Source organism: Phoca vitulina, unplaced genomic scaffold, assembly GCF_004348235.1.
Source record: "Phoca vitulina isolate PV1807 unplaced genomic scaffold, GSC_HSeal_1.0 scaffold40, whole genome shotgun sequence".
Lineage (NCBI taxonomy): Eukaryota > Metazoa > Chordata > Mammalia > Carnivora > Phocidae > Phoca > Phoca vitulina.
The window spans coordinates 878,499-944,978 of NW_022589743.1; the positions used below are offsets into that span (position 1 = coordinate 878,499).

The window sequence follows — 66,480 nt, forward strand, 5'->3', positions numbered from 1 at the left end:
TGGCTCTTTGTAGGACTTTACCGAGGACGTCAGCTGTGCTTTTGAGTTCCTGCTGAAGCTCACACCCTTGCTGGACAAAGCTGACCAGCGCTGCAAGTACGAACTCCCCTGCTCACCCCTGCTCTGCTGGAAGGTGTTATGGGCTCTTCCCCTGCTCCTCTGTGCCAGACAGACCTCAGGGGGCTGTCACCTGGTTCGTGCCCCTTGGCAGGGGCAGGAGACAGCAGCCTGAGCCCCTTCAGGCCCTTGAGTGCCTGAGCCCGTCTCCCATCCCTCAGGCACTCAAAACAGTCTTCGTCCTGAAGGAGGGAGGAGACCAGGCAGGTGCCTATTGTTCCCTCCCCTCAGTAATCCCTGCCGTGTGCCCCGGCCCCTCATGATCTTTTTCCCTCACAGCTGTGACTGTACAAAATTCCTACTCCAAGAATGTAGCAAGCAGGGGCTTCTGTCTGAAGCCAGTGTGACCAACCTCATGGCCAAGCGGTAAGCGTGAGCTCCCTTGGGCTGGCCGCGGGGCTGCTTGCTCTCCTTCCCTCGTGTCCACCCTGGAGCACTGGGTGCCCCCCCCACCCCGTCCAGGTGCCTGGGGCCATGCCTGGGGTTACCAGGAGCAGCAGACACGCTTCTGCACTCTTACGGGCTGCACTTGAATTCCCACCCTCCTCTGTGAGCAAAGTAAAAATCCTAAATCTTCCTTTAATCTGAAGTGAACTTTCAAAATTGAGGTAATTACCTAGTGACAGACAAGCAATTGCAACAGTGGATATGCTTTCATAAACATCACCATGTCCCCAGAGCTTCTCCTGTGCTCCCCACCTTCCCTGAGCCTCTGCTTCTGGGGCCGGACTAGGGAGCACGTCAGGAACCAGTCTCCATTTCTTTTCCCTTCTCTTGGCCAACGGCTTCTGGCCACAGCGCGGCAGACCGGGAGCATGCACCCCAGCTGAAATCAGGAGAAAATGCCAACATCCAGCCCAATCCTGGGCTGATCCTCCGGGCGGAGCCCACTGTCACGAATATCCTTAAGGTGAGTGTGCCCTTCTCTTGCCTCCAGGGTCATCTCTTCCTTTTTTCCACTTTTGCCTCTGCTTCCAGATAGATAAACTGAGGCCGTAGACCTCCCTATCTTTTGGCTAGAGAAACAGGCAAGGCAGGGAAGCTGCCATTGAAAACTCACATTTGTTGAGCATTACTTGGAAGGCAGGCCCTGTGGTAGGGGGGCTTCCACCTGCTCCCTCGGAAGCAGTGGAGAATCTTCCCTCCCCACCCCCACTGCCACAATCGCAGTTTAGTTGGGAGGGATGGATCAGAGAGCAAGGATAGATTTGGGAAATGGTTTTCCAGATTGGAGTCAGAAGGATGTAGATTGAATTGCAGATGGAGGTTGCGGTATGCCATTTAATGGAGACGTGCAGGGAGGGAAGCTGTGGTTGGGCTCTATCTTGGGGGCTTTGCAGTTGTTCTTCAGGACTTGATTTCCTGTCCTGTCCCCAGACGATGGATGCAGACCACTCCAAGTCCCCAGAGGGCCTGCTAGGAGTCCTGGGCCACATGCTGTCCGGGAAGAGTCTGGATCTGCTGCTGGCTGCCGCTGCTGCCACGGGGAAGCTTAAATCCTTCGCCCGGAAATTCATCAAGTAAGGAAGGCTGGGCCCCTGTCCAGGGTCAGGGAGGCAGGTCTGAAGGAGGGAGTGTCGCAGAATAGGGGCAAGGCACTGGGGTCTGGGTCTCCCTGGAGATGCCTAGGGCAAGCCAGAGCATCCCAGTGGGAGACTCTGGGGGAAGGGCCAGGTCTTTGGGTGTCAAGTGTTCTTTTCTTTGCAGCTGAGCACGAGGTGGAGGTGTTTGATGAGATGAGAGGCATTGAATGGTGGACGTGGAGGGATTCGGGTGCGCCCAGTTGTTAATAAGGGGCTCTCAAACACTGTTGACTTTTTTGGTTGACCTGGAATTTGATATACAGAACTTTGTTCCATCCAGTGAGCCATTCTCTGGGCCTTGGAAATCTTTTTTTTTTTTTTTTTTTCTTTTAAGATTTTTAACTAATCTCTACACCCATTGTGAGGCTCAGACTCACAGCCCTGAGATCAAGAGTCATATGCTCTACTGACCGAGCCAGCCAGGCGCCCTGCCTTGGAAATCTTTTAAAAACAGAAAGCATTTTTTTTCTGTGTAACGGTGGTGTTCATTTGAAGTTTAACCCCTAATTCAGACTCTAGTGATGCTTTCTGGACAGGTATAGCCCCCTGACCCCTGCCCTGCTTGCTGTGACCTGTCTCCATTCCTCCCCCAGTTTGAATGAATTTACCACACACGGCAATGAAGAACTCGGTAAGTCAGCTCTTTGCACCCCCAGACCCGGCACTGTGGGAGGAGTGGTGGAGGGAGAGAACAGGGGAGGGCAGAGGGCCCATTGCTTCTCCTGGGGAGGCTGTTTTCTCCTCTGAGCAATGACTGACTGAAGCTTTTGTGGAGCCTTGACGGGGGAATGCTGGGAAAAGAATTCTTCCAAAACCACCTCTGTCTCTTGCCCTCCCCCTTTATGATTTGGCTGGGTACTGGGAAGAAGAAGGAGGGTATCAGGAGTCTTTGATTCCAAGGAAGGGATGATGTTCTAATTGAGACTCAAGAAAAGGATTCTGAGCCTCAGAGCTTTGAAGGAGCCACTTGGTCACTGACCTTCCTTGAGGCAAATCCTGATCCCCTCCCGATTCAGATGAGGGCTCTGGGCCCTCTTCGGGGCTGTGGGGTCAGCCGTCTTGTTCTCTGTAGCCAAAGCAGCCTCCGTTCGCGCCTTGCTCTTCGACATCTCCTTCCTCATGTTGTGCCACGTGGCCCAGACCTATGGTTCAGAGGTGAGTGAGAGGAGAACAGTCAGGATTAGGGACACCAGGGTTAGGGGCGGGGAGAAGGGGAAGGAAGTGACCAGTAACTTGGCCTTCCCGGTCTCCCAAGCCAGTTCGTTCTGCTGCCTGCAGAATGCAGGTGCCCCCACCCTTGGCGGGTCCATGGATGCCCCCTGGGTCACATCCTGAATCCTTCAGTGTCACATCCACACCCACCACTAGGTGGCAGCACAGCCCCCGTCTTTCTCCCTTCAACCAACTCCTTCGTCTTCAGTTCTTCAGGCTGGAAAGTAGAAGCAGTGGGGCAGGAAACTGAGGCACAGGGCACTGGCTGCTGATGCCCCCTTCCTTTCCAGGTGATTCTGTCCGAGTCGAGCACAGGAGCACAGGTGCCCTTTTTTGAAACGTGGATGCAGACTTGCATGCCCGAGGAGGGCAAAATCCTGAACCCTGACCACCCCTGCTTCTGGCCTGACTCCACCAAAGTGGAGTCCTTGGTGGCCTTGCTCAACAACTCCTCGGAGATGAAGCTGGTGTCAGTGGCCGGGTGCCCGCTCCAAGGGTGGCGGTGGGGGCAGGCCACGACCCTGTCCCTCAGTCCATCCCACACTCCCCCGTGGTGATTTTTCTCCCACCCCACCCCCTCATAGGCAGATGAAGTGGCACGAAGCCTGTCTCAGCATTTCAGCGGCCATCTTGGAGATCCTCAATGCCTGGGAGAATGGGGTACTGGCCTTCGAGTCCATCCAGGTAGCCCCACCTTTCCAGCAGCCTTCTCTCTTCCCTGAGACACAGAGCCAGTGTTTGATAGCTTGTTACACTTTATAAGAACAATAAGACCCTTAAATCCAGGAGCTCATGCTTGGATGTTGATCTTCCTTGTAATCATAGGCTTAGCCACTCCCTCCCACCCAGGTAACTTCGGGAAAAGCATATTTGTGGGGAAAAGAGGTGTGGGATGCGGTCCAGGACTCCACCTGCTAAACTCAGCTGCCCACAGAGGCCGGGGAAAGTGATGGTCAGGGAGGGGGAGAGCGTGGCCTCAGTCACCCTTTCCCCTCCCCCCAGAAAATCACAGATAACATCAAGGGGAAGGTATGCAGTCTGGCAGTGTGTGCTGTGGCTTGGCTCGTGGCCCACGTGCGGATGCTGGGGCTGGACGAGCGTGAGAAGTCGCTGCAGATGATCCGCCAGCTGGCGGGGCCCCTGTACAGTGAGAACACTCTGCAGTTCTACAACGAGAGGTCAGTAACCGTCCCCTCCCTCCGGGAGCGCCGAGGGCCTGCCGTGGGCCGGTGCACCTCCAGTAACCAGTAGCCCCCTCTCCTCTTAACGTTCCTAGACAGGCTGCTCGCTCACTCCCATTCTTATTTACGTGTTCACGCACTGACTCGGCGACACTGAGTGCGTGTCTCTGTGCCGGGAGTGTTTACGACCCAGCACCTGCCGTGTCCCAGAAACACAGCCCCCGAATTGCTATGATTCCTGTCTTCAGAGAGCTCAAGTTGTGGAGAACTAGCTTACCGGAAGAACAGAGTGGTTGTCTTAGCTGCGGCCCAGTGTAGGCCCCAGGGGCCCATCCGTAGATCTGTGAGCCTTGGGCCCACCCACCCTCGTCATCCTCCCCACTGCCCCTCTCTTGTGACGTTTTGCTGCCTTGGCTTTTCAGAGGCTTGGAGGACCTCCCTGGTGACTTCATCCATGTGGAGTTCAGTGGTGTTGGTTGATTCCCCCATCCAATAACTTTTTTTTTTAAATTGTGGTAAAAAAAATACCTAACATAGCGTTTACTATCTTAGTCCAGTATATAGTTCAGCAGTGTGAGGTATTCACATTGTTGTGAAACAGATCTCTAGAACCTTTTCATCTTGTAAATCTGAGACTTTATACCCATTAAGTAACAGTTCACCCCTTTTACCTCCCTTAGCTTCTGGTAACCACCATTCTACTTTCTGTTTCTCTGAATTTGACTACTTTAGGTACCCCACTAAGTGGAATCCTGCAGTGCTTGTCTCTCTGTGCCTGGCGTGTTCCACTTAGCATAATGTTCCCAGGGTTCATCCATGTCGTAGCCTGTGTCAGAATTCCCTTCAGAATAATATTCCATTGTATGTATGCGCCACGTTTTGTTTATCCATGCATCGGTGGATGGACACTTGGGTAGTTTCCACCTCTTGGCTGTTGGGAATAGTGCTGCGAGGCGGTGAGCATGCACGACCAGTAAGCTAGGAGAGAGGACTCCCCAGGTAGCCACCCAGGTGCCTTAGAGGGGAGAAGTGGGAACATCGTGCCAAGATGTGGTGGGAGAGGGTCTGTGAGGTTGTGACCTTTTTCCTCCCTCCTTCTCTCTTCTTCCCTCACATCCTTCCTCCCACGAGTAATGGAGGGTTTGCTCTGACAGAATCCGTGCTAAGCACCCTGACCCTGACCCTGGTTGAGGAACAGTGGGACACCCGTGGGTGCATCATGCAGGTGGGAAAGCGGCGCTGAAAGTCGCAGCAGCTCTTAGACCCACCCAGGGTTCCAGGAGCGGTGAGCACTCACCCCAGTGTGAGCGCTAACTCAGTCAAAGACTGCTCGTGAGAACATTCCTGGATATACGCTTCTATTTGCCCAGCTACCAAAGGCCGGGAAGAGTCGAGTGGGGCAGCCCTTGGGCCCCTGTCCTGGAAGTAACAGTTTATTTTGGGAGGAGGCCAGGGCTGGGTGGGGACTCCCCCCAGCACTCAGCACAGAGGGAAGTGATTATATTTATTTATGTCCAGGGATTGGCAGGGCTCAGGTCTGGGGGAAGGGGGCAGTTGGAGACAGTGAGAGAGGAAATATGAATATATCGCTGGAATAACCTGGGGGAGGAGAGCAAACTGCTCCCCCGCCCCCACCCCCCAGGCTTTGTGCCCAGCAGGTGAGTGGCCTGCCAGAAGCCGGACCGGTAGGGTCAGGTCTGCTAGGGGGTTGTGACTTCCTCTTGTCTCCTCCGGTGGCGAAGAATGGGGTTAATTCCCCAGGAATATTTCTGTAACTCAAGTCCTGCGAAAAGTCTGGCCTGGATGTTGCTCTGTTCTTGAACCTGGTGTTGCCTGAACCTGCACGTCAGGCCGTCCCCCCGTCCGCAGGGTGGTGATCATGAGCTCGATCCTGGAGCACATGTGCGCTGACGTGCTGCAGCAGACGGCCGCCCAGATCAAGTTCCCGTCCACGGGCGTGGACACGATGCCCTACTGGAACCTGCTGCCCCCCAAGCGGCCCATCAAGGAGGTGCTGACGGACATATTCGCCAAGGTGCTGGAGAAGGGCTGGGTGGACAGCCGCTCCATCCACATCTTTGACACCCTGCTGCACATGGGAGGTGTCTACTGGTTCTGCAACAACCTGATTAAGGTACCTGGGAGACCTAGGCTGGGGGAGCAGGTCTCCTCGGACTCAGGGAGACAGCTGAGAGAATACCGGGCAGAACCAGCATCCTACACCCAGCCTGGTCCGCAGGGCTTGGTCTCGGGGCTCCTGGGCTCTGAGGGGGGCCACCTCCTCAGGGAGCGGTGGCCAGAGGCTGATGCGGAGTAAGGGATGGAGCTGCACCTGGGGCCGCTCCTGTGTCCCCTCTCAGAGAACCCCGTGTTGGGGTCCTCAGCTCCTAATCTCCCTGCCCTGCGCGTCCAGGAGCTGTTGAAGGAGACGCGGAAGGAGCACACGCTGCGGGCGGTGGAGCTGCTCTACTCCATCTTCTGTCTGGACATGCAGCAGGTGACCCTGGTCCTGCTGGGCCACATCCTGCCGGGGCTGCTCACCGATTCCTCCAAGTGGCACAGCCTCATGGACCCCCCCGGCACCGCTCTTGCCAAGTAGGATTCTCTCGGAGCCGCAGGTCCCCACGGCGCAGTGCCTCACCTTGGGCCGCCCCGGGAGGCTGGGCTGTGGGGGAGCCCTGGCAGCCCTGGCACAGAGGGCCTCTCTGGGGCCCCCTGACTTTACCCTCTTTTCCTGGAACCCTTTGCCAGGCTAGCCGTCTGGTGTGCCCTGAGTTCCTATTCCTCCCATAAGGGACAGGCGTCCTCCCGCCAAAAGAAGAGACACCGTGAAGACATTGAGGTAGGGGACCCCTCCGTTCACTTGTTCATGTGCTCAGCAGACATGTGCTGAGCCTTTTGCGGGTAAGAGGCACCTTCCCAGGCCCAGGCCCTGCCCCTGGGCGGCTGCGTCACGGCTCAGCTGGTTGAGCGTCTCCAGGGGTGACGGTGTGAGGAGGGGGTGTCTCACTAGGGCTGTGGGAGGGTGACGGAAGCTGGCCCTACTGGAGATGCCAGCCAAGGCCTGTGGGGACTGGACTCTTCCTCCCGTATGAGCTCTAGCTCTCTTCTCTGGTATCGGGAAATTTGGGGCCTAGTGGGTAATAGTGACTCTCTCGCCCTCCAGGATTATATCAGCCTCTTCCCCTTGGATGACATGCAGCCCTCAAAGCTGATGCGACTGCTGAGCTCCAATGAGGAAGACGCCAACATCCTTTCGAGTCCCAGTGAGCATGCAGACTGGGCTGGGTGGGCTCCTTTTCTGGGAACTCACTCCTGCCTGGAAAAGCTGCTTGGCGTAGAACCGGCCGCTGGCATCTTTGCCGGTCAGAGTGTGGTGGGAGTTTGTCCCGTTCTGCCCCCCACTGCTGCTCTGTTTTCTACCTGCGGAGAGACCAGTGAGGTTGCCGGGCACCTCGTCCAAAAGACTGAAGCTCTTCTGTCCAGACCCCCCCCAGCCCTGGACACCCCGCTGTCCCTTCCCTACCCTTTACTCACCACAAGTGAGTTCACTGCCTTGGGCAGTCTGTGCCTTTGACTCACCAGCTATGTCCTTCCTTCCCCTGCAACAGGCCCTGCGGCCTGGCCTGGGGCCGCTCCCCACTTTTCCTGCCTAAAGAGCACCCCTCCCCCTCAGGCTCCCCTTGATGTTATTACCTCTCCCTGCCAAGGGCTTCTTCTATGGCATTTAATTTTTCCTGTTTCCAGAAATTTCTCTTGAGTCTAGAAGTTTCTCTAAGGCCTTCTGGGCATTAGGGCGCCAACTGTGCAGTTGAGTAGAGGAGAGATGCTACGTCTGCCACCCACAAACCTTATGACCTTTGGCTGGTTACTCAGCAAATCTGAGTCTTGGTTTCTTTGTCCGTGAAGTGGGGGTGTGAGGATTATGCGGCCCGATCTGTGTGTAGCCCGCAGACTGGCGCCTGGCAGTGCTCACCAAATATACTCTCTCATCTCCCTCTGAGATACCTGTATTCAGGGCCCCTCTGTGACTCTGGATCCTGGACCCCCCCTGGGGCGGGGGGCTCCACACCTGACAGATGAGGGTGTCCCCTGGGCAGAGGGGTTTTGAAGCTGGGGGACCTTTCCCTCAGTCACCCTCCACTTGGCCCCACAGCCGACCGCTCCATGAGCAGCTCCCTGTCAGCCTCCCAGCTGCACACGGTTAACATGAGAGACCCGCTGAACCGAGTCCTGGGTGAGTCCTCCCACCGCCCTCCGGCCCGAGGGGCTGAGGCTTTGCCAGCTAGAGGGGGGGCCTCTTGATGCCCCTTCACCCTTGTTAGTGTCCCCACCTCGTTCCTCCATCTCCCCAGGCTCTGGCTCTCCTGTCACCCCCAGGCCCCCATTCAGTCCCTCTCCCCACCCTCCGACCCCCGGCTCGCTTTCCTTTCACATTTCCTCTTTTTGACACCCCCCCCCCCATAGGGGGGCACTCTGAGCACTTCTTTCTTTTTGCTTTTTGGTGCCACCACCTCCCAGCCTCATGTCTTCTCAGACCCTGCTCACGGAGTGCTCCCTCTCCCCCCATTCCACACAGCCAACCTGTTCCTGCTCATCTCCTCCATCCTGGGGTCGCGGACCGCCGGCCCGCACACTCAGTTTGTGCAGTGGTTCATGGAGGAGTGTGTGGACTGCCTGGAGCAAGGCAGCCGGGGCAGCATCCTGCAGTTCATGCCCTTTACCACCGTGAGTGCTTCACCCCCAACTGTGGGCGGGGCCCCCCCGCAGCTCAGATGGGGGCAGCAGAGCCTGGGGTTCGGGGGCAGCCCTCGGAGTAGGAGCCCTTCCTCCCCGGACCTGGCAGCCACCACCAGGCAGCCCCAGCGAGCAGCCATTTGTCTGTCTGTGGCAGGTATCAGAACTGGTGAAGGTGTCAGCCATGTCCAGCCCCAAGGTGGTTCTGGCCATCACGGACCTCAGCCTGTCCCTGGGCCGCCAGGTGGCTGCCAAGGCCATTGCTGCGCTCTGACGGGCTTGGGGGGGCCGCAGGGGCCGTCTGGGGGACCACAGCCCCAGGTGCCTCAGAAGGGAACAGTGAGGAAAGATGAGACATCATTGCTCATATCCACATGATGTAAGAGCCCTATGTCATTTCCAGATCATTCCCCTATCCTGACATCTGACCTCTAAGACGTCTCCCAGTTTCTTTCATAATTTCCTCTGCCCACAGCCAGCACCTAAAGAGTGTGCGCAGCCTGCTCTTAGCCCAGGGCCCTCAGCACCCCATACCCCTGCCTTGCCCGCCTCCCCCTTCCAACAGTAGATGTAGCTCTGGGAACTTTGCAGGTGCAGAGTAGGTATATTTATATTTTTGTAACACATGAGGGAAGTTCCCCTCAGCTCATTTGTAAATAAAGATCTTCGTGGGTCCCTGTGTGAGAGTCCCAAGTGGTGTCAGTGTCCACGTCCCACGGAGGCAGGAGACATCATCTCCTTGGAATCCCATGTGCTGTGGCCTAGGAAGAGGCTCAGTCCTGTGGCTGAGGGGGGCGGGAGGGGTGCACGGAGGAGGGCTGGGCTCAGGTTCCTGTGTCTGTCCACTCCGCAGGGGCAGGGCTTCCCTTCCTCAGACCCGCGCTGGGCGACAAGGAGTCAACACGCACGCGTGCCGCCTACCCCACACCCCAAAGTCGGATTTAACTCTGAGAAGGGAGAGGTTTTGGCGAAAGGCCCCACTGCTGCTGGGGTAGGGTGTCCTGTCCTTCTGACCCTCTCCCACTAGACCCAATCCCACCCAGAGTCTGACTGGCCCCGAGTTTGATCTCTCTCCAGAAGAGGACTGGGCGATGAGGGGCAGGATCTGTTTAACCCTTGCTTGTCTTCTCCACACATCTCCAAGCCCCGGTTTCTTCAGGACCAAGCAGAGGGAGGGCTCTGAGCCACGCAGCTGGGGGTTCTGGCCCTGCTCAGCCAGACCTTCCTTTCTAAGGAGCCAGATGGAGAGGGGAAGTGGGAGGCTGCTGAGGAGCCCAGGGGAAGCCCTGAGGTGGGGGACCGGTTGGCCATCTGGACTTTCCGGGTCTTGTGGAGGCGCCCTGGGACCACAGGTGTGTCTGGGCTGAGGACACAGGGAGGAGTGCTTCCGGCCTGTGATGTGAAGCAGCCCCTCCGCTCTCTGCTTCTCTCTCACACACGCACCTGCCCTCCCGCCCCATGAGGCTGAGACCAGCGGGAAAGTGACGGGTGGCATGAGGTTGCTCCTGGCCCGATCAGAGGCAGAGCTTGAGGGAGAGAAGTGCAGGGCTGGGAATTTGCGTTCTGACCCAAGTTGTCACCTTGAACTCAGAGCCTGATCTGTAAAGGGCACTTCTCATTCTATCTCTGTGGGCAACGGTGAGCGCGGGTGGGCTGGAGTTTATGGAAGATGGCAAGTATTAAATCCTCCCTTGCTTCGGTGTCTGTCTGCGCCTGGACTATTAAGACTCCCCCCTGCCCCCAACCCCACGTTCTCCTCTCCCAGTATGGTGGCCCGTCTGCCTTCTGTCTTCCCACTAGGCTGGGTCTCCGTGAGGGCAGGGACCTTGCCTGCCTTGTCCACTGCCGTGTCCCTAACACTTAGCCTGGTGCTTGCACAGAGTAGGTACAAGAGAAATCCGTGCCAAAGGCATCAATGTTGAGGAGCTAGAGGACTGCCCCCTTCCTCCCTGCACCTCCTCTTTCCCTCCCTTTGGCCTCATTCACCATTCAACTCCCCGCCCCCCCCACCCCTGGCTGGGCACCAGCTGGACTCAAGAAGGAGGAAAAGACACTTAGCGGAGACAAACAAAATATTTTATTATCACAAAGTTTGGCTACAGAGAGAAAGTGGGGGCAGAGGTGGAGGGTGAAGAGCTGAGCATTCCTCTCATATACCTCGTCATATAACCCCCCCACATCTCCCCCTCCCACCCTCCCAGTCCCACCCCCCCACCCCCCCAGCAAGGCCGATACATGAGCCTCTGCCCAGCCCTTGAAGAGTCAGAATCCTGACCCTAATGAGGCTGGGGCAGGCGTCAGGAGCCTGTCATTGTCACTCTAGGGCATCCAGAAAGATGAGAAATGTCAACGATGCCCAGGCTCTCCACCTCCCGTGGGGCCTAATGCTGGTGGCGAAGGGGACGTGAGGAGAAGCAAGACCTGGCGCACCGGGCATGCGCAAGCCAAGCTGGTGAGGCCAGAGCGAGGGGGACCCAGGAGGGGAACACTGCTGTTTAAATATTAAACAGGGTTGTCTTGTCTCCCACATGGGAGACTTCCTGATGCTTCCAGGGGCCTCAAGGTGGGTACCGCTGGGGTAAGGAGTTCACTGGGGTTCTTCCCAGTGCCCACTGTGGAGCCAGGCCAGGGAGCAGTCACAGGACTCAATACGCGGTATTTACCTATAGCTACCTCCCAGTCCAGGGGACAGGAAGACGGGGGCTTTTCTCCCTGCCACAAGCAGGAGAATGGAACTTGGAGACGGCAGGAAGGACCCGAGAGTCCGGGGCTCCATCCCGCTCTTCCTTGTCTTTAAATATTAGATTTAAATAAGCATAAATATTAAATAAAGATAAATACACTGGTTGGGGAGGGTTTTGCTCAGGGTTTGGCAAAGCAGCGCAGAGCGCGGTAGGCCAGCTCCAGGAAGCTCTGCAGGTTGGAGACCACCAGGACCCCTCCGGCCCGGCGCTGGAAGGCCGAGGTGAAGGTTGGCATGGTGCCCTGGCTGGGCGGCACTGCCTGGGCCAGCCCCAGCTCTTCCATCTGTGGGGGCAAAGAGATCAGCACTCAGGCCCTGCTGAGTGGGCGTGATTAAGGAAATGCGAAGGGCTGCCTTCACGCCACACAGTTAATGGTGGCCTTGAACCCAGGTCTGCATCAGGGCCCATGACCCGGCTCCCGTCCTCCACTAGGGAGGGTGGGGAAGGGCTGGCAGCAAGAGGGTCCTGAGAAGGCTCCCACCCTGGCCCTAAAGAACTGGGACCCCCAGGCTTGCAGCCTGGTCTTTGGGGACCAGCCCAGTCCAGGCCCCTAACACTTGCCGCTCCCAGTGGGGCTTACCTGCTGCCAGATATTGAGAGCAAAGTCGCCGATGTCCAGCTGCAGCGTGTCCAAGGTGGGGGCTAACTCGGGGGTTATCCCCGCCAGAGCCTGCAGGAGGCCCTGGTAGAGGACGAGGCCGCTGTGGAGTTGATGCAAGCAGCCCGTCTGGGGGACGGAGTAGGGGAGTTAGGGGGTGCTGCCCGGGGCGCTCCTTTCAAGCCCTGGAGGTCCAGAGAGATTTCCAGACCATTCTTCCCTCCCCTCCGCCCCCTCCTCCCCTCTGGAAACTCACCAGCTGCAGGGCCTGGCTGGAGCAGCTGCTCAGGGGAGGCTGGGGGATGCCCAGGGCGTGTCCGAGCAGCACCAGCTCCTCGGGGTGGCACAGCTTGTGGGTGGCGCACTGGGGACAGGAAGGATGCTGAGTGAGGGGGACCTGATGGGGCCCGGCTGCTCCTGTTTCCCAAGTCCTCCCCAGTTCTCCGAGGTCTTCCCCTCCCTCCCAGTCCTGCTGGGCTGCTCAGCCCCATTCTGCCCTCCGCTGCGATCCTGGCCATTCCGGGCACCGTCCCCGAGACACCCTCTTCCCCCAGTTCCTAGCCAGCCTTCCCCGGCTCCACCTCTCCCGATGTTCTTCCCTTTCCCCCTGGGTCTCTCCTCTCCCACGCGCCTCCCTGATGATGTCTTCTCGCCATTCCCTTCCCCTCCCTCAGCCCTCACCCCTTCCTCCCTCCCTGCAGCTCAGGCCTCTGGGGTTTCTTCCCTCCTCCACCCCTGTCCAGCACCCGCGTCCCCTCCGCGCCTCTCACTCACCAGCCTCTCCTGCAGCACCGTGCCATCAGCCTGCACCTTCCGCATTTGCTCCAGGCACTTGAGCAGGAAGCTCTGGGGCAGCGAGCTGGTCGGGTGCAGGGGGGCGGCTGCTTGCACCAGCCAGAGTGCGCTCTGCCACAGCAGCAGCTGAAGGGCTGACAGCAGACGGGGGGCTCAGGAGACAGGCCGACTGCTCCCACCTGGGGCCCCCGCAGCCCCTCGGCCACTCCAGCCTCCCTCCCCCGGGGCCAGGACACTCACCCGTCAGCTTCATGGGGCTCTGGGCAGCAGGCTTAGCCGAAGGTCTGCGTGGGTCGGCAGGCTCTGGGCTCTGGCAGGGACCGGCTCCAGAGGACCTTTATATGGAAGCCCATGGAGGCCTGGGAGGAAATTACCTGGTGCCACAATGGAGGCTTAGTAATGACTTCCCAGGATTTATGCAAATTTGGTGTCCAGGACAATGCAGGGGGGCTGGGACAAGAAGCTGTTTGCGAAAGTTTTGTGAAATTGTGGAATCCCTGATCCTTCTTTGACGTCTGGTCCCCCTCAAACTCTCTTCCTCCCCTCAGCCCCACCCAGGCCCGAAATTGCCCCAGGGTGTTTGATCAAAACGGCTGAATGAAGGCTGAGCCACTGATAATAGCCCTGGAGGCTGGAGGCTGGTCACACTGACCCGGGAGGGGTGTGTGGGGGGAGAGGCAGGCCTCCAGGCGGCCCCTCCCCACTCCCTCCCCTGGCGGGTCAGCTGGAGCAGCCCACTTGCACTCTCCCTTGGGATTCCCAAGCTACCTGCTCCCGAGACCCCAAATTCTGAGAGGGAAGAACCTAGCTGCCCCCATTTCTACCCCCCAAACTCCCAGGAGGCTGCCTTCCTGAGTCCCTTCCTGAGGGGTCAGGGGCCTGAGGCAGGGACATTGGGGTCTTGCCTCCTGTCTCCACCCCACACTTTGATGGGCATCATCCCAGGTTCCTGTCCTGAACTGGTTAGCTGGGAACTCCCCAATCCCCCCCGTGACTCATTCCCTTAAGCCCCCAGAATCCTGGCAGAAACCAGAGGAAACCGGATGTCTGTCCCAAATGAAGCAAGACCCTTGAGGCTCTGGGTCTCTTGGTTCACCTGACCTTGCCCTTCCTCCTCCTCACCCGGGGTTCCCCTCCCTCCAATGGTGTCCCAGCGCCTTGGAGCTGGGGGATGGTCTGTGGCCCGTGGCTTCCCTAGCCAGATTCCCTGCCTGCCCGAGTGTGTGCTGCCCTGAGGTGGAGAAGGGCTGGGGGTGAGAAAGAAGAAACTGCCCCAGCCTCGAATCCTAGAACCGTGCCAGTCTTGGGGTCTGTTCTACACCCTGTGAACTGGGCCAGAGAGGGAAGTGCCTTGCCCAGGGTCACGGCTAGCAGACTCAGAGTTACCGCCTGGGCCTTCGCCTCAGGCTTGAGGGTTCCCTACAGGCCATGGGCCTGCCTAGCGGGCTGGCTGACCACACCCAAGGCTGTCACTTTCTGTCCCAATTTACCTCAGCGCGAGCCAAGGAACAGACGCCTTCTGATGAGTCGGTGTGTCCGCCTGGGTGAGGCCATCTCTGGGGCGGGGTTGCCCCCTGGTGGCCACAGCTGGCAGGGACTTCACCTGCTGATCTGTCCACCTCCCACCTCTGGTCCCAAGTCCACTGGGAGGCTGGGGCCCCTCACTCCACCCCACGCAGGTTGCCACCATGCACGGACTGAGGCCAGCTCTGTGCGTGGCTCCGCAAGAGCAGAGGGGTGGGTTTAGAGCTGTGGAGGGCAAGAGATTCACTTTCGCAGCCATGTCCCTTCACCCTCCCTCAAAGAACCTCCAGGGACTCAGCTGGTCCCAGACGCTGTGCTGAGCACTCTCCATTCATTATCGGGTGTAGGCCTTTCCATAAGTCTATGAGGAACGTACTAGAACCATTTCCCCTTTTACAGAAGATGAATCTGACCTCAAAGAGGTTGAGTAACTTGCCCAAGTAGCAGAACCAAGGTCTGCCCTGTGCCGTAGTCTTAAACTCTTTTTTTTAAAAAATTTATTTTTTGGGGGGGAGGGGCAGAGGGAGAGGGAGAGAGAGTCCCAAGCAGGCTCCCCGGGAGCATGGAGCTGATGTCGGGCCTGATTCCACCACCCTGAGAGCAGGGCTGGAGCCAAAATCAAGAGTTGGACGCTCAACCGAGTTATCCACCCAGGTGCCCCTTAACCATCGAATCTCTTAACCAATGTTTGGCCTTCCTCACCCACGGCCAGAGTGGGTGACCCAGACTCTTATCTTTACCTACAGTTCAAGTGTGTAGGATGTTTGTTAATTCTAACGACGGTGGCCAGAATGGCGAGAGGACTCAGGATCACAACTTGAAGAAAACGGGCTGTCTTGACTGGGGAAGCGAGGGAGCGGGTTGTTGCCTGCTCTCAGGGGCTGGAAGTGGGACAGGGAGTGCAAGACACAGCCAGCGAGTTTTCAGCTCAACGGAAGGAACGAGCTTTTCCAGCGGTCAGAAGTGTTAGAAGATGGAGCAGGCTGCTCCTGTCCCGGGAAGTGTCCTGGCCTCCACTCCGTGGGGGAGAGAATCCAAATGTTGGCTAGCAGTTATCGGACACCTCTCGTATGTCAGGCATCTTCCATCACACTTTTCGTCACGTCATCCTACAAACCGAGTGGAGGGATGCGGATTACTCCCGTTAGAGACAGCGAAGGGTCTTGCCCCAGATCACAGAAGGCATCGGTGGCCCAGCCAGGCGGGATGTGCAGTCAGGCTTCCCCAACCTGCGCCGTCCCCATTACACTACCTTCCTGTTCAGGTAGCTGTTCTTCTTGGAGGCTGATGGCTCGATCCAGACGTCAGCCCTACCCATGGGACGATAAAGAGAGGCAGGGCTTGTTACTGGCCCTGTCGCACAGGCTGAGCTAGACCAGAACGATCTTCTGGCAAAGGGCCTGGCTCCGGAGACCTCTGGCTGTCATTCTGCCTTCCAGCTTGCTGAAGGCTTTCCCAGGTGTTTCTCAATGGCTAGAACTGGTCAGCGACTTCCCCTCACGCTTCCTGTTTTCAGCTGGTACTGGACTTGGAGCATCTTTCAAAGGGCTCCGGGGTGACTCATTTGTTGCAGACTCAGCCTGTGAGCCAAGATATGGACACCTCGAGTCAAGAATGGGTTTTACATTTTTAAGTGGTTGGGGGGAAAAAATCAAAAGGGTATTTCCTAACTTGTAATCATCATATGAAATTCAAACCCCAGTGTTCTTAATTTGTTTACATATTGTTTATAGCCGCTTTCAAGAAGGGCAGAACTGAAATGAATAGTTGTGACAGACCACATGGCTCACGAGCCTAAAAAATGTGCAATCTGGCCCTTTGAGAAAAGTTTGCACACCACATACAGTCCCTGCATACGAGGGGACACACACAGCTGTCCTCCGGGGCACTGACCGTCAGAGCAAATCGACGCGCACCAGTCAGGAAAGGGCTAAATAAATCGTGGTCCATTCATACCGCATACGCCTCCCCCACCCCCGCCCCAAGCCCTCAAGGAATAAAAAACCGTGAGGAAAGGAATTTGCTTTATTTATGCTGTTTCGAAGCGCCTAAGACAGTGCTGGGCATGGCATCAACACGACTAGATCTCAAAACCAAGACTGAGTGAACAGAGCAAGTTACGTTCATGTGATACATCATTTAAAAGATTTAAAAACGCAAAACACTACTATATTTTGCATAACATAAGGTATAAAAACATAAACTAGAAGGCTACCCCCTGAACTCATTGGAGTGCCTGCCTCTAGGGAAGGTTGGGAAGGGCCTGGGAAAGGAACAAGATGGGCTTCCAACTGATCTGTGATGGTTTTCCTCGGTTGAGAAAACTTGATAACCAAATGTCACCATTTATTAAACTTGCGTGGAAATACATGGGTATTTGTTACGATATTCTTCATGCTTCTCTGTAGTTCTCTAATTAAAAAATAAAACAAAACAAAACAAACAAAAAAACCTAGAAAGTGAACACAGTGAACTCCCTAAGCATAAAAAGGACACTAAGCTTCTCCAGGAAGAGAAAACCAAGCCAATGGGTATGAATTACAAGAAACTTCCAGACGGCGAGCAGACAGAAAAACAGTCCATAGACTCAAGGTGGGTGAGAACCAGGAAATCATGGCAAATGACCCCGGCTCTCTGGACCAGGGTGACACACTCTCCAATCTGTTACCAACCAGGAGAGGGTCTGAGGCACTTTGGGCCAGGTGCTAACTTTAAGATTTATAACCTGGGGCATCTGGGTGGCTTAGTCAGTAGAGCGTATGACACTTGATCTTGGGGTTGTAGGTTCATGCCCTACGTTGGGTGCAGGGATTACTTAAAAATGAAGTATTATTTTTTTTTTTAGAGAGAGACCGTGTGCACTCAAGCGATCACATGGCGGGGGGCAGAGAGAGAATCTTCAGCGGGCTCCACGACCAGTGCAGAGCCCCACACAGGGCTCGATCTCACAACCCTGAGATCATGACCCCAGCCGAAATCAAGACTCAGATGCTTAACCAACTGAGCCACCCAGGTGCCCCCAAAATAGTCTTTTTTTTTTTTTTTTTAAGAGTTTCATTACACTGGGTGCCTGGGTGGCTCAGTTGGTTAAGCGACTGCCTTGACCTCAGGTCATGATCCCGGAGTCCCAGGATCGAGTCCCACATCAGGCTCCTGGCTCAGCGGGGAGTCTGCTTCTCCTTCTGACCCTCTCCCCTCTCATGCTTTCTCTCTCTCAAATAAATAAAATCTTAAAAAAAAAAAAAAAAAAAAAGAGTTTCATTACCCTGAGAGGTGGCAGTAGCTTTTTAAATGAAGTGGGTGATGCCAGGTCACTGTGACCAAGGCTGGCATGCGATCAGGAACCAAAGCAAGGCCTGTCTAAAACACGCCTTTAGTGGAAATTAGGGATACTGGGGGATGAAAAGCTTCAGCTGGTGATGAACGGAGCGTACCTTTCCTACCAAACAAGACTTCATCGGACCCAGTGTGCCAGGCACTGGGCAAAGCCCCGGGAGGACACAAATGCCTCATGCTAAGAACCTACGAGTCAGGAAGATAAGACTTTCACACGACTTCCTAAGAGTATCTGATCTCAAGTGAGTGTTCCAGAAGCCAGGGGGATCCATCACACTGCGAGGCAGGAAGCCTGGAGTAGAAATCCATGGGGTGGAGAGCCAGAGCACGGCTGGAGAGGGAACAGTTAAGCAGAGGCGGAAACCCACAAGGCCGTGTTCAGGTAACAGCACTTGGACGGAGCGGAGAACATGTATGGCAGCGTCCCAGGGGCTGCCGGGGGACACAGCAATAATTCAGTGACCCGCGATGGGGAGCAGTGCTGTCAGGAGCCGGGAGACTTCAAGACCTAAGCAGACACCCCCCCGCCCCCACAGCTGGAGTAAGTGGGCGGGGCCCCAGGGAGCCCCCTGCTGCCTGACCCAGGTCTGCTCTCCCTGGGGAGCTTGTCTCCCATTCGGTGAGGGCCAACTGGGCAAAGCCAGGCTCTCCCCCTCCGGCTGCAGACCCGTCAGAGCCCCTTCTCTCCTCCGCAGACCTCACCCGAGGGCCAGACCCTGGCCTTTCCTTTGACCCTCCAGAGCTCTAGATTTCTAACTTTAGAGCCAGGGCACGGAGTCTAACCCTTTATTGGACAGGTGTGGGGAAGGAGCCTGAGAGGTTTAGCGACTTGCCCAACACTGGCCAGCCAGTTAGAGAGGAGACAGGCCCTTCTGGTGCCAGATCAGCATCCCTTCACCCTGCCCTTGGCTTCATCCTCATCCACTGTCGCCCTGGGTGATCACACTGGGGTGGTCCTCCCAAGACCAGGAAAGAAAAATCTGGCTCTGTCAGTACTGCAGGTGCGAGAGCGAAGTACAGTCATTAAACGATGCACAAAGAACTTTGGAGAACTTTTTATTGTTTAAAAATCATAATTGAAGCTTCAAAAAACATACAACCCAACACGTGTCCCAATTCCAGTCCCCGACTCCCTGGAGAGCACGGGGCTATTCCCTCCCATCCTGCTGCCCACACCACTAGCCAGGACCCTGCCCTGGGGAGGCCGCCTGCCCACCCTCCTGCCCACCGTGCGCTATGTCACTGGCTGGGGAGGGGTCCTGGGGTGGGGGGGGTGGCTGGCTCCCTGCACCCCTCACCCCCTGCACATACGCAGTCTGTGAGGCATGTAGGGGAAAGGGGCCAGTTCCCTGGGCAGGGGACCCCAAGGGGGAAAGATAATGAGCCAGTCCCCACTCACCCCACTCCTCCCCAGCCCCCCAGCTCAAGGAAAGCTGTCGTCATCATCTTCTGCCATCTCCTTGGCAAACTCCAAGTCTTGCTGTTCTCGCTCACGCCGTTCCTGGGGCAAGAGGTGGGGTGAGGGCTGGGCTGCTGGGGACCAGTGGGGCTCTCTCACACAGTGCTTCACCCAGCCCAGCCCACCCCAAGGTCAGGGACTGCCAAAGCTTCAGAGCTGCTCCGAGCCCTTCCAGAAACCGCCTCCCTCTTCCCTCTCTGTAGGGAAGTCTGACCTTTCAGTCTTCTCTAAAGTAGAAGGCACCTTACCTCTGCAGACTCCAAGTCCTTGTTGTACGATTTGGGAGGAAACCTCATGGCCTAAAGCACAGCAGAGAGAGGAACAAGATGAAGAGAAGGCACGCACTTAACTTACGTTTATCGTGCTCCTTCTGTGTACTGGGCACCACGACATGAATAAGGTTATTCGCTCTCCAGTGGAGTCTAGTGGGGAGCTAGGCATGCAAGCGAATTACTACTACACCACGTGCTAACTGCTAAAGGAGAGAATCAGGAGACCCCGGAGGTGTAAGTGACTAATGCTCCTGAATGGGCAGGGAGGGGGATTGGCAGTGAGGAGGGAAAGGAGGAAAGGAACAGACTGGTGTGCGAATGGAGGAAAGGCAGTCCAGGCAGAGGTTTCAATGTGTGAAAAGGCCTGGCCTTCCCTGCTTCCCTGAGCACAGCATTTACCTGATTTTAAGCAAGGCAACAACATCCCTAGTTTCTCGGGGCAAGAAGAGACCAGGAAAAAATCTGACACACGGTACCAGCCCCCAAGTCAGTGCCTGCCACAGGATAAGGGCTTAACAGCCTCTGTGGAACTAGACACCCACCCTGCCTTCCCACAGTTCAGACTTCACTAAGTGCCTTGAGACACTGATTGCATTTAATGTCATCAAGCCTGAAGCACGCAGGGCAGGTCCTCTCACTCTCACCATCAGCTTCACAGATGGAGAAACAGTCTCAGAGAAGGCGAATGACTCAAATTTGGAAGCAAATCTGGAGCCCTGCACTCTGAATCCGTCTGGTCCCCTGGAAACCAGGCCCTTAGAAGCAGTCGAAGGTCTTCCAGGCCCACATGCCGAGTCCTTTGTTCCCTCTGGGCCCCCTGCCCTGCCATTCAGCGACTTTACAGAGAAGGGCCGGGAACTAGGCTAATCTCTGAGGAATCCTTGGGTGCTGCCAAACCCCGCTCTGCAGCCCCAGCTTCTCACCTTGACAGACATGTTGTGGATATCGAGGCAGAAGGAGATCCGCTGGTGGAAGGCCAGCTGGGGCTCACGGGTAGAATAGATATCAATCATCTCCTTGGACTGGACGTAGCCCTTCTCGTGGTTGATGCTGGCCTCAATGACGCCATCCCGGATGGCCTGCAGGTCCCCAGGGGGACGCAAAGTCACCAGAGAGCCCTTCTTCTAAATCTGAGAACATTCTGTTCCTTTCCTCCTTACACTCTCACACGCTCACTTGAGTACACATTCTCTCTGGAAACTTCCTGGCTTCACTCTAAGACTGGCACTCCCTGAAAAGACCATGCCACCCCCTCCTTGACCAATCTCCTCTCATTCCCGCCCCCTGAAATGCGGCAGGAGCGCGGTAAGTGTAGTCCCCGAGCCAGCCCCACCTTGGCAACAATGAACTCCGCGTCCTCTGGGCTATCCAGCTGCAGCTTCTGCGCAATGTCAGCCAGGGAGATTCGGGAATACGAGAGGCTGATCATGCGCACACCTGGGAGAGGAAGGAGCAGTGGGGTGGGCATGGTGGGCACAGCCCCTTCACCCACCCACGGACACCCCTAGGGCTGTCCCCATCCCTTGCAGAAGTCTCTTCTGGGTCCTGCTCTTCCAGCGGCCCCTCAGACTCCCACCCGCACCTGTCTTAATGACGTTGTGCCGCAGTCGGATGATTAGGGTATAGGTCCCATCTGCTTGAAACTTCTCCCCAAACTGGTCCAGGACCTGGTTGAACTTGGCTAGGTTTCCGGTCCTGACAGCTGGAGGGGGAGAGGAGTGGGTCGGATGACGCCAACGGGCAAACCCACCGAGGAGGCCACGGCGCCCGGGGTCCGGCCAGCTCTGGGAGCGGGGCCGGCCTTACCTTGAGTCAGGAGGAAGTAGGGCATGAGCGAGCGCTTGAGGGACGGCTGACGGAACTGTAGCCGGTCCGGGATCTCCCCGAGCAGCAGCTCCACCACAATCAGAAGCTTGTGCACCTGGAGGTGTGTGACACGGGAGCACAGGGGGCAAGAAGCCCCAGGGGGGGGGGGGGGGGGGGGGGAGAGAAACGGGGCTTCAGTGCAGCCACACTGCGAAACAGGGAAAATGGCCCTGCTAAGATTAGGCCCATGCAGAGCTGGGCCTGTGCCCAGAGCCAGGTCCTGGAAGAGCTGCCCCTTTGACCACACTGAGCCCTAAGGTCCACGGCACACCACGCTGCAACGGCAACGCTCTGGAAGTTCAGGCCAAACGGGCAGGTCCTGTGGCTCAGAAACGGTGAGGGGACAGGGCCCAGAGATCTAGGGAATGGAACAGGATCAGCCAAAGATGCTGCTTAGGGAGGTGGATCGATACTGGAGAAGAGGAGGTGAGTGTGGAGAACTCGGCACCTGGCCAGAGGCAGAAGCGTGGGAAGGGGACGGGCAGAACCTCAGCGAATGGGCCGTGTGCGGACGCAGGAGGCTGCCTGGGAAATCCAGCCCTTCCTTCTCCATAAAACTCAGGGATTTCTGAATAGTGCCTACCATGGACTTGGCACCAAGTGAGGAAAATTACAACGGAGGGGATGATGCCAGCGATGAAGGAGCCGCCCACCAAGTAGGATGGACAGGGCCACATCACGTGACAGCAAGAGTCGTGAGGGAAGTAAGGGGTTAAGATGGGTGGTGGGTTGGGGCGCCTGGGTGGCTCAGTCGGTTAAGCGCCTGCCTTTGGCTCAGGCCACGATCCCAGAGTCCCGTGATGGAGCCTCGCGGCGGGCTCCCTGCTCAGTGGGGAGTCTGCTTCTCCCTCTCCCTCTGCCCCTCCCCCTGCGTGTGCTCTCTCTCTCTCTCGCTCCCTAATAAATAAATATATATATTTTTTAAGATTTTTATTTATTTGAGATATAGAGTGAGTGAGAGAGAGAGCACACGAGCAGGGGCAGAGGGAGAGGGAGAAGCAGGCTCCCCCACTGAGCAGGGAGCCTGACACGGGGCTCAATCCCAGGACCCTGGGATCATGACCTGAGCTGAAGGCAGACACTTAATTGACTGAGCCACCCAGGCGCCCCCCCAAAAAAAATCTTAAAAAAAAAAAAAGATGGGTGGTGGGTGATCATGCCGACACTCAGCCCCATACACCTGCAATGCTGCCCCGTTCCCTGGAGAATCCAGGAGTGAGGGGAAACCCAGGCGAAGGGCAGAAGTTAAGACACGCCGTAAGGATTTGGATGAAGCAGAAAAAGGAGGATGTTTTGGCCGAGGGAACAGACTGGACAAGTGTGAGCACACGTCTCAAGAAGTTTGGAAGGCTTTCATGGGGGAGGCTGGGCCCGTCTGGGGACGTGCTGTTTTGAATGCCAGGCTGAGTTCGGAGTTTGAGGACAGAATGCTAGTCTTCACTCACTAGCTCAGAAAAGCTGAGCAACCAAGTCCTCGGTTTCCTGGTCCCTACAATGGGCAGCAACGGTGGCCACAGCAGTGTCATCCAGTGTCATCATAACCCCTGCCTGCCTCCCTCACAAGACTTGTAATACTCTCCTGGGCAGGTAATGGGGAGCAATGCAAGCTTCCTGGGCAAAGAGATGGGCCTGGAGCTCTGTTTCGTCAGGCAGGCATGTGGAAACTGGGCTCAGAACGGGGAGGAAGACGACCAGAAATGCTAGTGGCTCAAACAAGGGCACTGGTGATACCAGAGAGGAGACAAATACAAAAGACATGGAGGCGACTTAGTGATGGGGAAGGAGGGGTGGGGGGTGGCTCCCGCCGACAGTCTGCTGGCCAAAGACCTCACTCCAGCTCTCTTTGCTCTTTCCTGCCACCTGGCTCTACCACAGAAACCCCTGAAACCTTATCCCTCATCCATCCATAGTGAAGTCTGGTTTGAAAACTCTGCTTTACCCCACAATGCCGCTCCCCAGTACACGACACCGCTTCTATACTGCTTACCTGTATTTTTAGAAACTTTAGCATATGTCATATGTTGTAAGCAATCTAATACTCTGTACACATACCGTGTATGTCTGAAAAGCCATTCCTTTCTGTGAAATTCTACCCATCTTCAAAAACCAGATTAAACTTAACTTTTTAAAGATGTCTTTAATTATTTGACCAAAACCAAACCTGTCTTTGTCTGAACTTCTGAACAGAAACAAACCAAATCTTGAAACCAAATCTTGACCACACGGACCTAATCATTGCACTTCTCCATCTGGTTCTCTTTCAAGGGCACGAGGAGGTGGAGGTCATGTTAAAATGGGAACAGAGGTCCGTAGTTAGGAAAGCTGGGTCCAAATTCTGGCTACCAGGCTCTGTGACTTTACATGGGCCCTCAAGCCTTGCTGAGTCAACGCTGTTTACCTAGATCACAGCGCCCAACACCAAGGTCAGCACTCAAAAAATACTTGGTGACTGACGGCTCTCGGGTGGCCAAGATTTATCTGCCCCCGAATCAGTCAGCCTGATGGCGATTTTCTGGGCTCCTTGGCCAAAGAAAACACTGCTCCCAAATGGGCATGTGAGGGACCAGGAAAGAGCCTGGGGTTTCTCAACACAACCCAGGCCCATGACTGGAATGACTATAAGGAGCGCCGGGGAAACAGGAATATTCTAAAACCTATCTAGGAAGGATAGTACTCTGAACGTAACCACGGGAGGTGCAGCAGAGTCTGCTTCATGTGCTCTGATCAGTGCTACGCACAAACGGACATGCGATGCAACTTCTGGATAATGAAGGTTCAGGAGGCCTTCCCGGGCCCCTGCGCAGGGAAGGAGAGCGAAAGCATTATCAGATGAGGGAGCGGCGCGGGCATGCGAAGCGCTGCTCACCGTCTGTTTGAAGCCGACAGCTGTGTGCTGCGGGGCCTTGCGAAGGGCATTGGTCATCGTCCTCCGGGCCTCTGAGTACTCCAGCTGAATGGCTTTGATTCGCCCTGGGTGCGGAGGAGAGGGCGCGTCAGCAGGACGGCGTCCTCCAAAGCCCCTTGCAAACCAGGGCGCCGAACGGGCCTCTGGGCCTCCCGGGCACCAAGTGCACCCGATTTTGCGGACCTCTGCACCCCGTGGGCCCGACACCCCCCGGGCCCCTCGCTCACCTGTGTAGTAGAGGTACCTGGCCCACTCGTTGTTGTTGGCCTGCTCGGGGAACACGGACTTGGACACCAGCTTCTCGGCCTGGTCATACAGGCTGTAGTGCAGGTAGTTCCGCAGCAGGAGGTTGAGCAGAGTGGCCTGGCCGTCTGCGTCGTGCCGGAGCGTGGCCGTCCGGAGCCGAGCGTGCAAGAAGCTTCGCGAAGGCAAGAAAAAGCATGTCAAACGCCTCAAAGAACAACTCTTTGAACGGCTTTGAACGCTCTATTCTCTCAATTGCAAAAAAAAAAAAAAAGTGGCACAAACTGCTTTTCTGGCTATTCACTGACTCTTCAACCCTGGAGCGCCTGTGGCGGGATGCGCTATTCCAGGCGCACAAAGAGGCCACAGCTCCGCATCCGAACGGGCGAGACAGCCGACGACTGTGACAGATGAGTGTCGTAGGTAGCATGACAGGAGGAGGTCAGGGCTGTGGGGAAACCAGGGAAAGTGCAGCGGGAAACGCAGGAGGCGAGGAGGATGGGGATGCAGTTTTAAATAGCTTCATCAGCACAGGACTCACTTCTGAAAAGGTAACAAAGGCTTAAAGGAAGTAGGGAGAGGAGCAGCGTCAGCAGAGAGAAGAGTGTGCCTGGCATGCCCCAGGAGAGCAGGGAGGCCAGTGTGGCGGAGGAGTGAGCCGGGGGGAGCGGGGGGAGGTAGAGTCAAGAAGGCAGTTAGCAGGGGCCAGAGCACGTCAGGCCTCACATGCTATGGTGACTTCAGCTCTTCCCTGAGGAACATGGGAGCCACCACAAGTTTTAAGCCGAGGAGTGAAATGTTTTCCAGCCTGTCCTTCTACCCTTGACCTACCAATGCTCCCTTGCTGTGGAGTGTAGGGAAGAGCCTGGGGGACAGCTGTTAACCTCGGCGTCAGCCCTTGGCCATCTGTACCTGCGCACCACATCCAGCTTGTCCAGAAACTCATAGACCCGGGCGTGATAATAGTAACACTTTGCGGCCACGAGGTCCAGGGCCCGGCGGTTCTGAGTGCTGATCTTCTGCATCAGATCGTCAGAGATCTTCTGTGCCTGGGGAGGCAGCCAAAAGAGAATCAAGTGGGAGTTCCTCAAAAAGTTAAACAGGGAGCTATCATATGAGCCAGCAACTCCCCTCCTAGGCACGAATCCAGAAGAACTGGAAACGTATGTTCACATAAAAGCTTGTACACAAATGTTCACAGCAGCATTATTCATAATTATCCATACAACGGGAATATTATTCATCCATAAAAAGGGCTGGAATCCAGATATACACTATAACACAGATAAACCTAGAAAACATTATGCTAAGTCAAAGCAGCCAGACACAAAAGGCCATGTGTTACATAATTCCATTTATAGGAAATGTCCAGAATAGGAAAATCCATGTGCCAGAAAATGTAGATGAGTAGTTGCCAGAGGCTGGGGTGAGGGGAGAATGGGGAGTGACTACTAACCGTAATGGGGTTTCTTTTTGGGGTGATGAAATTATTCTAGAATTAGACAGTGATGATGGTCGCACAACACTGTGAACACATCAAAACCCACTGAACTGTACCCTAAGTTTTTTTTTAATGTATTTAATTTAGTTAATTAATTTATTTATTTTAAGTAATCTCTGCACCCAATGTCGGGCTCAAACTCATGACCCAGAGATCAGGAGTCGGATGCTCTACTGACTAAGCCAGCCAGGCGCCCCTGAACTGTACACTTTAAAGGGGGTGAATTACATCTAAAAACAAACAAAAACCGATTCGTGGCAAGCAAGAAAAAAACAAAACAAGGAATGGAACAGGGGGAACTGTCATTTCTTTCTTTTTTTTTTTCCAAAAGATTTACTTATTTGGGAGAGCGAGCGCGTGGGTAGGCACGTGCACACACTCAAGAGCGGGGGTCCTAGCCAGGGGGAGGGAGAGAGAGAATCTCAGGCAGACCCCTGTTGAGCATGGAGCTGAACTCAGGGCTTGATCCCACGACTCTGAGATCATGACCTGAGCCCAAATCAAGAGTCGGATGCTCAACCGACTGAGGCACCCAGACGCCCCAGTCCTGTCATTTCTTGAGCGTGTTCTTTGGATAGTGGCTGTGACTGACAAAGAAGCTGGCCCCAGCCGGGGCGGGGGGAGGGTGGCTCAGTCCCGTCATCAGAGCTGCCACTTATGAAAATACCGTGAAAACTTACTATATGCAGATCACCGTGCTAGTATTTTATTTAATGCCAACAATGATGTTGTGAGTTGGGCATTGTTTTCCCCCATCTGACGTAAAGCCAGGAGAAATTAATTTGCCATAAGGTACAGCTAGGATTTGAACTCAGGTTTCTGTCTCTAAATCTCCCTTTCCTAACAGAACCCACCGCACCGGTACTGTGCCAGAGAGATGCCTGCCACTTCCCACGGAGTCTCAGCACGAGCCAAGGGGGCTTCCCTGGATGTGGGGTTGGTACATTCCCACATGGGGGAAAGGGTCTGGGGGCACGAAGAAGAGCCCAGGGACTCTCTCCAGTTCTTCACCAGAGACAATCTCTCCCGCAAACCCCATGCTCTGCTTGCTCTGGTCCTGGATACCTCTTTGTAACGCTTGCTGTTCATCAGGAAGATGACCATGAGGAGCTGCAGGTAGGCTTCCACTTCAGGCAGGAGGGGGGTTGACGCAGCTTTTCCTGTTCGGGGACGGAACTGTAAATCAGCTTCGGTGTCCATGGGCTAGGAGAAGACAGGAATTATTGTGGAAAAGCTCAGTCAGATCAACCAATTAAGAATTTATTAAGCACTCACAATGTATTTCAACAAATATTCACTGAGTGCCTATTATATGCAAGATTTTTCTAGGTACTGGGATATAAAAATAAAGATGGCACCGTCCCCTTCCAAAGGAAGTCAAGGAGGCTGGCAATAGAAACAAAAAAAAAGGCTGACAGGAGTATAACAGACATCTTTACAGAATATAATGGGGACAGAAAGGATATTACGAAGACCCCTCAAAGAGTCTACAATCTAAGTAGAGAGATTAAACCACCACACCTGGAACCACTGCAATTTTATCAGAGAGGGTTTAACAAGGTAATATAATTCTAGGGATGAGGTCAAGAATAATGAGATATAATTTTTTTTTGATGGGAACAAAGGAAATTTGGGGGAAATTGACATATACATCGTACTTATTATCGGATCTAGTCATCCAAACTGGAATAATGTGCAACAGCTCAAAAACAAACACGTTGGGGTGAATTCAGAGATATATAGGTTAAAAAAAATTTTTCCAGGTGAAGTAGGAAGAGGGTGCTTTTCCCTGTTCCCAGACAATAAATTCTTCATCATTCCACCTCAAAGGATTTTTTGAGTCTGTTCTATGGAACAGCCCATGAGCATATAGGGAGATGGCTGAAGGGACAATGAGGTGTGAGAAGGGGCAGGACCTGGACATAAGGGGGATTTTACAGCCAGAAAGGAAAAGGAGGGGTCTTTCCTGACACGGAGTCCACTGCCAGCAACAAACAAACTTCCTCAGCATTCATTATGTGCCAGGCACGGTTCTAAGAGTTTTACACATATTCCTTTCCTCCCCTTCGTCCCCCAAATCTGTTCACCACATTTAACAAAGGAAGAAAATGAAGCATCAGGAGATTAGATCACTTGTCCAAGTCCCACATGTACCAAATGGTAGAGCTGGTTTTCAAATTCAACTCTACCTCCAGAACCTGTGCTCTTTTTTTTTTTAAAGATTTTATTTATTTATCTGAGAGAGAGAATGGGAGAGAGAGAGAGCATGAGGGGGGAGGGTCAGAGGGAGAAGCAGACTCCCCGCTGAGCAGGGAGCCCGATGTGGGACTCGATCTCGGGACTCCAGGATCATGACCTGAGCCGAAGGCAGTTGCTTAACCAACTGAGCCACCCAGGCGCCCAGAACCTGTGCTCTTAACCACTGTTTTATACGTCCTCCACGGTGAGGTTTCGGAGGCAGAGAGGTGGGGGTACCTTCTCCTAGGACCATGGAGACACCACCCAACTGGAGGAGAGTGTTGGTGTTGGGGAGCAGTGGGAACGGAGTTTGGTTCAAAGGGTCCTGATTCCCAGCTCTTTTCCCTAACTCAGAAGAATGATACTACAGGGCAGGATGGTTCCCTTGTTAGTGGGCAAATGAGTATTAAAACGAGCTGCTTTGTTTCACCAGTCAGCTACAGCAGGTAGTAAGACAGGTCTTTAGGATGAGAAACAATTACATCGAGAGGTGGGGGTGGGGTGTGGTCTGAGGCCAAGCCTGTACCCTTTAAGCACCTGACTCACTTACCTCTTCCAGGAAGGGCAGCAAGAAGTCTCGAGTGGCATTATTTGAGGTGAAGAAGCCATGCACAGCCTTATAGAGAACATAGTGGTTGAGGCGGCGTGATGTGGAAGGTAGCATCCGCAGGGCCCTCAGCACGAATCGAGGCTCCTTGCCCGAAACTGCCTTCTCCAGCTGTTTCACGTGCTCCTTGATGTCTGTGGAGGACCACAGAAGAAAAAAAATGTTACTTCTAACTCTTCCTATTCTCCCACCACTCTAGGCAAGAAGTTCTAGGGAACCTCTTTTAAAGGGCAAGATGTAGCCAGTCATTTCTTTTGCCTAATACGGTTAAGCAATACTTACAGATGCCATACAATGATTTTAAGACATAACCAAGAGACAAAGAAAAATAAAGCTGGGGTAGGGGAAAGGGTAGAGGGTGACAGAAAGAGGAAGAAAGGAAAAGCAACGATGAGAAACAACAACGACAAACACATGGAGGGACGCCTGGGTGGCTCAGTCGTTAAGCGTCTGCCTTTGGCTCAGGTCATGATCCCAGGGTCGTGGGATCGAGCCCTGCATCAGGCTCCCTGCTCGGCAGGAAGCCTGCTTCTCCCTCTCCCACTCCCCCTGCTTGTGTTCCCTCTCTCGCTCGCTCTCTGTCAAATAAATAAATAAAATCTTAAAAAAAAAAAAAGACAAACACATGGAGATTTATCAGTTTTCTAAATAGGAAAAGACTTTCTAAATGTAAATAATGGGAGAAATCACACACACACACACACACACACGAATGATGAACTCCACTCTGCAAAAAATCCTTCTGAATAACTGTGTAAACAAAAATATTTGCAACAAATGTGACCAGAGACATATTCTTATTTTACAAAGAGCTTGCATAAATTAGGATAAGTAAAAATGAACACAAATAGACAATGCAAAAAGCAGACAGACAGCTAACAGATATGAAAATATATTTCACTAGCATTTGAATAACTGCAAATGGAAATGTTTTCAACTACCAAACTGGTAACACAGAGGGGTGCCTGGGTGGTGCAGTTTGTTGAGCGTCTGATTCTTGGTTTCGGCTCAGGTCATTACCTCAGGGTCCTGGGATTGAGCCCTGCATCAGGCTCCACGCTCAGCGTGGAGTCTGCTTGAGATTCCTTCTCCCTTTTCCTCTGCCCTTCCCGCTTGTGCGCTTGTGCTCTCTCTAAAATAAATCTTTAGAAAAAAATCATAACATTACTTTGAACTATTCTATGTCTTAATATTTAAAGTTTGTGTCTTATAAAAAAAATATAGAGTCAGGGGTGAACAGGACATTTCTGTTGGTATAATGTAAATCAGTACAGTTTCTCTGAACAATACCCATCCAAAACCCTAAAAATATCTGCCTTCTCAACTCAGGCATATTGAGAATCTGTACTAAAGAAATAATCATAAAGGTAGATTAAAAACTTGGGTCACAAAGATGACTGCTGCAAAGCTATATATAATGGTAAAAAACTGGAAGCAACTGAAGTGTCCAGGAATAAGGGAACACATGAATTGGTAGTTTCTTAGTTACCTTTGTACACTTAGCATAGAGTGCCTGGGTCCCCTTGACATAATAATGATAACTGCTAACATTACAGAGGGTTTACTATGTGTTCATCATGTGCTAGGCACAGTTCTAAGCATTTTATTTATTTATTTATTTAAGATTTTAATTTATTTGACAGAGAGAGACGCAGCGAGAGAGGAACACAAGCAGGGGAAGCGGGAGAGGGAGAAGCAGGCTTCCCGCTGAGCAGGAGCCCGATGCGGGGCTCGATCCCAGGACCCTGAGATCATGACCTGAGCCGAAGGCAGACACTTAACGACTGAGCCACCCAGGCGCCCCGTTCTAAGCATTTTAATCTTTACACTGACCCAGTGAAGTAGGTACTGTTACTCTCATTTATAGAGATGAGGAAACGAATTCCAGAGCTTGTATGCTTAGCCACTATATTGGGTATTCAATAAACGTTTCTGGAATAAATTGAACACTATGTTTATGGATATGTTAGATGAAAGAACACAAAGTCATCTGTATTTAGTTATGCCTTGTTCCAAACTGTCTATATAACTTGATCTCAATTACAGGAGAGCAACTCAAAAATTCATAGGAAAAAATGTTAACCATGGTCGATGTTATACCCTGCTACTTTAGACGTCTCGTATTTTCCAAAATTTCTACAGTGAAACGTGGACTACTTCATATTAACAAAATGAAGTGCTTTATAAGAAACATGTGTATGTACCCAGTCGCACCTCTGCCGTCGCTATCATTATTTTAGGTAAAAGGGTCTTGATTAGATACTGAGCCTGTTGCCCAACTTTAGAGTAGGGGCTGATGCAGTCCACATTACATCCTCAAAAACATCACCCAGGAGCCTAACTTTGCTTATCTCCATGTTTTTGAGCAAGGTTCTCATGCAGTTAGAGAGAAAACCCAATAAATAGTCTGGTTCCACTTGATCCAGAGCTGGGAAAACAGCACCAGGTTCACAGTGGGAAGCTCTCACTCTGCCCACTCCAAACGTGGACAGGATGCTCTGAGAAAAGTGAAATGTGAACTTGGAGGACCGAGACGGTAGTAAGAAACTGGGAACAACTACCTAGGAGAAAAGAAATGGGGGGACTGATACATAGTTTAGGTGGAAGGTGAGTATTAGGAACTCAAAGATGACACCTAAAAACTTGAAGGTCTGTAATGTGTTTCAACTCTTTAGGAACAGAAGTAAAGGCCTGAAGGGAGAGAATGAGCAACGGGACTGTAAAGGCACCTTAATTACAGAAACAAGGAAGCAAGATACCGAGTAGAAAGGCTTGTCTTAGGGGAGTTTCCCAGAGGTAGCTAAGGCAACAGAAAACTTTTGTACAGTCTTAAAATTCAGGGGCCAGTATTCTGCGTCACCCTGACCCCCTTTACACACATAAATACAAACACCGGTTTCTAGAGGGACCGATCACATACTGGGGGCGTCAGAATCAGTTCGGTGGATGTAAATAGAGTAGGTCGGAGAGGACTTAGAAGAGGGAGGGAGTCCACAGGCCCAGTGAGACCCACTTCTAGATGCAACCCAGGTAAGGAGGGAGGAGGTATGTTCAGGGAGAAATCCAGAGCCTGGAGAGAAGGTTCATTACTGGGGCTGGAGTCAGGAGTGTCAGGGTGGTAGGGGGCGGGCACTGGGGGTGATCCTAAGGAATCGGGAGTGGTGGAATCTGCGCTGGGGTCCCGAGGATAGGCTGGATCACCGGGGCGCTGTCATCCGTGACCACGGCACGTCCCCGGCCCGGGCTCTCGTACCCTCCAAGGTGACGGTGTCCAGCTCTCGCTGGGAGTGCTCAGCCGCCGCCGCCGCCGCTTTGCTGTCAGGCTCCCCCGATGACCCGCCACCCGCCGTCGCCTCCTCTTTCATCTCCACATCCTGGGGGGTCGGGGGCGGCGGTGGTTCTTGTTCCCCTCCGCCCGGCGGCGGCTTCGCCTTGTCCGCGCCGCGGCGCCGCGCCGAGCCCTCCTGTTTCATGGCGCCCGGGGTCGCGGCCTACTCCGGGGACCGAGACCAGGGCCTCGCGTGAATCCTCGCACCAGAGACCAGGAACCGAGCCGGGCCTGCACACGAGCGCGGGCTCGCGACGGGCCGCACGATGACGGAGCAGCTGCAAACCCCTTCCCGACGCTGGGCCTTCTGGGAAACGCCAGGCCCGGCAGGCCGAAGGCCGAGTCCACAAAAGGAAAAGAAATCAACAGCCGAGGTGCAGGATGGAGGCGGACCTTCGAGGAAGGAGCTGGGAGGAGCTTGTGTGCGTCGGCCCGGCATTTGGAGTGCTTCAGTGTGTTATTTTCTTCTGTGTTCCTCTGGACTGCTTTTCCGTGCGCGTCCACGAGATGTCCCCTCAGGCTCCAATGTGGGTTACATCGGAGTCTTAAGAGCACCCCAGCCAGCGTGGAGTAAGGCTTGTTGCAGCGCAGGGCGTGATGACGTCATGAGGCCCCACCTCGCTCAGTCTGCGCCCCCCCCTGTCCTCCGCCTCCTGTTTGGGGGTCTCGGTCCAGATTCTCGAGGCTCGTACTCAACCGCCGCCCACTGCATCCGGCGCGAGGGAAGAAGCCGCGAAAGAGGGATGTGAGCACCGAACTGGGGAGTAGGAGAAATCATTGGGATTCAGACTTCCTTGTCAGATTTTAGCAAGAGCTGAAAATAAGGCATAAAATCCTGCAGCCTGGGAGTGTGGACGGGGGGAGAGTGCGTTTGTGTACCAGCACTGCAGTATAAAATACACGGGTCCACTCTCTGTACGGCCCAGAGCTCGCACGTTCGGGCGCGGAGTTCTTAAAAACAGCTCCAGAATGTAGTCTGCTGGAGGCTCTGCTCTGCCGCGGAAGGTGAGGCGGGAGGAAAGCAGGTGGAAGCCCCTATTGGCAGAGGCTTCAGGGAGTCGGTCGGGGCGTCTGTTTGCATCCGGACAGACACCGTAGTGAAATGGGGAGCGGAATAATAGTGTACCTAAAGAGAATCTAAGAATCCCCAGGGGAAGGAAATTGAACCAGAAATCCTGTCCATTTATTTTTCAAAGGAATCCTCCAGTGATTCTGCAGGAGGAAGATACAGGTTCCAACTTCTTAAGACACAAAACAAAAACTACCCCCCCCCTTCTTTGAACTTTCCTCTCTTCTGTAGTTGGAAGTCCTAAATTTTAAACCAGGTCAGACCCTACAAGGCAGTCTAGCTCTGCTGTAAGGTCATAGAGGGCAGAGAATATGTTTCGACCATATTCTTTATATTCATATATAGAGAGGATATTTTTTGTCTCCTCCTTGTCATACAACTGCAGCAAATAACTCCTTGCACTGAACAACTGCTTGCTGAAGGAAAAACATTTTGTCCGGTTTTAGGGAACGTGCCTTGACCAATTCCTCCCTGTCTCTCTGCCCCCTTGGGCTATGGGACAGATAACAGGAGTTTTGAATCATCGCTGGAATAAACTCATTAAAGCCTCTTCTTCATAACACCCTATCTAACTGAAAGTGGGCGAGAAGGGTAAAGGAAGAAAACAGAAAACAGATGAGCTTTGTTGTTCATCCTTACGAAGTTACCCTTCTGGATAGTTAGGGTGTTAGCTCACCTCTTTATTAAGTGTACATCACAAGAGAAAAACAACGAGGTCAGCAGATAATTACTCAGGATGTCTTTGAGCAATGTAGTGAGGCATTGGAAGATGCCCCAGAACGGGGGAGGATGGCTTAACAGAAAGCTTTTGGCAGTTGATCATGAATTCCTGTTTAGTGAGGGAACTAGCCAGGGGAGGGGGTGCCTAGGAAAGGGGTGAGTCTGATTCCTGGGGCCAAAAACCTTGGAGAAATTATTCCACCCATAAAACTACTTTAAAAGAAATTGGCGAAAGATGTTAAAACCCAGCTTTAGGCAGAGGAGGATGGTATAAACCCACTAGTTTTATAAGATTGCAATATCCATATTTGCAGGTCCATATGGCAAGCCCACATTACTTCCTCCTACAACCACCCTGAATTGAGGTCAAAAGAGGGAAAGGTGAAATAAGATAATATCACAATTTCTTTTTAAAAGTTAAGGGTCAGTCTTATTCTTGGGTACTATTTTTTAAAAAGACTTACCTGCATTTTCTTTTTGATATACTTGAAAGTTGTCTTACTCTTGTTTTGGGTTTGTACCACAAATAAGCCTGTCCTAGTCCCTTAACCTGAGTCCAGAGGATCCTAAACCCTCCTCTTTGAAGACAAGCTTCTTTGATGATCTTCTCACTTTAGAATTTAGATTCTACATTCTACACCCTCATAGTTCTCTGGGCATTTTCCAGCTGACCCGTGGACAGTATAATAGAACTCATGTACACATGATCTGTATGTAGTATGATAATGTCTATTTTTTTTCCTGGCAGAAGTTAAGAAAAACACCAAAAGACATTTCATCCAAAGTGGAATCATATTTTCCATTAATTCCAGTAAAACTTGATTTGTGGAAGCATACGCATGAGGAATTGGGATAGGAAATTAATTATTTTTGGTTTTGCTGAAATTATTCATAGTTTTAAAAATTTGCACTTTTCCACTTTTAAAGGATTTAAGCATCAGCAGATGGGTTGCGGAGCTGAAGGGGTAGGGGAAGAGGTAGAGCTGGACAAGTGGAAATCGCTTATCTTGGGTGATCAGCTAGGGTCTCCATCATCTTCAGCCTGGGGGCTCTAAAATGCCCTTGGGTGTTAAGAACACAGCACAGTGAGGTCAGGAAGGCATTAGGAGGCAGGAAGCAGGTGGAAAAGGCCAGTTAGGAGGCCTTGGTCAGCAGCTGCAGGAGGGAGAGGCCAGCATAAAGGGCACAGAGGCGGGGGAGGGTGTCTGGGTCCCACGTGTACTGGGGGCCCGATCTCTGCACTTCGAGGCCACTCAGCCCCACTAGGGCTTCTGTGAGGGTCAATTCCTCTTCCCCAAGGGAGGAGAGCAGGTCAGGCTGCAGGGGGAAAACACCGTCTTTATCCTGTAGGAAACTCTGTTCCATTGTGCTCTCCACCTGCAAGGAACCAAAATAACATGAAAAGAAAGAACTGGAAACCTGCCCTCCTTTCTCCTAACTCATAAAAACCACGAAGAGGGCTACCTGTCTCTTATTATAACTCCTTCCATTACAGCTCCATGTGGGCCTTTTAACCACCCTGTACTGTGGGCAGCCCTTTTTTTTTTTAAGCCCTATTTCACAGAGGAGTGAATTGAGACAGACTCAGAGACATGAAGAGATTTGCTCACATCACTTGGCTGTGGAGAAGCAAAGCCCGGGTTTTCTGTCTTTTCAAGCTGAAAAACCCAGATAACTGCCCAGAAATTCGCTCTTTTAATTCCAGTTGCGAAATAGCAAACAAGGGAGAACATGGAGACAAATGAGCCGTGGGCAAGAGCCCCTGCCCTACAACAGAGGCTCTCCAGGACAGACAGAGGCTCTCCAGGACAGTCTGTCGTTAGGCTAAGTCCGTATCTTTGCACTGGTTCCAGCTGACTCCCTCCCAAGCTCTCCCCGGCACCTGCTGTTTTCTCTCACCAGCTTTAGCTGCATGGGGAGGATCTTTTTCTCCACTGATTTTATCAGCAGCTTCTGTTGGGCTTCACTTAGCTCTGGAGGGAGAAAAAAAAAAAAAAAAAGCAGAGAAATGAACATGTGGTGCTGGTGCAAAGGGAGACTCCAGACTCCAAAGAGGTACACTTCCAGAATTTCAGCATTAATTAATCCATACATTTATCCAAGGTTGAATGCTGCTCTATGCTGTGCACCTTTGCTGGGGGTGTTGGGTAAAAATCATATCCCTTCACTCAGGGAACTTGCAGGCCAGCGGAGAAGACTAAGCCATGTGCAGGGACAGTACAGGGTGTTAAGGGAGCGATAGCTGAGGGGTCTACTTTGGACTTGGCATTTGAGGGCAGGCTTTTTAAGGGGACAGACATCTCAGCTTACTCCTGAAGGACCAGAGAGTTTTTCTAAGTGGGGCAATGTTTCATGGAGAGGGAAGAAGAGAGTTCAGGGCAAGATGAGAAGATGTTACTCTCTGAAATTAAAGCTAACAAATTTCTATATAAAAGTGATGAGCTTAGGGACGCCTGGGTGACTCAGTCAGTTAAGTGTCTGCCTTCAGCTCAGGGTATGATCCCAGGGTCCTGGGATCAAGCCCCACACCGGGCTCCCTGCTCAGCTGGGAGCCTGCTTCTCCCTCTCCTTCTGCCCTCCCCCCGCTCCTGTTCTCTCTCACTCTGCTCTCTTTCTCTCTCAAATAAATAAATAAATAAGATAATCTTTTTTTAAGAAGTGATGAGTTTAGCCATATGTAGAAATTTTAAATATGTGGCTGGTAAAACTAGGGTTATTTCCCAACCTCTATTAGCAAGACTAGGCCACCTTCTCAGATTATCCAAGGTGCCCAGATGAATCCTTGGGAAGGTAAACAATTTTTTAAATTTTTAATATTTTATTTTATTAAGGCAATCTCTGTTCCCAGTGTGGGGCTCGAACTCACAACCCCAAGATAAAGAGTTGCATGCTCTACCAACAGCCAGCCAGGTGATCCTATAACCAATTTCTTTAAATGTAGATATAAACTACTTTAACTGTGGTATAATTTGCCTGGCATGCATGCATGCATGCATTCATTCATTCATTCATTCATATAGGAATTCATCCAGTGATTCATTCCTATCACCAAAAAGGTATATAAATGAAGACTTTATTCTCTACTTACCTATTAGGGCTCCAAGGAAATACAGGATGCCACCCATAGCCTCCTTTGATACCAAGACATCTTTTGGGAGTGCCTCCGGGGTCACTTCATGTCCTTTGTCTAGAGCCCCTTCAAGCTGCGGGGAAAGGTGGGCAACTATTTAAGATAACACGGGTAAGGGGCCCAGCACAGTGCCTGGCACATCACAGTCTCTTGAGATGTGCTAACTATCTCTCTTTTCCTTGTTTCTTTTTCAAGGTGTCAAGTCCTGAAAAGTACCGGACTCCTGGATTTCTTGGTCCCTGAGCCTTGAACTCTGGGAAGGAAAGGTTCCAGTCCCCTTTCCAAGAAAGGGCCCTGCTGGCCCACTGCCTACCCTCTGTCTGTCCGCGGGGAGCATGTGCTTTGAGGGAATCTGCCCTGTGTGCCCTTTTCCAGAGCAGTGGCAGCCAGGCAGGCTGGGGGGCACCTGGCCAGCCTCGAGGAAGACACCCACTATGGATTCTCCTGGCCACTGACCACCTTCTATCCTGTCAGATCCCCTGCCAGTTGCAACACCCACCCACACATCCACCAACCACCTTCCTCTGGGGCCTCACCATGAGCTCCAGGTCCTGTAGCTCCTTTTTCTTCCCGAGAAGTTTGCTGAGGGAGGTGAGCAGGGAGCTTTGCCCTACCCGGCTTAGCTTCTTCACTTCTTGGATCTCTCTTTGAACTTCTTCTTTTAGTGTCTTGAAGTCCCCATGTTCCTCCTCTATTGAGACGGTGAACATGGTAAGCCAAGCGCCCTCCATCTGGCAGCCTTCCCATTCAGCCCCCTCCCGTCCCTGTGCTCTGCTCCCAGCCTGAGCCTGGCCTCCCTTTCTTCTTGATCAGGGAACATGATTATGAAGTTTCCACGAGCCCTGACTTGTGGGGGATGGTCTGGGGCAAGGAGGTGGAGCAGGACCCACATTATCGTCTAAGCAGGCAGTTGATTCTCCCCAGGCTCCCAAGCCCCATCCCGTGACAGTAGACAATTAACTTCCCTTTCTCTAAGACTCTAGCTTAAAGTTGAGAAGGAAAGTCTATTTCCCCTTCTTAGGAGTTATTCGACAAAGAAGAATGACTTTGGTGACTGAGTGAAGGCTAGGATGGGTGGGTCTTTATCCAGGGATGTGGATGGATCAGCGTTACCTTGAATCTTCGCCTGACCCTCTAAGGGCCTGGCATCCTAAGAATATGACCAGGGGAGCAGCTTCTGGAAGCTCCTGGAAGTGGCTCCAGTTGCCCAGACCTGGGACTCAGCACTTGTCTTTCCCTCCCTCCACCTCATTGCCTCCATGCCAAAGTCTTGGGAGAAACTCAGAAAATTCCTTACCAGCATCAGGTGCCACGATAAGGGGGGAAAGAAAAGACAAGAATCTATTCTTCCAAAATGGTAGCCATGCCCAGGGGATGAAACATTAATGGGGGTTAGGAAATATATCCTGTCTCCTGGGATATCTCAGCTATCTTAAGGCTACACTTGCTCCATTCATGGGAGGCAGGAATGGGGCAGGAGAGAAGCTAATGCAATGTGAAAAGGAGCTCCTGGATTGATTGAGTTGGCATCACTGTGACTTAGTGACTCATCCGTCCCGGATGTTGGGTGGCTGAGCAGCAGATATGCGTGGGACAGGTTACAGCTAAGGATGCCCTCGAGGACAGAGGTCTGACACATCAGACTACCTGGGTATCCTGTCCAAAGACTTCCCCCCTGCCACCACTTTTTCCTCAGCTATTGGAATCTCTGCCATGTTTTGGGGACAGTTGTTTGCTGAGACCTGCTCTGCCATGTTCCCCGTCCGTCAGGGAAGAGAAGAAAAAGATTGGAGTTTTAAAATTCTGTGTCAAGGGGCCCCTGGGTGGCTCAGTCGGTTAAGCGTCCAACTCTTGGTTTCGGCTCAGGTCATGATCTTGGGGTCGTGGGATGGAGCCCCACATAGGGCTCTGTGCTCAGCTCGGAGTCTGTTTGAGAATCTCTCTCCCTTTCCCTGCCCCTCCCGCTTGCGATCTCTCTCTCTAAAATAAATAAATAAATCTTAAAAAAAAAAAAAAAGAAATGAGAGGAAACACTTACTGGTGAACTTCTCCTCTGGCTTTTCTGAAAACAGAAACAATGTACATATGTCAGCATAAAACCTATTTGTGCCTTTTTATCTAGAGCGGATGTCAAGGCAGCTTTATCAGTGATCATTATAAAAACATGGAGATTATGTTAGCTCATGCCCCCCCGCTCCCCCAATTTGGGAACACACAATATCTCTCAGTCTTATTTCTGCTTCTGCTTCTGACTTCCGGTCTCTTTCTGTTTCTCTGTCTCTCTAGGGCAGTATTTATGTGCTTCTGTCTGCCTTTCCAGAAGTTTAGGACAGATATTTTTATAAAGGCACTTGGGAAACAAAACGAGGGGCTCCTTGAGGGATTATGGTATATGTTATTAGAGGTGCAGGATTTTAGCAGATGATGTCAGGGTTGGGCGAAAGGGGAAGCAATTTCACTTACCTCCGGGAGTGAAGGTTTGCATGTTATCATTGTAGATATGTGGAATATCTGTAAGGTGCAAGAGAGGTGAGAGCAAGAGGACCCTTAAATAGCTGCCCACCTTCCCTTCTCTATTCTCAAGTCCATGGGCTCCGCTAAGGGCTAAGTCCCTGTCCCCAAAGGCCCCACCGAATCCCCTGCTCCACCTCTGTTGCTGAAAGAACTCTTTTCTTCCTCTGTAAATCCTAGGACAACACTGTTTTCTGCCTTGCATCCTAGTGCTGATATCTGGGTCTGTTTCCTCCATTGGCCACAGACTTCTCTAGAGCAGAGCTGTGCTTGTTCATCTCCGCGCCCCTTTCCTCCAGCTAACGCAGTGCCCAGCACGCAGGAGGTGCTCAGAACCCAGGGGGTTCCTTCACTCCCTCTCCAGGGCAGTCCCCGCTGTTCTGTCCCTGGGCCACAATACAATACACTCCAGCACTCCTTCCCTGGCTTGCCACCAGAGGGGACCAGGATGCCTTAGTGCTAATGCGGGTAATTCTTGTCTTGAGGGGAGAACATGCCAGTGTCGCTCACCCCATTCATCTTTGCCTTTGACCATCAGTTGTCTCACTCGAAAGGCCAGGATGCAGCCCTTGGGGATGGTTATGGCCTCCTTGTGGTTTATGGATCCCTAGGATCAGACAATGAAGATTTATGAACCGGCCAAGATTCTGAGACAAGGGGTGAGGGAGGGGCATGTGGAGGGGCAGGCCGAGTACCTCTGGAGAGATAAGAAATTGAAAACCCTTCATTTGTGTCCCTGATTGCCTTTCCACCCAGTCTGGACTCCATGGAATGCACTTCAAAGCCCTTCTGCATCATCCCTCTAATGATGTGTATCTCTCTTCCTGGTTCAGACACATGAAGGAACTGGGCGGACCCACTCCATCACCTACCTGCCTGGGCATCTCCAACCCACCTGAGAGTTTCCACAGGCCCCAGTCCTTCTTCCTCTTCACCATCTGGCCCATGCCATCTCCTCCAGGAAGCCTTCCATGACTAACCCTACTCTCAGTTCCAACTCACCCCTTGAATATTTATACAAACTAGGTTTAGGTATGTAGAGCATTACTTATTTACATCGAATCTTCAGAACCTGTGTTCTCGGGGCTTTAACCTGTGTGTCTCCTCCATGAGACTGAGAACTTTTTCTGAGAGCAGGGATGTCTCTCTCCTGTGCACTGGGAGCACCATGAGGGATGACCCACTAAGAGTTTCCCCTTCCCTGATAGCTCCCTGTGGCATCTGGCACAGGCATCTGCCCACACAGGGCACCCTTGACCAGAGAGAGGACTTGTGTCTGGGCGACAGGGGCCTGAATCTCGAAAAGCAGGAAGAAGGAGTGGGTCATTTTCAGTATTCTGGGTAGACACTGATCGGGCAAAGTTAATGTGTTAATGCGGCCTCTAAGGAGAGGCTAAATGTTAAGTGCGTGCGTGCGTGTGTGTGTGTGTGTGTGTGTGTGTGTGAGAGAGAGAGAGAACCAAACCTGTAGTCCCAAAGGGGCGAAGAACGGGAGGGAGAAGCAGCCCTCTGCCTTGCCGGCTCTCTCCAGAGTGACCTCCTGCACGGTCTCCACCACCTCCATGACCACATACAGGTTCTCCCCTCGGTCTCTCATCTCCTTCAGGAACGGGTGCTCGGCGGACAGCTTCCTGGGGCAGGAGACACGTGAAGGGATGGGTCAGAACCTCTCCCCGCCTGGGCCATCATGCTCTTCTCTTCTCGGTCATTCGCAGGAGCTAGGCACGGTGGTGTTAGGGAAAGGGGTGAGGACTCTGGAGTAAGAGACCGAGGCTGAAGCCCAGATGTCCCGCTTACTGGCAGGGCAGCCACTCGGAGTCCGGGGAGCCTCATCTATAAAATGAGGATAATAACACCTCCCTCCAGGGGTGCTGAGAGGAAAACTAGGAAATCATCTGGCATGGCTCCTGGCCCGGAACAGGCCCCCCCTGCTTGCTCCTTCCCCCTTTTCCCTCTGCCTCGGGGTGCCTTCCCTTTTCTTTCCTCTTCCCTGTTCTTAGTCCTGTTCCTCTCTCCTGGGGCCCTTTGTTCCCATCCCTTACCCTCTCTCTTGCTATTAACACCAGTCCCTCCTCCCCACTTGCTGCCATCCAGAAACCCGTCCTTTGATCTTGCCACTCCCTCAAATTACCATCCTGTTTCTTTCCTTTGCTTCACTGGCAAGTCTCTCGAAAGATGCGCCCATATACACCGTCTTACTTCCTCACTGTCTACTCCTAAATTCTTCATCATTTGACTTCCATTTCTACTCCTCAACTGAAATCCCAGCGACCTCGCACCCACCACATTCACAGACCTTCCCTCACTCTGCACAACACTGACCCTGCCTCCCAAAGCCTCCCTGCGACGTGGTCCTCTCCTGGCTTCTGGTCCCACCATGCCACCCCGCTTCGGCCTTCTGATTCCTGTCCATTCCGTCTGCATCTCCTGTGCTAGTTTCTTCGGTTCCTTCAAATTTCATGTTCTCTGAGATTCTGTTCGCAGTTCTCTGCTGTCTGGATTTCCAGAACATCCCTTCCCTGCAACTCCATTCCTATAGTTTTCCATCTTTATATGGCCGACCACCCCACAGGGATATTCACCTTGACTTCTCTCCTGAGCGCTGGGCCCTCGTTTCCAACTGCCTTAAAATTTTTCTTTTAAAATGAGATATAATTGGGGCACTTGGGTGGCTCAGTCGGTTGAGCATCTGGCTCTTGGTTTCCGCTCACGTCGTGATCTCGAGGTTGTGGGATTGGGCCCCACGTGGGGCTCCAGGCCCAGTGTTGGGGGTGGGGTGTCTGCTTGGGATTCTCTTTCTCTTCCTCTCCCTTTGCCCCTCCCCCCACTCGGTCTCAATAACTAACTAAATAAATAAATAAAATCTTAAAAAAATAAAATGAGATAAAATTGACATATAGCATCATGTTAGTTTTAGGTGTACAACATATGCAAGGCAGTGTTGTTAACTGTGGTCACTCAGCTAATGTCTCACTGGACCCGCAAACTCAAAATGTCCCAAAGGAGCTCACAGTCTTTCTCTCCAAATACTTCTTCTAAAGTCTGTCTTCTTGTTTCTGTTAATGTCATCACTTGGGTCAAATCTCAGAGTTCATTTTTTAACATTCTCATATATTTAATTATTTATTTTTTAAAAAGTTGTATTTATTTAAGGTATACAACATTTTTTTAAGAGTTTTGTTTTTTTGTTTGTTTGTTTTTAAGTAAACTCTATACCCAACCCAGGGCTTGAACTCACAACCCCAAGATCAAGAGTGGCATGCTCTTCCAACTGAGCCAGCCAGGCGCCCACAACATGTTTCAATATACCTCCACATAGAGAAATGATTACTACAGTGAAGCTAATGAACCTATCTAGCTCCTCACATAGGTACCATTTTGTGTATGTGTGGTGATCTACTCTCCTAACAAATTTCCAGTGGACAGTATAGAATTATTAACTGTAGTCATTGTGCTGTACATTGGATCTCCATCAGCGTCATCTCTGACAAAACCTTCTCCCTCAACCTGCAATCAGCTGCCAAGTCCAGGCCATTCTGGCGCCCCAGAGTGCCCCAGCCCTGATGGCTCCTCCCTCGTTATTCTGACTGCTCTTCCCAGCTCTGGTCCTCATTTTGCATCTCTGACGGACAGTGGAACGGTGTCTTGCCCGTCTGCCTGCTTCCAACCCCTGCCTCTCATCCTCTGGCTGCCATACTTCCTCCATCTGGCCAGATGAATCACGACACAATCAAGGCATCCTTGGGGGGCCCCCTGAAGCCTACGGTACAGTTCCACATCCTTGACCAGGCACCTGGGTCCTCCATGATCTGGGCCTTAGCCTCTGCTTCTGACTTGCTCCACTCCTACCTTTCCTGCTCCTGCCAAATCAGCTCTTCGTGCTCCCTAGAGGTTTTGAGGTTTCTCGCCCACGTGCCTTTGTAATGTCCATCTCCCAGACCTTCATGTTCGATGTCTACTCATCTTTCAAAGCCTGGATCATGGGCTGCCTCCTCCATGAAGTTCCACTTCATTTCCCCAGCCAGAAGTCCGTCTGGCCTGCCACAAAACTCAGGCAAAGTCCTCCTAGGCACTACCTCTCGCCTTGGATTATAGTTACTGTTGCACAGATTTTTTTTTTTACAACTCCTGATTGCGAGGTTCTTGGACAAAGATGTTCCAATGCACCCCGGCTCCTAGTGGGGTGTTTTGCACTCCTTTGAGGCTGTATGAATGTTTACAGGGTGACTTTTGAAGCACCCTAGCTCTTCCTTCCTGCCTCACTTCTTTCAACCACTACTTAACTACTTAAAAGTCAGTTCCCCTGGCAAGCCCAACATCTGAGCTGCCCAGCATCGACATGGCATCTGCCACACCCCTTGTGCTGCGGGGGCAACATTCCCGAGGGCTGCCTGGTGTATGTATGGGACCGGGCAGATGGCTTGATTTATGGGAGCAGAACACTGTAGCTAAGCTTCAGTAGGGAATAGATAAGACCCTTTCCCTTTTATAGATTCATAGTTTAGGAAGGAACCCTAGAGATTTTCATGGAACCCCATCATTGTTCAGGAAAGAAAACTGAGGTCCTGAGAGGAGAAGTGACTTTGCCAAGGTCACACGGCAAGTTAATGTGAACATACTCATTCTCGTGTGTGTGTGTGTGAGAGAGAGAGAGAGCAGGGGAGTGGTACTGGAAGTAGTGGAAGGATGGGGGGAGGGAGTAGTTAGGGGATGTCCCAGATGCACCCATGGGCCAGAATGGTCATTTTTTTTTTTTTAAGATTTTATTTATTTATTTGACAGAAAGAGCAAACAAGCACAAGCAGGGGGAGCAGCAGAGAGAGAGGAAGAAACAGACTCTGAGCTAAGCAGGGAGCCTCATGCAGAGCTCGATCCCAGGACCCTGGGATCATGACCTGAGCCGACGACAGATGCTTAACCGGCTAAGCCACCCAGGCGCCCCCAGAATGGTCAGCTTTAAGAGCCCTCCTGTGATGACCCCATAGGTAAAGGGCAGTGTGAGGGCCCTGCCTTTTAACTCAGGGCCCAAAGCACCCTTTCCAAGCACCAGCCACCCCATCCTGGCAGCCCCCCAGCCCTACCACTCTCACCTCTCCTGGTGCAAGGTCTCCAGAGCCTTAGGGGCCACACTGAGTGTCTGGACCTCCAGGGTACTGCTCCTGGACAGCCCGGCAGTCCCCGTGACCTTGACTGTCTTTGGCACATCCACCTCTCCCTCCACTCGGGCATCCAGCATATTCTTAAAGCTAAAGTTCCCAGAGTCTGTTGGATCTGCAGGAGAGAGAAGACGAAAGGGGCCAGGCTGAGAGGCCTGCCTCTTCCCCTCCCTTCTGGGAGAACTTTGGGCTACGTGACACCAAGCCACATCCGGACAGAGGGAGCTTTGGGTTCCTCCTCGTAAGCCAGGGCCTGGCCCCCATCCTTCGAGAGCCAACCCCGCGCCGGACCTGACCTGAAGGCGAGCTGCCGGCTTCAAGCACATCCAGGAGGGTGTAGTCAGTGCGGACGTAGCGGGCACCCCAGAAGAGTGTGCTCTTCCTCTTCCTCAGCACCAGGCAGAAGGGGTGGAAGCGCTTGAAGTCTATGAGGCTGTCGAGGGGTGTCAGGTCCCCTCTAGGGTTTAGCTGTCTGGCCAGGGCCCGGGTGACATTTTCAAAGATGGTCATTTTCTCTGTGGGGGTGGAGGGAGACAGGAGAGTGACAGACAAGTTGGGCGACCAGGACATGGTAGGGGTCCTGGCAGAGAGAGATCACCTGGCTCTGGGGGAGGGGGTTCCTTTAAAAATGCCTGGACTCTCGGAGTATCGGGGCTGAAAACAACCAAAGGAGCCTCCACTTTATGATGAGGACACACAGCCCCAAGGGCTGAAGCGACTTGCCTGAAGTCACACAGCTGGTTAGAGAAGCCAGACCTTCCCCGTCAAGGGCTCTGGGCTCACCCCTCCTTCAGGTTCCTCACGGACTTGGGGCCGGGCTGGAGCCTTTCGTGAGTAAGGGAAGTAAAGCTCCTCTCATACAGCTCTGCCCACCTTGTCTTCCCCAGAGAACTCTGACAGCCGGGACCAGGGAGGCCGGGGAGGCAGGCAGCCCCCACTGGTGCCGAGGGCCTGAGGAGTGGCCTGCCCCAGTGGCCCCTTCTTTGGGTGGGGGTCACTTCCGTACCCTGTACTTCCTTTGTGTCCGCCTCCTGGCTCCTGGCTCTGAACAGACCCACTTCCCCCCAGGTGCCGCCCAATACACCCAGGCCTTTCAATCTTTGCCTTGGCTTGTAGTACACTCCCTCCCAATCTAAAGAATCCCTATTCACCCTTTAAGACTCAGTTTGGGTCACCTCTTTTGTGACTCCTTTCTCACTCCCCGTCAGGCAGCTAGTGACTCTATCCTGTGTCCCCAGAACACTTTGTACGTGCCCTCCCGAAACACCTGTAGCCTCATGTTGTTCGTGTTGTTATGATCTGTTCACCTGACTCTCGCCTACCCGACTGTGGCCTCCCAGAGGGCAGGAGATGAGTCTTAGCCATCTCTGCAGCGTTGGCACTGAGCACAGTGCAGGCCCGGAGCCTGGCAAGTGTGTGTGCACAGAATGAATGAAGAGATGAATGAATGAACGTGGCCCTGCGAGACATATACTGGGGTGAGAGGGCCCTGGAGAATGTGGGGTCTGCAAGAGCCTGAACTTCATAGCCTCAGGTCCCTGCCTTTGAGGTTCAAGTCCAGGTGCTGTGGCTGGGCGGCCAGCAGGCACAGCCATGGGTGGGGGAGGACGCACCAGCTAGCCTGGACCTGCCTCGCCGCCCCCGTGGGCACCTCGCAGAGTCAGGGAAGTGGGAGGCACACACACAGGTGCATGGGCCACCTCCAAGGTGCCTTTTTCACCTCTAATTCCCGAGTGGGCCAGGGTGGGACAGGACAACCTCCAGGGGCCAGTCTGATGCCCGCAGGAAGGGATCAGGTGACTTCTGTCTCTTCCTTACCAGAGACGTGCTCACAGGACCACATCTCGTTTCTCCCCGCAAGGCTTATGAAGATACCTACTCCCCTGGGCTCGAGGGGACTCCTAGGCCCGTCTCTTCCCACCCATGTTCTTGTTCATCCCTAGAACACCCCCACCTCCCCTGCTGTCATCAAGCTCTTACCAGAGAGCAGTTCTGGGTCCTCTCTAGCAGCCGGATCTGGGATAAGGGCCCAGGACTCAGCCTGTAGGTTGAGAGAGCTACTGTCCCTCACCAGGACGGGCTACAGCTTTATGCCTCTCTGGAGGCAAGGATGTAGGCTTCCAGGGACCCCGCCTGCCCCGGTGACGCCACCCTTCTCCTGCTCTACTACCAGGAGAACAGCATCAACCTGTTCCACGCGTGCCCTGCCCCAGGCCCTGGGCCCTGGCCTCCTGAGGGCTGAGGGGGCGGGGAGCTGCCAGGGAGGTGCCAGCGTGGGTGGAGGGAGCCAGACCAGAGACAGGTGGCCACTGAAGGTTGGCTTGATGGGCAGAGAGGAGAGGAGGGAAGGCACCTTTGGGAGAGGGGCAGCCGAGAGGCAGTGGGAGGGGGGTGTGTGTGTATGTGTGTGTGTGCACGTGGATGGGGGATGAGGGAAGGCATTTCTGTTCTGTCATCATCATGGTCATCAGGAAGCATCTAGGATTCATGACGAGGCCTTGTGGGTGTGATAAGGGAGTAAGAAATCCTGTGTGTCCACAGATTCCAGCAGAAAGCAGAGCGGCTGAAAAGTTGTCCTCCATCTTTCTGCTGGTCTGTCTGCACATCATTCGCTCCCTCCCTTTGTTTTAGCTACAAAGACATATCAATGGCACCGCTAGCTGCCTACGTCTATGTAGGCAGAGACGGAGATAGACCAAGTGGTTTCCTGGTGTGTCGTGTTCAGCGCGTCGGCTCCTCTTGGAGTATTGTACCCACACAGACGCACACATACAGAGGCAGAGTGAGTTAGTGGCAAGGCTAAAAGGCATGTCTGCTTTGGGAGTTGTTCTGAAGTCCGTGCCTGATAGGAATTTTCAAGGGGACTTTATGCACCTGGTCGGGTTTCTAGATGACAAATCAAGACATTTCCAAGCAAGACTCCTATAGTGTTGGGATATGTGTCTATGTCTATCCTGAATACAACTGAGTCTGTCTTCATGCTCTAACTTTGAGGCTCTCCTCAGCACTCATCGAAAAGGAAATGGAGCCTTGAAAACCATGAAGAGGGGCGCCTGGGCGGCTCAGTTGGTTAAGCGTCCGACTCTTGATTTCGGCTCAGGTCATGATCTCAGGGTGGTGAGACTGAGCCCAGCACTGGGCTCCGAGCTGGGCATGGAGCCTGCTTAGGATTCTCCTCCCTCCCTCTCTCTCTGTCCTCTCCCCACTCTGTTCTCTCTCTGTTTCTATTTTTTTTAAAGATTTTATTTATTTATTTGAGACAGAGTGAGCAAGAGAGAGCACAAGGTGGGGGAGAGGCAGAGGGAGAGGGAGAAGCAGACTCCCCGCTGAGCAGGGAGCCCAATTTGGGACTTGATCCCAGAACACTGGGATCATGGCCTGAGCTGAAGGCAGATGCTCAACTGACTGAGCCACCCAGGCACCCCCCCCCCTCAATTCTGGAAACGAAAACCATGAGATGAAGAGAAGCTAGGTCTTTACTGGAGGTATTCTTGAGGGGCTAGTGGTGAATGCCAAGATCAGACCATCCCACGCTCAGCAAAACTCCCTAAAAACCAAATTATACCTCTTTCTCCAAAGTGTCATTCAGTATGACAGATGCTCCCAAATCTCTCTTCTCTGTGTCATAAAACAAAATCTCTGGGGTCTCTGGTCCCTGCCCCCTATCTTTTGGCTCAGCTTCCTTCCCATCCCCTAGGCCCTTCTTGTGTGACTATCTAGTACTTCCTCCTTCAACAGCTCCAACCAAGGGCTTGGATGTGTGGGAAGGCAGTCATTAGTCATTTGGTCCCTGTCACATGGGCACATGTGTGCAGAAATAGGTGTATGTGCTATATTCATTCCATCTCTACCTATCTCTCCCTTTCTGTATCTCTTAATCCGTGCTTTGATGTGATGCCCCTGTCATCCAGCACGTCGTCCTGGGCTGTGCAGTCTCTCATCCTTTAATCAGCTCCAGAGAAGGTGGCCCCACTCCCCACCCTCCCACTGGCCCACCATTGCCTCAGTGAGACTTTTGGGAGTTTCCTGCTGGTGTCTACCCTCTTTCCACTGGCTGCAGGCCAAAGTTTCCAGTCCAGGTCATCCTCCAAAGACCTGGAGACCGGTGATTTCTAGAAGCCACATGTGTATCTGCTCTCTTTGGGGGCCTCTAAAGTCCATGTAGCCGGCTTTCTCTCCTCCGACCCGGAAGTCTTGCTCCTTTTATTTCTCTTGCCCTCCTTCATTCACTCTGGACTCTACCAGGCCTGTCCTCATTCTCTTTATGCCACCCCATCCCACCTCTGTCCCAATACACCATCCCCCAAACTGCCTAATGGCATTCCAAGAAGGCAGCTTTGAGGGTTTGAGGCAAAGAAGAAATAAGGGCTTGCGGGGTCAGCCAGATTGAAAATCTTGTGCTTTTGGAATAAAAATATCCATGTCAGCTTTGTCCCTGCACTGTTCCTCCCACCCATCCAGAATATCCCGTCTCTTTGTTACTTCTCCAGTCCCCCTTCCTTGGAGTCTTAGGGAGAGGCCAGAGAATCCCTTAAGAGTCCAGAGGCTCCTTCTCCTCAGAGTCTTGGTTTACAATCAGGGGAATCTGGGATATAATTTTTTTTAAGATTTTATTTATTTATTTGACAGAGAGAGAGATAGTGAGAGAGGGAACACAAGCAGGGGGAGTGGGAGAGGGAGAAGCAGGCGTCCCGCGGAGCAGGGAGCCTGATGCGGGGCTAGATCCCAGGACCCTGGGATCATGACCTGAGCCAAAGGCAGACGCTTAACGACTGAGCCACCCAGGCGCCCCTCTGGGATATAATTTAAATTGTGCTGGAAGAGGTTTAATTTAGACTAATTCGTAAGAACTCTTTAGGTCAATTAAGAGTGACTTAACTGAGAATAGGAGGCTGGGTGCTGTTGTAGGCGGCAGGCTCTGCTCTCTATCTCCCTCCGGTGGTCACTGCGATAATCACCTCTAACGTGGGCACCAAGCTTGTGATTTGTGTGTAGTTGCTAGAAAATGGGTATCAGGGAAGGGAGCTGACCTAGGGGAGGAAGCCACCTGTTCTCTGGGAACCTGAATGTCTCTCTGACCCATAGAGTGCACTGCAGACGCAGACGTTGGAACAGGCTGTTATTTCCTTACCCATTTTCCTTTTATGATTGTTGACTTTCTCCTTAGGAAGGGGCCAAAGAGGACAGAGAGGGAACAGGCTAGTGGAGTTCACAAGGGTGGAAGGTACTGATCCTGGCAAGAACGGCTGGCACAGACATACTGCCAGATCTTCTCTGAGTAAAAACCAACTAGGGAGGAAGATGGGCTGGAATGGAGGCGTGACTATCTGGTGGAGAGGCAGGAAGAACAGGCCCCAAGGGGGTTGCATTTTATATTTCCTATGGGAGGTTGGAAGTCTTGGGGTGCAGATTGCAGATTGTGAGCTATACTTCTATAAATTCTCCTTTCTGAACAAAATAAAACCCCCAGAATCCTTTCTTTTCTTTTCTTTTTTTAAGATTTATTTATTTGAGTGAGAGCGAACAAGAGAGCACGAGCAGAGGGAAGAGGCAGAGGGAGAGGCAGAGGGAGAGGGAGAAGCAGGCTCCCCGCTGAGCAGGGAGCCCTATGCGGGACTCAATCCCAGGATCCCAGGATCGTGACCTGAGCCGAAGGCAGATGCTTAACCAACTGAGCCACCCAGGTGCCCCGCCAGAATCCTTTCTTATCCTCTAAAATACTTTGAGGTTTCTTCCCAAACTCCCAAATCAGCTTTGGGGCCCAAGACACCTCCGAACTCCTGGTTGAGTAGACAAGTCTTGTGATACTGTTCAGGGCCTTGTGACATTTGTCACAAGTTCAGGGTCTTGTGACATTTGTTCAACTTGAAGTTGTGCTGAAGAATTAGAGAAGTGTGTCATACTTCAAGGTGTCAGCCCTCGCTGCCCCCAGCCCTCCACTGCCAATCCCTCTACCCACGAGGCTGGTATGGAGTCCACTGCCAGTTCCAGCCCAAATCCAGAGATGCCTCCTCTGTCAGCTGATTCCCCCCAGAACCCCAGCTCTTCCTGAGCCCCTGGAGATGCAGCTGGAAGAGGTGTTGGAGCTCCGGTCCACTTCATGGTTGATGAGACAGAAACTTTCCTCCTCAGCTATGATTGCTAGGCCCCTCCTGATGGGACAGAGCCCCTAGATCCTTGTAAAAGGTACTGGGTCCCAGATGGAACCTTTGAAGTTCTCCCCCCAAGAGAACTTGGAGCCAAAGTGCCTCTCCATTTCACCAGCAACCCTGGGTTTATACAAAGGCCCACTCTGCTTTCCCTAGTCCTGGTCAAGGAGAGCCAGGTGTTCTTGGCCAGCACCTGAAGGATGGAGGGGGTGGCATAGAGGGCACAGAGTGGTGACAAGGCATTGTGCTCCCTGGTATAGAGGGGTCCTACCAGGGCCCGGGTCACCTGCAGCTCTGACCTGAAAGTCCCTGTGCAGCTTAAAGTGAAGACAGAAAACCCCTACCTCACCCTAGATGAAATTCTAGTCCAGGGAGGTCTCCATCTGCACAATAGGGAATAAATATCATGGGATGATTTGCTTTGGGGAACCACCAGCTTCAGAAGTGGTCTGCAGTGAAATCTTAAATTATAGCCCCTGCTCCCACCCTTGACCCCTCTGTCCATTAGTGCCAGAGTTGAGCAGAAATGGGCACAGATTAAGAGTCTGGAGACCTGAATTCCATTGAAAGCTCTGCTAGGAGCCCGCTGTATGGCCCTGGAGAAGTACCTTCCTCTCGGGGCCAGAGACATCATCTGTGACCGAGGGGGTGGAGCTGCATGAGCTCTTGCATCCTTTCTTGTGCTCAAACTCGATTTTACCCTAGTTGTCACCCCTCACACCTGTCCTGCAACCCCCAGGCCCCTCACCAGCTCTGTCTGTCAGGAAGGAACTCTTTCTGCACAGACACAGCCAGCAGAATACTAACTCTTAATTTTTTTTAAAAGATTTTATTTATTTATTTGAAAGAGAGAGAGATAGCGAGCAGGAACACAAGCAGGGGGAGTGGGAGAGGGAGAAGCAGGCTTCCCGCAGAGCGGGGAGCCCGATGCGGGGCTCGATCCCAGGATCCTGGGATCATGACCTGAGCTGAAGGCAGATGCGTAACGACTGAGCTACCCAGGCACCCCTAATTCTTAATAATTTTAAGCAAGAACTCCTGTAGTTTTCATTTTGCACTGAGACCCGTAAATTATGTTGTAGGTCTGGCTTGGTACCATTGGGTCTAAGTCAGGAGACCTGCCAGTCACGTCAGGGAGGGACCCCGACCCCACTCCCCACCCTTACCACGCAGAGCCCCTACAGGTAGATCATGTAACCAGCCAGTATGGGGTTGGGTTTACCAGAAGTCTCCTGCAGTCATTCAGAGGACTGAGTCCCCAGCCCTGCCTCTTGGATCCCCAGAACCTCTGGCTCACTAAGATCAGGGCCCCATCCACCTGGCAGATATGGGAAGTGATCAGCTAGGTACTCCTACAGTTGGAGAGACAGGGAGGTCCCTGAGGAGGGAGAGAGTTCTCCCCGTTCAGAGAGAAGACTCCGTCAGGCAAGGCCCCAGTCTCTCGCTTAGCCTAAAGAAACCTCCCTGCAGTGCGCTGAGATCTCCCTGGGGAAGCAGGTCCGTCACCCCCATCCAGCCCACACGCGCCCCAGCCACCCTTAGCCCCGCCCAGGCCACCAAGCCCCGCCCCTGTCCTCTTAATCCCCGCCCCTCTCCCCCGATCATCTCCACCCGGGTCCCGCCCCTGGCGCTCACAGTCCGGCCCCACCACTTTGGCCCGCTCCGGATCTCCCTTATCACCCCGCCCCCGGCCTGAGAAAGCCCGCTCGCCCCGCCCTGACCCGCCCCCGGAGCCTCCGCCCCGCCCCCGCCGTGTCCCCTACTCCCGCCGCACCACGCCTTAGCTGGGCGGCCGCTGTCCCCGGGTCCGGTCTTCCAGCTCCAGCCGCTTCTCCACCGCAGCCCGTAGCGCCTGAAACTCCGTGTGCTCCCGGCTCAGGCCCAGACTGACCTCTGGGTGCAGGACAGTGGTGACCAGGACCCTACCCAGCTCCACCCGCCTCGACGTGACTTCACTGAGCGGGCCCCCCACCCCCAGGCACAGAGGCTCCCTTCTGGGCCTTGGCGTCCTGTGCCCTCCCTCAGGTACCCCTCCCCAGGGGAAGATGATCAGGGCAGGTCTGGTGTGGGGTGCCTGGGAGCTCAGCTCCTTACAGTAGTTTCCAGGGGGCACTGAGGATCCTGCAGAGGGCAAAGGGACACACCCCGTCACCATGAGTGGCTGCTATAGAGGAGCAGGAGAGCAGGAGAGCCCCACGAGGGGTTGGGGGACGGCTGAAGACAGGGGAACTGGGCAGAGGGTGGAGCTGGGAGGGAAAGCCCACTGAGACCCAGAAACCTGGGTAAGCCGCTAGACTTTTCCAAGGTAGTTTCCCAAACGCTCCGAGGTGGGGACTCCAAATGTAACCTAGCCTGCCTCACAGGATTCAAGTGAGACATTAGATGGAGACGTCCTTAGAAAGAGAAGAGGGGAATTGTAAAAGATGAAGATGCTGCTATTAGGGGAACTGGGTGAGAGGCAGGTAAGGAGGAGAGACGTTAGGTTGCCCTGATGGTGGGCAGGGATGCAGGGGAGAGTCCAGCGCTGTGGGAGGGGAAGGGAGGGGCAAGTGTGTGCGTGCATGGGGGTGGGGCAGAGGAAGCATTTTGAGGATTCCCAGCTTTGAACCCCACAGCAGTGAGGAGGGGGATGGAATGCCCTCTCCAGGCTTTCCCCCCTTCTCCAGGGTGCCTTCCTCCAGCGGTTCCACAGCCTTGGTCACCAGAACGTACAGCTTCTCATGCTCCCAAACTTCTTCAGCTCCTGTGGTGTGTGGAGTGGGGCTCTTTCTGAGTGGGTGGGGCTCTCTTCCTATTCCCCTCCAGCTCCCTCACTTGCATCCCTGGGTCCACCCTTGTTTCTCCCTATCCCTCCCTTGTCCCTTTCCCTTGGAAGGGTGTGTGTGTGTGTGTGTGTGTGTGTCCCAGAGGGACAGGGCCCCTGTAGGTTCTAGTCCTAGTTCTTCCCGGACTCCCTGTGTGACCTTGGACAACTCACTGCCCCTCTCTGGGCCCTTTTGTAAAATAAAGATCGCTGCCAGCTCTCACAGCCTGTGCTGCTCAGGTGCGGGCAACAGCCCTCAGGAGCAGCCCCTCTCACCTGGCCTGGAACCCTCGACTGGCTTCCCTACCTCACTCTGCAGTGTTTTCTTGGTTCTGGAGGACAGGGGCTTGTTCCCACACAATCTCTTGCAGGAACCTTCCTTGACGGTCTGACTCTGCATGATAAATTGCCCCTGACCCCAAAAGTGAAGAATTGAGGGCTGAACTCAGACACTCAGTCAAAAGACTCGAGGAGACAGTGATGGCCCTAAGTGCAGAAATGAGTATTGTGACTGGGTGCAGGTAAGCTAGAGTCCAGGGACCGGCAGGTGCGTGGGAGTAGTGACGGCAGTAGGACATTAAATGGGGACAGAGAGACAAGAACTGAGAAGTGCCATGATGCAGTCACTCCCAGTACTGGAGATTCCAGAGCCATCTTCTTCACCCGTCCGAACAAACATGGGCTTGAACCTCGGCGTTTGCTTTCAGTGCCCCACTGGGCTCACATGGCCCCTGCCGCCGGCCTCTGTCACGGCGGCTGCCGTCGCTAACCTGTCAGGTCCCCAAGGATGGATACCATGACTTCCTCATTTTTGTATCTGCAGTGCCTGGCACATAGTAGTAACTCAATAAATGTTGAAGGAATGAATGGGCTTGTGGTGGCATCTCTTTTGGCAGCTCGAGGCCTCGCTCTGCTTGGTTTTCTGCCTTCCTGGTTGGGGACACAGTTCCTCATAGGCAGCGAGGTTGCTGGTGACAAAGTCCCAGCAAGATGAGGTGAAGCTGTTTGTAGTCGGAACTCCCCTTAGTCTAATGGGGGAGGTGCAGCCCCCCCCTCAGTGTAAGCTCTCGGGTTGCTTCTGGTTTTGAGGCTGATATGTCCTCCCTCTGCAGGAGAGCTCGGTGTTGCTCTTGAAACGTCTGCACGTGAGCCCAGGACAGGAAGGGTGGGGGCTGCGCCCCACCCGATGCTCCTTAACTGCCTCCCTCAGCTCCTGGGTACCCACAGTTGGCTCCCTGTTCACTTCCTTTAGTAGATAACGAGGCTTTGTAGATGCTCAAGTCTCTGTGTCTGGGGTAGGTCTTGGTCTCCCCAGGTTCAGAGCTCCCCAAAGAGAAAAGATCCTATTTCTTCCATTAGTCTGGGAGTTCCCCGAGGGTTAGGTTCATGTCTCTCCCCCTCAGACTGGGAGCTCCCTCAGGGCCGCTCCAGGCTTCTGCTGCACGGGGCAGGAAGAAACTGGTGTGCGAGCGCTGAGTGGGGGACTTCCAGAGCCATCTTCTCTTCTCCCACCCCTACCTACAGCCCGCTGGTTCCAGGACGCTGCACGTAGATGCCAAGCTGGGTCCTGCCCCAGACCTCTCAGGTTCTTCTGGACCAGATATGTGGCTGGGCTCTCTTGGCTCCTGGCAGCGCTGTTCCTGGCTCCCGCTCATGCCGGTGGGAGTGTTGGTTTTGACAGAGTGCATCTGTACCAGCCAGAAGTGTGAGAAGCAGGCAGCGAAAATGAAACCGTCCAGCTGCCGGCTTGGCATCTCAGAACATGGGTCCTATGATCCTTGGTCGCCAGTAGAGAGAAGGACGGGGGAGAAACTGGTTATGCCACCCCTTCCTGCCTGCCCACTGGACAAGTACGACCCAGAGGCCAGGGTGCAGAGGGAAGGGCTTAGGGGTTCAGCGACTTCTGCTCTAGGCGGGAGCATCTCCGAGTCTGTGGAGGCTCCGCTCTGTCCAGTGTCCTGTAATGCGCTGAGCTGAAGCTATAGCTTCTGATGCCCCCCCCCACCAACTTCCGACTCAGGGACCCCAGCTGACTGGGGTGAAGGGGTCTCTCCCTGGCACCTCCCCAGTCCTCCATCTTCTGTCCTGCTTGTCCTCCCTCTCCCTCTGCTGCCCTAGATCCCAAGAGAGAAAGGACTTTGAGCCAGAGGGAGCCATCAGGAGAACTAGTAGATCACTTTTACTATCCAGGGCCCTAGGACCCCTCCTGACCTGGGTTCCAGGCAGTTTCCCCTCCCTGGATCCTTTCCCATCCTGAGCTTACCTCGGGGAATTGGTGTTAGGTGTCCAGATGGGGGAACCGATTCTCTGCAGATCTTAAAGATGCCATTTCTGCGGCTCAGGATGACAGGAAGTCAAGCGAGGCTCCAGAGATGGGCATAGATGATAGTCTCAGGGCCCCACCTGTCCCTCAGCCTCCCACTCCCGTGGGTCTACATGGTCTGTTTCCCAGCATCCAGTGAGTTGTCCCGGCCTGATTTCAGGAATGGGTAGGTGAGCAGAGAGGGACAGACAGTGGCAGGGGAGAAACTGATGGAGGGTTTGATAGGGTTGGGGCCAAGATTCCAAGGCCCAGGCCGGGGTGTGGCTGGGGTGGAGGTCGAACTGCAGCCCAAAAATTCCCACATCCTCGTTCTTTCCCCACCCCTGAGCATCCCTGAAAGTGGGAGGCCCATGTCTCCTGAAAAAGAGGATGGGGTGGGGGGTCCCAGGTTTTTCAGAGATGAGTCAAGTTGAAGCTTCCTGGATGATATGAGGGAGCTCAGCCTTGGAGTGGTGGAGGGAGCCTCAGAGATGGCAACAGGAAGGGTGGTGGTGGTGGAAAGGAGACAGGGAAGTCAGGGTGGGGCAGAGGGACTGGGGAGGTGACGGGTTCCTCTTTGCTTCTCCTTGAGTGGCTGCCCCATCTACCCCAGGCTCTGCCCCAAACTGGGTGGAGCACTGGTTCAGTGGTTTTATCTTCAGCTTCTATTGGGGTTCCCATGAGCTTCCCCAAAGCAGCTGTTTCCTCCCCGGAGGCCGCATGGCTGGATCACCCTACATGGAGGCAAGGGATGGGGTGTGTTGACCCCTTTGGTCCCTTGAGAAGCCAATTTGGTGATAGGGATATCTCATAGGGCCCCCCTCCTTTGGCCGACTTGGTCTCTGCCACCCCGGGAATTCCTTCATTAACTTTGAGCACATCTAATTTCTCTGTACCCCCTGCTCAGACTCCCACTGGGAGAAAAGACAGATTGCCAAGAGGGGAACAGCTCCCTCTCCCTTTGCTTCCTCTGCCCCGTCCACAGGCTGGAGGCTGCCAGCTGATGACTGATGCCTGGACGTTGTCCTCCTTCCCTCCTCCTCCTTTGTCCTCCCTCCAGCCTCCTCCCATCCTCCATTCTGGTTCCATCATCATTAATTCACAGGCCCTGGCATCCCTAGCAGATAGACTCCAGTGTCAGGAGCTGGGAGGTGGGAGGGGAGAGAGGAGTTGGCATCCAGCCCAGTGGGAGCACCCACCACCGAAGCGGTGGCAGAGGCTGTCGTAAAGGGCTCAACACCCTCCCACTCCTCATTGTCAGGCCACAGGCGTTCAATGAGGTGAGCAATAAGGAAGAGGTCAGGGGCATTAATAAAAGTGACTTTATTGAGTTGTCCAGTGATATTCTGGGGGTGGGAGATCTCCTAGTCCCCATCCCCCTCCAGCTCCCAGTGACCCATCTTCAGCTCCGACATAGAGGAGACCACTCTTCTCCCAAGGGAAAGGGTTCAGAAAGCCCGTCAGTGTATAAAGGAGGGAGCAGAGAGATGGGGCATTTCTGGAAAAGGAAGCAGGGTCCTCTAAGCCAGGGGGGTCCCCAACAGAGGGCAGAGGGAGAGGAGCCTGGGGCCAAGAGAGAGGCAGGAAGTGAGGGCGGAGCTTCTCGAGAGAGGTGGAGAGAGGAGAGCAGGAGACCACAGGGCCCAGCCTCCCCTCCTCTCTCTCTGCACCCTCTACTTCAGCCCCCAGGAATGTCTCGTTGCTGCCCATAATTTCCGAGTTGTTTGCATCCTCTTTGCCTTTGTTCACCACTTTGTAGCTGGGGTCCTCCCTCTTCTGCCCAAAGCCCTTCTCGTTCTTGAAGAGTCAGCTCAAACATCCACACAGTGAAGCCTGGAGATCACTCAGCTGGGTAGAGGCTTCTTCCTCTGTGTTCCCACAGCCGCCTGCCCCTACCTCTGAGTGGGCACTCGTACCATCTACTGTCATTCTCTGTTCTGTTGCCCCCCACCGTGGGGACTTGGGAACTTTGGGTCTCCGAGATAGAGTAGGCACCAAACACTCCAGGCCCCACAGAGGGTGTTGGTTGAGAGAGAGATTGGGTTTTTAGGGGAGATGGGAGAGGAAGGGGGGTGGAATTGGGATGGGATGGGGCTGCAGAGGAGGCAGAGAGGGTCAGGGGAAAGGAGAGGGCAGAGGGGGAGGAATGTAGGCCAGGTCATCAGAGGGGGCTGGAGGGGTGGCCCCGGTCCTCAGACCACTGTGCTGAGGGTGGAGGAGTCCTCGGAGCGCCCGGGCAGCACCGGGGCCCGCTTGAGGGGACGTCGGGGCTCCTCCCGGTTCTGCCACACGTAGTGGGCCAGGTAAGCCCCCACGAGCACCAGCCAGCCCCCCATGGTGACCAGCAGGGCCACATCAGTGCTCCGCTGGGCCCCGGCCCGCCCCGCCCCGCACAGCTCCTCCTCGCCCGCCAGAGGCAGGAACTCCTGCCCCACGAGGTCGGGGCGGGCTCCGGGGCCGCACACGATGCCTGTTCCAGGGCCCGGTGTCAGCCTCACCTGCTTGAGCACCTCTCGCAGGGCACAGTCACAGCGCCATGGGTTGGCGGACAGATTCACTTGGACCTGCAGGCCCACGAAGGCCTCTACGGGCACCGAGGCCAGCTGGTTGGCAGAGAGGTCGAGGCGGCGCAGCGTGCCCGCCAGGCCCCGGAACGCGGCCCCCGAGAGGTGGGCGAGGACGTTATGGGACAGATCCAGCTCCTCCAGGACAGGAAGGTGCTGGAAGGCTCCTGCCGGCACCGAGGCCAGCCGGTTGGCGTCCAGGTAGAGCTTGCGTGTGTCGTTGGGGATGCCGGTGGGCAGCGCACTCAGGCCCGCCTGGCTGCAACGGAATGTCCGCTCACCAGCTTCTTCGGCCACGTAGCAGCCCTGAGGAGGGCCCCGGGGCCTGGGCTCCGTGCCACATGTGCCTATCACCAGCAGGAGAGACAGCAGGGGACCGGCTGGTGGGAGCATGGCTGAAGATTGGCATAGTCCTGGAGTGAAGTAGGAGCTGGGGAAGAAAAGCCCCATAAAGGAAGAGTGAGTCGAGAGAATTCCATTCCACACATTCCCCACCACCAGCTCTCTCTTCTGGAGGTTTCCCCCATGGGGGCTCTGAGGGCGGGGGCCTTCCTTTGGGGGTTCATTCAGGTCTGGTTGACTTTTGCTTCTTCTTTGGGGTTTAAGGCTCCCTTTTCAGGCCCTTTGGGTAAGAGGTCCCCTGGGCCTGAGATTCTTCTAGCATCTCTTTGTTTCTGGAGGGTTAATCTATGAAGTCTCTTGGTCCAAGACCCTGTTGGTCACTTTGGGTCTGGGGGCTTCCAAGTCTCTGCTTTCACGCATGTATTAGTTTCTCCTATTGGAATAAAGTCTTTCTCTGCCAGGCTACCTGGGTGGCTGCCAGGTGGGCCCCAAAGGCACCAGAGGGCCAGGTTGGCACTCATATAAAAGAGACAAGGAAGACCAGTCAGCGATCGGACTTCAGGGCATTCAGCTAGGCTAGGTGACTAAGGCCTGCTTTCTATGGCCATCTCCCCCCTTTCCTGGACCACCCACCCGTCTGCTTGCCCCAGCTTTGTCCTCTCCACCCCGCTCTTCCTCGCCCCTCCCCTCTCTCCTCCTCTCAACCTCTCACCCCTGTTGGTGGGAGAGCCTTCTCCTGTGTGTCCTCTCCCCGGAAGTAGTCTGTCTCCCTGCTGCCCGACTCCGGAGACCCGCTTCCTCCTCCAGAAACCCTGTTTGCCTGTAGCTGATGGAAATTGGGGGCTGGGGCCCAAGAGTGTTGGGTTTCCTGGCATGTGACTCTGGGCCCCAGGTGTCAGATACCTGAGCCATGGCCTGGCCAGGAGATGCCAACACAGGGCAGATCCTGGACCCTGATGAACTCTGCCATGGGGAGACCAGGCCCCAATTCCTTTCTCTGCCTCAGGCTCCCCTCCTAAGGCCTTGAACATCGCCATCTTCTGTCCCTCTTCTCTGAGCCAGAGTTAAGACTCTGCCTTCCAAAACCTCTGCCGCTTGCCAAGAGCCTGGCCCAGCAGAAGGATCCCGGCTCAGCAGGCCTGGGGTGGGGGTCGGGGGGCAGAATTTGGGTGGGCCCCATCTCACATCCACTGCCTCCAGCAGCCGTCTCCCCCAGTTCTGTCCCTCCCCCACTCTCCTCTGTCCTTCTACGGTGCCTTGGGCCACCTTCTTCCGTAGTAAATGAACTTCCCTCAGGCTTTTCCTTGCAAAACTTGGACCTCATCTCCTGACTCCTCCCAACGCTCTGGTGCCCAGCGCTCTTGCCTGGTAGAGGACACTGTGGCTCAGTTTTCGTTTGTCCTCTGCACCATGGGTGGATGGCCCCTCCAGGAGTTGGAACGGGTTCTTCAAGGTGTCTGAAGTCTGATACGGTCCCTTATAAGTTTTCCTGCTGATTTTCTGTTTTGGGTTGGAGCTGACTCCGGTTGTCTCTGTTTGCTGGAGCCCTGGACTCCCAAGTTGGTCCTTTTAAGTCTCCCTCATGTCTGGGAGCCAGGGAGGGCTCGTTCCCCAGGGCCTCTTGATCTCAACCGTCATTTGCACCCCACGCAACCCTATTACAGCACCCTCTCCTAATGCAGTGAAAGAGAACTGGGGAGTGGGGTGTCACAGGACACCTCCTTTCTTGCACAAAGGAGGCTGAGGTCATATGCTGTGGAGACCCTACTAAGAAGGAAAAAACCTCGCTGGATTTTGTAAGAGACTATGAGCGACCAGAAGCTGATACATAATTTCAGGGCCCAGTGCCAAATGAAAATGTAGGGCCCCTTGTTCAAAAACTGTTAAGAATTTCGAGATGGCAACAGCGGATTATAAAACCAAGTGCAGGACCCTCCTGAGTGCGGGGCCCGGGGCTCTGTGGGACAGTACAGGCCGCGTGCCCGTGAAGCTGGCCCTGCAGGTGACCTTTGATCAAGCAGTTTCAGAAGTGTGATGAGGGCCAGAGTCTGATATTGGATGATATCATCTCTGGAGACACTCACCGGTGACTCATGCTTGTGACGTCAACAGGGGCACTTCTCAGACTCACATTTGTCCAAGAAATCAGATAAGACACATTTTCTACACTTGGGCAGGAGAAGCGAAAATTCTGTCTGTGGGTTGCTTGTTAAGTTGCTTGTTAGGCATTCTGCCACTGAAAACTTGCGTGTCCATTTTGGGATTGTGGCTGAATGTGGAAGAGCAAACATTTGGAATCCTACCCCTCACACTGTTCTTCTCTCACCCTGGGCAGGAGTTTAGCTAACTAAGGCGCCCGAAGTGAGCCTGGCTGTTGATGGAAGGATGTCCTTCTCAGACGAGGGCAGCTACCGAGAGAGAGAGAGAGAGAGAGCAGGACTGGGGTGCCCAGCACAACAGGGGCAGGAGAAGCAGGCAATGTGTAGACAGGAGGGTCCACCTGGAGCACACATGTGGTTAACTGAGGGTGGCTAAGGGCCGTGCTGAGCAGAGAAGGAACGCCGAGGAAGGGGGAACCACAGGGGATGGTGCACAGTGCAGGCTGGGGGTCGACAAGGTTGGGGCAGAAATTCTCTGCCATTCATTCCTCCGCTCAGCGAGGATGTGCTGTGTGCTTCGTGTCCCAAGAACTGTGCTCGCTGTTCTTCACCCGGATCAATTAAATTCAACTCTCGGTGGCTGGGGTCTAGGCGCTGGTATTTTTCACAAGCTCCGCAGGCATGTCTCATGTGCAGCCCGAGCTGAGAGCTGAGAACTGCCCGTCTAGAAGGAAGACACGGACATGTTGATCCATGTTTCCCCGGGCGTTCACGTGATGTCTGACGTGAGTACGAGGAGCTTTCAGACCCAGAGAGAGAATAAGTAACAGTGGCAGAATCTGCCGGCTGTCAACGCCGTGTTGCCGGGGAGGTGACATTTTCCCTCTTCCTTCTTTAGGGCTTTTCAGCGGGGCCTGCGGACTGAACTCACAACACAGATCAACGGGAGAAAAGCACACACATTTATGTAAGCTTTACGCCACCCAGGAGCCTCGTAAGGAAATGAAGACCTAAAAAAGTGGCAAGTTGCGAATACTTTTATGCTAGGTTGAATAAAGAGAGACAATATATGGAGAGGCTAGAGAAAGAGAAAGATTATTTTTAACAAGGTCTGTTTGTACAGAAGTCTCTCAGATTTGACTCCCCATCGAATGGTACCAGGAGGGCATCTTGCACATGGGAGTTTTGTCTCCTGTTTTCAGGGGAAAAAAGGGGGGGAGACTAGAATACCCTTCTTGCATCTGTTTTTTTTTTTTTTTTAATGTGAATTGAGCTCAAAATAATCGTAATGTCAAAGTGACATATTTTGGGGTGGCGTATTCTGCCCCCCTTCAATATCTCTTTCTTATTTCCTTCCTTTATACCTCCCGCCGATTTGGGAGGAACAATGTACTCGATCCCTCCTGATAGAGCCTGATTGGTCCCCTCAGTCTATCAGAAATCCTGTTGCGCATTTTCCCAGCCTCCTTTATGGCTGGGGGGCTGGCCCAGTTCAATGACATCTAAGGGGAAGTCTGCTGAAGGGCTTTCTGGGACAGTCTTTGATTTGTTTATAAACGAGGATGGCCCCATCCTTCTCCCTACCGCTTTCTCCCTGCTTTGAACATGGAGGGTCAACCATAGCTATCTTGTGACCATGAGGCAACAAAGCAAGAAGGAAAGGCCAAGAGTATCACTGAGAAATTGGCCTGAATATCACTGAGCCACTCAACCAACACTAGCAACCGCCTGCTTCTTTCATTATGTGAGAAAAATAAACCCCTGCTTCAGTGATTTTCAACTTGGCTTCACATTAGAATAGGGGAGGTTTTGAAAACTACTGGTGCCCGCGCCCACCACATTCTTTTTTTTTTTTTTTAAAGATTTTATTTATTTATTTGACAGAGACAGCGAAAGAGGGAACACAAGCAGGGGGAGTGGGAGAGGGAGAAGCAGGCTTCCCGCTGAGCAGGGAGCCCGATGTGGGGCCCGATCCCAGGACCCTGGGACCATGACCTGAGCCGAAGGCAGACGCCCAACGACCGAGCCACCCAGGTGCCCCCCACCACAGAGATTCTGATTAACCTTGGTCTGGCATGTGTCCAGTGAATGAGGACTTTTAAAAGCTCCTTGGGTTTTCTGTTGCTTTCAGCTGGAAGCATTCTTACCTGATACACTCACTTCTCCAGGATATCAGGGAAGGCTTTACCAAGGAGCAACATCTGTGCTGGGTCTTCAAGGCTGAGTGCATCAGGTGGAGAAGCAGGATATGAGCAAGAGCAGGGGAGCCCGAGAAGGTTTGGCTTCCCCTAGACTGTGGAATGGAGGGGTGGTGGCAAAGGCTATGGTTGAAATGGAAAGGGACCAGATCCTTGTGGTCTTTCATACCATGTAAGAATTGGGATTTGATTTAGTGGCTGGTAGATGAAGGGTTTTAAGATTAGCTTTGATGTTTCGATCACTTTCTGGTTGTGTGGAGGATGTATTGGTGGAAGAAAGACCAGTTACTGGGACAGTCCAGGTGGGACGTGGTAAAGGCCTGAGCGGAAGCTATGGTGCAGGACTGAAGGAACTATGACTGGGGTGTTCCATTCTTTGCCGTGGCTTATGGTGTACATGGGAAAACCCTTGGGCTGGGCCCAAGACCACTTTTGCCATTGGCTGCATCCCTCTCCAATCCCCTTGGACCTTTGGTTCTCTGGACCTCATGTTCTCCGAGATCCCTTCCAGCCTGGTGTTCAGTGTGTCTATTATGGTGGGGCAGGGAAGAAGCTGAGGTATGGCAGGGCCTGGCTCCCAAGTGCAGGACCCAGGAGAGACACCCACTCTGGTCGAGCTGAGTCCTAGCTCCTCCCTTCAAGGGCAGTAACTCCATGCCTCTAAGATGTGACCTTGGAGGAGAGAAAGTAGGCCTTCAGGTCCCTACCTCCCTGAAGTGGAAGCCTCCCACATCCAGCCTGGATAGAGAGGGATAATTAAAAGGAAAGGAGAAGGGCTAACTACTTTACCCATTGTGTCAGCCAGGGACTCATCTAATGCCAGTTTACTGAGCAGTTTAGGCAGGAGGGGCAGGAAAGACCTTCGCTGGAAAGTTCCTCGTGGGAAATGACAAAGGGGGCGTATACCCATCCATCTTTTGTTTGTTCAACTCATACCTCCTGGGCCTCTTAGACATCGGGGATGCAGAGAGAGGTAAAATGTCCCCCAGACAATAGATGAAGCCAGATTTGTGCACCTGATAGCCATGGGGTGGGCTCTAGCTGGGGTGTTTGCAGAGGTCAGAGGAACGCGGAGGTCTGAGCAGTAGACTCTGCCTGGGCAGTTGGAGAAGGCTTCACAGAGAAGGTGACAGGTCAGGGATAGCCTTGAGGGATGAATAGGAGTCTACCAAATGGAAAAGGCTAGGAGGAAAAAGCACTGCAGACTAAGGTAAGAGCCAGAAAGAACAAGGTGTGTTCTGAGAATGGTTAGGAGCTCAGAGAGGGTGTATCTGGGATGTGCGGGTCAGTTCTATCCTTCTGCTAACATTCATTGAGAACCCACTGTGTGGAGGAAATGCATATGAGTAAGACGCAGCCAGCAGCCTAGCAGGGGAAGCGGGTGTTTGGCAGATAACTGAAATATGGTGCCCTCAGTGCAGATAGAAGTCTTCACAAGGCACCTATGGGAACATGAGGGACACAGTGGACGGGAGGTGTGTGGCCAGGAATGGATTTTGGGAGAAATGCTGCTTCCTTAGCTGTGTGACCTTGGGCAGAATATTTAAACTCTCTGTACTGCAATTTTCCCATTTTAAAGTCAGGACAATAAAAATACCTACCGCACAGGGCGTTTTAAAGATTAAAAGAGCTTATACACGTGAAGCCCTTTGTCCAATACCTGGAACACAGCAATCACTGCATAAGTTAGCTGTTGTTATTACTGCTGGAGGAGTGGGCATTAGATAGGAGAGGAAGGTGATCTGGGGCAGTGGCCACCCCAGGATTTCTAGAGAGGTAGGGCCTACTAGAGGTAGTGATGCCGTTGGGATGCACTAGGGGACTTCTTCTTAAAGCCACGGTTTCCCCATCTGTTGTCCTTTTGCTCTGTAATATTCGCAGTTGTCTAGCCTACTTTTTTCCCAGGGGAGAAAATGTCAATGGTCCATATCAAAGAATATGCAGATAGAGGGGTGTCTAAAGAACAGCCCTGCTCTTGGTTCTCAGACGGAGGTTCTGGTTCCCAGGCGGAGGCCCTGGCCGGGTCCAGCCCCAAATAGCCAACCACAGGGCTGGGTGCGGGGCGGAGAGTGAGGCCCCCCTGGCAATGCTCCCTGTTTCTCACCAGCTCAGTAGCTCTCACTCAGTGCTTCTTTGTCTGCTCAGCATCACTGCCCCCCTCCCCACCGCTGCCACCCCAGGCCTGGGGTGCCCCCCACCCAAACCCAAACCCCACTGCCCATGAACTAAACAGCTCTTTTCTTCTTTGCACTTGGTCTAGGTGTGACCTTCCTTCAGGAAGGAGGGAGGTGAGGTAGGGGAAGCAGGGCAGTAAAAAGAATGAATTGGAGGGGAGGAGGGGGTAGTAGGAGTGGAGGGGCACCCTGCTTCCCCCCACCCCCCAGCGGTCAGGGAAAGGGGCTCTGTTTCTTGACCCCCCACCTCCTCACTTCCCACCACTGCCATCATCTCGGGAATGCGTTCCCAGCTTATGACCCCGCCCCTGTTTGCTATCTCGACCCACACGCTTCTATCTGTGGCAAGCAGAGGCCTCGCCACCCTGCCAGATGGAAACACCAAGGCTGGGGAATGTGTCTATCTCAGCAGACTAAGGAGCTCCCAGAGAGCAGGAGAGCCTCTGAGAGTGGCTTCCTCTGTTTTCAAAATACAAGCACATTCATTAAAAATTGAAAACTCATAATCTCGCATTACACAAAGTTTGAAACTAGAGCATGAAGGAGATCGCCCCCAACCCCTCCATCTTAACGCAAGATCTGTTTTTATTTTGTTGGATTTCCACGGCCTAGTAAAGTAGATGCTCAAACACCATTCAAATGTAGACTGGATTAATAAAAGGTAACACAGAGCACTTACTAGGTGCCAGGAATTGCTAGAAGTGCTTCACATTGATGGAGCCGTTTAATCCTCACAGCGACATGAGGTGGGCGTGATCATGATCATCCCCCTCTCCATTTAGAAACGTGGTAACTGAAACACAGAGAGGTTCAGTGACCTCCCTAAGGTCACACAGCCGGTAAGTACAGGAGCTGGTTGTTGAACCCTGGCAGTCTGGTGCCAGGGTCTAACGGTGTTGCTCTGTTTTTTCTTATCATCGCCGTTACTGCATATGCAGGTTTACAAAAGCTTTTATTTTTTATTTTTATTCTTTTTTTTTTTTAAAGATTTTATTTATTTATTTGACAGAGAGAGAC

The 66,480-nt window shown here is 53.4% G+C and overlaps 5 protein-coding genes, 1 long non-coding RNA gene and 1 other non-coding gene across 10 annotated transcripts in view; 3 read left to right on the forward strand and 4 right to left on the reverse strand.

Annotated features, from left to right (window-relative positions):
• MED24 (mediator complex subunit 24) overlaps nt 1-9,767 on the forward strand; it is a 28,841-nt gene extending 19,074 nt beyond the window's left edge. For 2 of the 3 annotated variants that reach the window (XM_032428498.1, XM_032428499.1), the window contains 16 exons: nt 14-96; nt 397-483; nt 916-1,027; nt 1,495-1,637; nt 2,294-2,331; nt 2,773-2,855; nt 3,203-3,381; nt 3,497-3,596; nt 3,915-4,090; nt 5,963-6,227; nt 6,507-6,688; nt 6,845-6,935; nt 7,260-7,359; nt 8,250-8,330; nt 8,673-8,821; nt 8,988-9,508. In XM_032428498.1, the coding sequence (XP_032284389.1) occupies nt 14-96; nt 397-483; nt 916-1,027; nt 1,495-1,637; nt 2,294-2,331; nt 2,773-2,855; nt 3,203-3,381; nt 3,497-3,596; nt 3,915-4,090; nt 5,963-6,227; nt 6,507-6,688; nt 6,845-6,935; nt 7,260-7,359; nt 8,250-8,330; nt 8,673-8,821; nt 8,988-9,104 (1,986 nt within the window). In that variant the 3' untranslated portion in view covers nt 9,105-9,508. Of the gene's footprint in view, nt 1-13; nt 97-396; nt 484-915; nt 1,028-1,494; nt 1,638-2,293; nt 2,332-2,772; nt 2,856-3,202; nt 3,382-3,496; nt 3,597-3,914; nt 4,091-5,962; nt 6,228-6,506; nt 6,689-6,844; nt 6,936-7,259; nt 7,360-8,249; nt 8,331-8,672; nt 8,822-8,987; nt 9,509-9,683 lie in introns of those variants that run through there. The other variant, XR_004302311.1, reaches the window with a different exon arrangement.
• Nucleotides 2,591-2,694, forward strand: LOC116647792. The gene has a single exon (XR_004302395.1). It is a non-coding gene; the product is annotated as a small nucleolar RNA SNORD124 (small nucleolar RNA).
• Nucleotides 9,768-11,223: 1,456 nt separating the features above from the next.
• CSF3 (colony stimulating factor 3) lies at nt 11,224-13,273 on the reverse strand. Its single transcript, XM_032428503.1, has 5 exons — nt 13,208-13,273; nt 12,947-13,101; nt 12,429-12,536; nt 12,155-12,301; nt 11,224-11,857 (listed from the first exon to the last, which is right to left on the reverse strand). The coding sequence occupies exons 1-5, from the start codon at nt 13,218-13,220 to the stop codon at nt 11,693-11,695; spliced, it is 588 nt and encodes a 195-aa protein (XP_032284394.1). The 5' UTR covers nt 13,221-13,273; the 3' UTR covers nt 11,224-11,692.
• A 5,599-nt stretch (nt 13,274-18,872) lies between these two features.
• On the reverse strand, nt 18,873-32,562 carry PSMD3 (proteasome 26S subunit, non-ATPase 3). Its single transcript, XM_032428956.1, has 12 exons — nt 32,172-32,562; nt 28,862-29,052; nt 27,139-27,276; nt 25,485-25,621; nt 24,557-24,747; nt 24,291-24,394; nt 21,365-21,479; nt 21,141-21,260; nt 20,892-20,995; nt 20,482-20,637; nt 19,535-19,585; nt 18,873-19,328 (listed from the first exon to the last, which is right to left on the reverse strand). The coding sequence occupies exons 1-12, from the start codon at nt 32,389-32,391 to the stop codon at nt 19,251-19,253; spliced, it is 1,605 nt and encodes a 534-aa protein (XP_032284847.1). The 5' UTR covers nt 32,392-32,562; the 3' UTR covers nt 18,873-19,250.
• Nucleotides 32,563-33,163: 601 nt separating this feature from the next.
• On the forward strand, nt 33,164-37,656 carry LOC116647512. The gene is made up of 3 exons (XR_004302348.1): nt 33,164-33,251; nt 37,131-37,250; nt 37,361-37,656. It is a non-coding gene; the product is annotated as an uncharacterized LOC116647512 (long non-coding RNA).
• GSDMA (gasdermin A) lies at nt 33,248-45,342 on the reverse strand. Of its 2 annotated transcripts, XM_032428957.1 has the most exons (10): nt 45,129-45,342; nt 44,767-44,947; nt 41,142-41,307; nt 40,187-40,283; nt 39,629-39,676; nt 39,204-39,227; nt 37,702-37,856; nt 37,124-37,238; nt 35,935-36,008; nt 33,248-35,412 (listed from the first exon to the last, which is right to left on the reverse strand). In XM_032428957.1, exons 1-10 carry the CDS (start codon nt 45,340-45,342, stop codon nt 35,170-35,172), a joined length of 1,317 nt encoding a protein of 438 aa, XP_032284848.1. In that variant the 3' UTR covers nt 33,248-35,169. The 2 variants fall into 2 exon arrangements, with proteins under 2 accessions (XP_032284848.1, XP_032284849.1); XM_032428958.1 differs by lacking the exon at nt 39,204-39,227 and having other exon boundaries at nt 37,702-37,904.
• Nucleotides 45,343-58,278: 12,936 nt separating this feature from the next.
• On the reverse strand, nt 58,279-60,742 carry LRRC3C (leucine rich repeat containing 3C). The gene is made up of 2 exons (XM_032428787.1): nt 60,723-60,742; nt 58,279-59,080 (listed from the first exon to the last, which is right to left on the reverse strand). The coding sequence occupies exons 1-2, from the start codon at nt 60,740-60,742 to the stop codon at nt 58,279-58,281; spliced, it is 822 nt and encodes a 273-aa protein (XP_032284678.1).
• Between the last annotated feature and the right edge of the window lie 5,738 nt (nt 60,743-66,480).

Excerpts from the sequence above, each read along its gene's own strand:
- CSF3 (XM_032428503.1), bottom strand. Across the intron at positions 12,302-12,428 it reads CCAGCCAGGCCCTGCAGCTG|ACGGGCTGCTTGCATCAACT; the intron begins GTGAGTTTCCAG and ends TCCGTCCCCCAG. Across the intron at positions 11,858-12,154 it reads CTCTCAATATCTGGCAGCAG|ATGGAAGAGCTGGGGCTGGC; the intron begins GTAAGCCCCACT and ends TTGCCCCCACAG.
- PSMD3 (XM_032428956.1), bottom strand. The coding sequence starts at position 32,391 with ATGAAACAGGAGGGCTCGGCGCGGCGCCGCGGCGCGGACAAGGCGAAG. Across the intron at positions 29,053-32,171 it reads GGACACCGTCACCTTGGAGG|ACATCAAGGAGCACGTGAAA; the intron begins GTACGAGAGCCC and ends GGTCCTCCACAG. Across the intron at positions 21,480-24,290 it reads CTGTCGGCTTCAAACAGACG|GTGCACAAGCTTCTGATTGT; the intron begins GTGAGCAGCGCT and ends ACACACCTCCAG.
- GSDMA (XM_032428958.1), bottom strand. The coding sequence starts at position 45,342 with ATGACCATCTTTGAAAATGTCACCCGGGCCCTGGCCAGACAGCTAAAC. Across the intron at positions 41,308-44,766 it reads GAGACCTTGCACCAGGAGAG|GAAGCTGTCCGCCGAGCACC; the intron begins GTGAGAGTGGTA and ends CTCCTGCCCCAG. Across the intron at positions 40,284-41,141 it reads TCGCCCCTTTGGGACTACAG|GGATCCATAAACCACAAGGA; the intron begins GTTTGGTTCTCT and ends GTCTGATCCTAG.
- LRRC3C (XM_032428787.1), bottom strand. The coding sequence starts at position 60,742 with ATGACCTCAGCCTCCTTTGT. Across the intron at positions 59,081-60,722 it reads ATGACCTCAGCCTCCTTTGT|CTCCTACTTCACTCCAGGAC; the intron begins GCAAGAAAGGAG and ends TTTCTTCCCCAG.